At 41.7% G+C, this 72,089-nt stretch overlaps 1 long non-coding RNA gene across 2 annotated transcripts; it reads left to right on the forward strand.

Moving 5' to 3' along the window:
* The first annotated feature begins 25,592 nt into the window (after positions 1-25,592).
* On the forward strand, positions 25,593-47,840 carry LOC125327979. Of its 2 annotated transcripts, XR_007204476.1 has the most exons (6): positions 25,593-25,720; positions 25,824-25,916; positions 30,884-31,002; positions 44,135-44,209; positions 44,496-44,572; positions 45,365-47,840. It is a non-coding gene; the product is annotated as an uncharacterized LOC125327979 (long non-coding RNA). The 2 variants fall into 2 exon arrangements; XR_007204474.1 differs by lacking the exon at positions 30,884-31,002 and having other exon boundaries at positions 45,365-47,838.
* The last annotated feature ends 24,249 nt before the right edge of the window (positions 47,841-72,089 follow it).

The raw sequence follows: 72,089 nt of genomic DNA on the forward strand, positions 1-72,089 counted from the left end.
CCCACACATACCACCATTATCTGCTGAATCGGAGACAAAGGAAATTAGCTCCAATTCTCTATCATCCCTATTATTTTCACACTGATTTAAACAATGAGGCAATGAGATGCCCTTCACTTTCCTTCCAAAGGTACAAATGTCAGCTGTTAAGAAATGCAAACAAGAGGGTTCCCATGTTAATGGATGGGTTTCTTTGTAAAGCCATGAAGTGGTAAAGTGGATTTATTCACTGCCTGCCTGGAAAATGCTTAACACACTTCTAAACAAATTCTTTAATGACTTTTATTTTATACATAGTGTGGAGTGCTTGAGAAGTCTCGTTGTTTTGGTCTTGATATATACAATGAGGTGATGTACTGCTCTGTTGTTTTTCCATATGCAGTTATCAACTGAAATCTTGGAATCTGAATTCCCTGATATACAGAAAGGTTTAGCTGTGTATGAATCTGAGAACTGTGATGTAGGAAACTACCTCCAGTTTCAAGTGAGGAAAGAAATTTGTATACTCTGGACAGAGGACCAAAGTGCATGAATCAAAACTCTCCAGAGATTTGTAAGTAGTAACCTCACATCCATTTGGCTATTAACGTCTTATCTGAGAAGAAAAATAACAATATACCTTAGAAATTGTTGTCTCAGAGGCATTTTAAGGCGGGCATGCTAAAAAATATCTGCAAAAATATTTATTTTGATGCAATTTCTTTTCCAAGATTGTGGTCTTCCACTTGAGTTAATTTGACTGTCTGTTAATTCTGGTTTTTTGTCAACTGAAAGTATCTGGATGATTGGGCGTTTGCATGAAAGCATTCTCCAGATCACTGGCACACTCAAATACATTGCAGGAGATTAAATAATCAATGGTCTCCAAATTAACACGTGGGAAAACTGGTCCATAACTTGGACCACATTAACTGGTCCAACACTTAATGTGTTTTACGTTAAAATATAACTTGTTTTTTCTTCTTTGCTTACAATCTCTAGTAAAGCAGTCGGTATCTTGCCTCCAAAATGGGGGTCACAACAAAGACATCTCCTGATGTACAGTTGAAAAGCACCACACAAGAACATATTTATTTATTTCACAGAGCAGCAATGATGCTGGGAGCTAGAAACTGGGTGCTGTATTCCTGTTGCCCAGTATGGAACAGGAGCAAGGACAATGTGTCAGGTCAAGAGACTGGTGAGCAATTCTGCACACCTCACCAGGTTGCTAGACCTTGGCTTCCTGTGCAGTCAGTGGAAAGAAAAATCATCTTGGTACCCAAGTTAGGCATGTAGAGAAGTCAGTCCTGCCTGCTTGATGCATCGTGGCTCATGCTCACTAGAAGTCTGAATCACTCTTTGCTTATTGACCTTAGATGCCACTGTAGTGGGGGTTTCTAAATTAGACTCTTACATGGAGCAGCCTGAATGTGGTGGCACTGAAAGTGATAGTCCATGAAGGCCTTTCTGTTGTTTTAAAGTCCTAGGTAGTGTTTGCCACATACCTTTGGCCACTGATGAAGTCTGGTCTTTTTCTCCACAGTGTTACCACAAGTACCTTACTTCACCAGTGGCAGAGACAATTCAGATGATGGATTGTCTAGGCTGATTCATGCTTCTGGGCACCCCTGGCTACCCTTTACCATGAACTCTGTGTCTAGAGAATGACTGCAGAACTGGAGCATAAGAGAACATCTAGCTTTTAAATAAAGACCCTCTCCATGTGAATTCAAACATACTCTTGCTGCTGAAGGAGGTTGTTAATATGGAAGTCAGGCAGAACCTATATTTTTTTGCTTTGTGAGAGTCTTTTTTTTTTTATGGCTTCTGTTTCTAGTATAAAAAGATCCATTCTGTGGCACTGCTGTAAAGGATTCCCATTCAAAGCTGGGCATATGAACCCAACAGAAGTCCAATAGTTGAGAGAAGTCTCGAGAAAAATGTGTTAAGCCTAATTAAAGTATTAATTTTTCAATCATTCCTGAAAAAAATCAAAAGAAATATTTGCTTCTTTTTTCCTTCCAGCTAAAAAGCTTCCAGTGTGGCCTATACCATCAAAGTATTTCAGCTGCTTAGCAATTATACCTTGTTCCTCTTTCCCCTGTATTCCATCTTATGGTGGTGCACCTTAAATCACCAGGATTTTGTGGGCGCTGACAATACAAGGACAGTCTTCTGCCAGCTCTCAAGAACCTGTAATTCATGTTACTTTTTGAAGCATTTGAATAGCTAACACAGAATGCCAGATTCTTGCTTCCGTTTATCAAGTCTCACCTACTTCCTGTTGTGGTGTTTCTATCCTGATCATGACTGACTTTTCACCAAGTTGCCTTTTTCTGACCCCTTGACAGTCAATCCCCAGGCAGTCAACTGGCTGAAGATGGGCCCTAGGCTTAGCTAGCTAGAACACAGCAGAGGAATGGATGGCTTCTGCCCCAGCAGCCTTGGTAGTATTTTAACACCTCCGAAGGCACCTTTGCACTGGTAAGGGTGGGAAGCTCAACACATTTCCATGCATCCTGCTGCACGCTTTCTGATCGGAATCTGGAGGAGGAATTGAACTTCTGGCAGCAGTTATGAACTTGGCTGCCAGTCAGTTTCTTTTAAGGACCCTGCTGTGTCAGGATGCAGATCAAGGTGTAAAACCAACCCCCTGAAAATCTTATTTTCCTTAGATAAGGAAGAACGAGTTGTATGCAGCTAACCTATGGCAGGGATTGAAAACTGTCTGCAGTACTAAATATGCTTTTTTAAGCGCCATTCTCTCCTCCACTTTGTTTTTCTCACACAGCCTGTCACTACTTGGTGTATTTGTCTGTCCATCTCTGCACATGAATGGACACACCAAGAAGATGGACTGATATACTGGCACCAAAACAGTGTGACTTAGGTCGCATTGCAGTAGAAACTCAAATCAATCTGAAGAAGCAAGAACATGGCACAGCTTCTAATCTCAAGGTTTTGACTTTTGGGGATTTTTAAGCAGAAGTATTAGCTATCTGCAATTCAAAGTGATGGGTTGAGGGTGGGGTGCTTATGCTTCCCATTTTGTTTTTAAGAAGGTCACAGTGAAAGCTTGTGATTGCATATTTTGTGTGGAACTGCCTATGACAAAGACAAAGACGAGGGGTTTGTCAGAGTGCTGTGAAAAGAAAGAAAGATCTGTGTTAGATTTTTAAGGTGTATTTGAAAGACTGAAATTAAAAAAAATGCTTTCAAATCCTCAGGGACTTTCCAATTTATCAAGAAAGACACATTCTTCCTAATGAAAGGTTACTGACCTTCATGAATGTGACAGTTCAATTACAGCCCATTCATATGCAGAGCAGTCGTTGATAAAGGATTTAGGAAATGTGACTAGCATAGCAAAAAAAAAGGGGGGGGAATGTCTAGAAAATTATTTTTTTATTGTGGAACAAGAAATATAAATAAGATTCAGTCAGGTAGTAGAACCTTTTCTTCTCTGGCCCAGCAACCCATTAGATTTGCTTCAGTGAATACATTGACTTTTTCCTCTTCTTTTTCTACTAATATTTCTGTCTTTTTAATCCTCTGAACTACTAAACCTAACAAATCATAAAGCCCTTGGGGTGCTGAGATGCAGGGTTTCAAACATTTTTTCCCTCTGACTGGCAGAGAAAGCTGGAATGTGTCCTAATGTTTTTTTAAGTGCTTGACTAGTATTTAAACTCTTAAATGGATGGAAAGTTGAAGCAGCAGCAAATGCACATGCACATACATGTACCCCCCCCTTCCTTTTCCTTCCACCTTTTCCTTCCCCTGCTTCCCCACACACATGGAGCTTGGCCTCTCCAAGGCTCTTAATAGCCAAAGCAGATATTGGCTAGACTCTCTGGAGCCAGCCTTCAGCCAATGGAGGGTGACACCTGTGAGCTGATGTTTGTTGAACTCCTCCAGGTGTAGGAAAGATGCTTATATTGACATAAGTCAGGAGCTGTGAAAACAGGCAAGTGTGTCACTCATACATACACACAGCTCTGTGGAAGATCCCAAGGCCAAGTTGTTGTGGAAAGGAAAGGAAAGGAAAGGAAAGGAAAGGAAAGGAAAGGAAAGGAAAGGAAAGGAAAGGAAAGGAAAGGAAAGGAAAGGAAAGGAAAGGAAAGGAAAGGAAAGGAAAGGAAAGGAAAGGAAAGGAAAGGAAAGGAAAGGAAGTTTCCCTTGTTTTGAGATAATTCCAGAGTATTTGTTTATCCATCTGCTTGCACACACGCTCGTGGATCCAGGCCAATGTGCACATAAAGTGTGCACAGAAATAACTTGAGGTGTGTGTCCCGACTACACACGTACAGACCCATCTTGTGTCTCAAGGTGAAAGCAGGCTGAGCACTTGTGGAGTTAGATGAGGACAATCCTTTGTGTAGTGTGAACTCTCCTCACAGGTGGTCCTCGATGGAGCAGTTGTGGTGCAGTACCTTATATCTACACTGGGTCGGGGTTATATGGAAGGCACTGTCTTCAAGAGAGCAACAAACAGATCCCCTACTTTAACCAAGTGCTTGAATTCAAGAGCAGTCAGGTCGATGTGCCTTTGGAATTCAGAGCCAAAAGACATTTCCTTGACCTCTGCTCAGTATCTGTGAAGTGGCACTGCCCAGGCACAAGGCTGAGATTTTCTGCACTGCCCAGGCAGGGAAGAGCTGCAGGGACGGAGGCTGTGGGATCTCTGTTATTCTCAGAGGAGCAACTGCAGGGAGAAAAGTCAATGCAGAATACTTTCTACTTCTGTTATGACCTGTTATGCTTTTTGGGAAACCAAAACCACTCTGAGTCCTTCATGCTGCTGCACAGTCTGTCTCCCCTGCCTAGTTACCTTCTCTGGGTAAATTTCAAGCCCTATCCCTAGTGAATATTTTGAGCACTTTGTTGACTGGGTGCTGAAATTTGTATATGTTCTCAAGAAAGTTGCAAGGGGCCTGTTTGGAGGTCCTGTGATTTTCCATCAGCAATCACCATTGGTACCAACTGCTTTGTGGTCGCTCAGCCTCTCTTGGCTCATTCAGGTTTAGGTGATCACTGTAGAGGAAAGAACACTTCCTTGTCCTTACTCTAATTTTAGATCAAGGGCTGGCATGGAACTGGCTTTGGCAGCATTGAATGATAATGTCTCATAGCAATGTATACAAATAAAGTAATCAATCTGTCTTTATTGGTACTTTCAGATGACTTTGAAATGCATAATTTTAAGGTATTGAATTATGTAAATCATGGCAGAAATTACAGGCATCCCTTTGGAATGGTCACATTCTTACTTCTCTTTTAAGCAGAAGTTCATCTGATCTTTTTTAAGGGCTTTTTAAGGCCCCTTTTTTTTGTTCTCCTTTTGTTTGGCACCTACCTGAGACCTTCATGAGGGTGTTAGGAGGCCCCAAGAGAAATGAATCCAATGTATTCCCACAAGGTCTGTTTCCAAGAAATCCATTGATGCTGTGCAGCAGGCAACCAAGGATCTGCCTGGGACAGTCTGAATTTTTCATATGCTTCTTGCTTTTCCTGGTGCCCAGACTAGGCTAGAAGCTCTGAGCAAGCTCTGACAAACAGATGACCATCTCCCCTGCCATAGCTTTTAGCTGTCTCATAGGGTGGCAAGATTACAATCAAGGCCCTTCAAGCACTGGAAAGTTTTCCAGTTGCATGCACGTCACTTGCTTCTAATGTTGAAAAGAAAAAGAAGATAAGGGGATTGAAAATGTTGTCATTTTTAAGTTAAGACCTCTTTGGAGTCTGTCTGTGCTGTTAGATTCATTGTAGGCAGGGTCACAATCCAGCAGAACAGTTAAACACTGAAATTGGAACATTACTGTATCTGAACTGAGTACTGAAACAATTATACTTAAATGAAGAAAGTACAAGAACTAATCCAAGTATATTCTATTAAATTCTATGTCATTCCTCAAATATGTTTTCTGCAACCTGCTGTAGTCTATTTGGACTATGAAATTATATAAAGGGTTTATTGGAATTAATCTGGGCTAACCTTTCTGCAATGTTTTGTCTTTGCCTGTTGTAGATAATGTATGCCATCTGGGCTTTTTTTTTCCTGTAAGATCCCCAAAACAAGACTGTAAAACATTTGCCACAGAAGGGCTTACTTTTCACCAGCAGTAAAATGTATTTAGTCTATTTACAGTGGCCAATGGACTATCTGATCAACTCTCATTTTTAGATACCTTCATTTTCATGACAGAATTTAATATTCAAATTGAGTTAAAAGCCGTCGTTACTGAATGCAAAATAATAATTATCAGTAGCAGCAGCATGAGAACATTTCTGACCACATTAGCTTTGCTGAAAAATAAGGACTTTGTTTTCTGCTTACATTTAATTGGCAGGGTTCCTTCAAAGTTTGCTCTTGGCCCTGAGACTTGAGAGTGCAGTCAGGCATGTGGCTGAGAGCAGTCCTAATAGGCAAGGCTGCATAACCTCACCAGCTAAAGCTCAGGGGCTGAGAGGGGGCTGCTCACCAGGGGAAAAACAGTGCACTGCCGCTCAAGCTAGCATGAACTTTACATACTGCATGCCTTGCTGATTGATTAAAAATGTAGTCATCCTTAAAGGCAAACCTCCTAAGGACTTACAGTAAGTCACAAATACAAAGATGGTTTTATGTTGTGCACTTTTATGTAACAGACTCTTTTGGGACGAGGACTTTGTTTGCAGTCAGTGCGAGTTGGTTGGTGGCTACTGTTAGCTCGCTGCTTGAGGCAGGTTCTCCTCAATCAGTCCACGTGGAAACCAAACTGCACCTGAGCAAACATTGGAAGGTGGAGAAAGAATTGCTTTCAATTCACAGCCACAAAACTTGGAGTGACTTATGCATGTTCCACTAGGGAAAACTTTCTCTCATGGCTGATTTTTTGATAAGATATGGCAGGAATTAATTTTAGTGGGGCTAGTAATCATGAATTATTGTATGGCTGGTCCCCTTCTAGCTGGATTTAGAGTTGTATCTGAAGGAAAAGTATTGATCAGACTTTGCCTCTCAGTTGCTCTGGTGGCCTCAGTCAATTGTTATGAGATAACACACAGGAAAGAATTTGCTTACATACTCTCTAGATACCAAAAACAACTAAGCAGAGGGATGCACGTGCCAATCCACAAGCATCTTAGGGTGGGGTTAATGTCCTGTAGCCACAGTTTCAGCTCAGCCTGGAAAGCATTGGGAACCGAATAGCAGGTCAACGTGCAAAAGCACATTGTGGTCGGGGTAGGAAAATGGCCTCTGAGGGAGGACTCCTGCCATTGATAGTCACTGGCTCAAACTATTGATAGATTTGTTGTGTGAAGTAAGGTTGAGGGGAAGAAAAGGTTCCTTTTCTGAGCAGAAATGATGCACTACCACTGTGTCCTGGCACTCCAATTTCGACATGTGCATAAATTCTGTCACGTGCTGTTCATTAAAACTGTGGTGAAGAAGGTAAAGGCACAGCAAGTTGAGTGTTTCACTGTTATTTGTCTGGCCCAGTGCATAACCTGCATGTTAGGGTAGACAGCACTCTGTCTAGTGTCTTACAACATATTGATAGGAAGGACTGGATCCAGAGAAGGCAATGTTGGCTCACGTTCACAAAATGTTACAACTATATGCGTATATATGTCAAATTTGAAGTATTTAAACAGACCCCAATTCTGGTGTATCAAAGTGTCTAGAAAACACATTTCTTCAAAAGAACCTTTTCTACTTTAGAAGAAGCAAGAAAAATAGTAACAGGCAAGATATATTACAAAATCTGGGCCTCAATCCAGGAAAAGCACAAGTTTCCAAGATCCTCACATTTTTACATTATGGCCTATATTGAGGTCAAACCTTTTAAAGGTGCAGATTTTTCTTCTGAGTACTTCAAGAGGAAACAATGTGAGTTCATTTCCATTTTGTTTCTTTACGGTGAGTAATGGAAGCCTGTGATATTTGTTTTCTAAAAGGTTGTGCCTTCTTTTTTATTGCTGGGTTCTATTCTTGTCTTGTCTTCTGGTTTGCAATGAGTCTTGATGGTGCTCTTAAGGGTTAAGGATTGTGGATTCCCCTTGAAGAAGAAGGGTACTGAAACTTTAACAGATTTTCTCCAACACGCTTTTTTAGCAATCAAAGAAAACCTATGAAAGCTGGAAACTTCTGAGTGTTTGCTCATCTAAACCACATTTTTCTTTCATTGTAGCTTATAATCCTACCAGTTTTCCTGCAGTCTCACTATGCCAATGAGATAATTAAAGCATGAATTGCTATTGTCAGACTAGGTGACACTGGGAAAAAACGTCTAAAATCATATTAATGAAAAAAAAATTGAAAAAAAATACCCTATCATTTTGTTTATGACAGGGATGGCCCTTAAAGATTTTTTTTAGGATAAAGAAAAATCTCCTCAGTGATTTCAGCAGTTCATCTCTGCTGATCACAGGAAGGGAGGGTATAGCTGAGAGATCACTCTGCTCCAGCTACCATCTCCTTAAGAGAGCAAACTGGCACCAGCACAGGGGGGTATCCAGAGTTACTTTCCAATCTGTCTCTTGATTTCCTTGAGGGCAGTGCTGGGGTGACTCCAGATCAGGGCTGTGTTGAGCTCTGCCAGGGCAGTTGGTCCTGCCCTACTAGTTTGTGCCAGGTAAGAGCAGGAGTATAATCTACTACTGTCTGCCCTTGGCCTTGCTGTGTAGACACCGATGAAGATCCTTTCCACTCATCCCCCTGCCTGCCACACTCAATCCTATGCATTCATTCCTTTTAACACTGCGTGTGGATACATGCCAATGTCATTACTCAGGTGCCTTATTGCCTTTGAGGGTAAAGGAGCCCAAGGGACTTCATATGGGGGCACATAGTGACCATTCAGTGGTGCTATTAAAAGAGAGGTAAGATATAATGGAGGTGGCATCTTTCCAGCCAGCCAGCTACATAGTATAACGCTGCTGGTACTTTCATGTTTTGCATGATTGCTGACTAGGAGTTTCATGCGGCTGCTCCATTATACATTAATAACATATACATTCCTTGCAAAAGGAATTATCTACGTCTGTGTCATTTGTCTATGCCCAGATACTGTTTGAATATTTACAAGTGTTGAAAGTCTGTGGGACAGCCAGCAATCCTTATTTTCAGCCAGATTTCTGGACAGATAAAAGAGGACATGTTTGGTGAAAAAAAACTGGCCCCTAGAGCAGCCTCAGTAATTTGTCAGTTCTTGGCCTCCTGTCTCCCATTTTAAGGACAAGAGGCTAAGACTCCACTGTGTCTTGGTGCCTTCTCTGATGCAGTTCTGGAGCACCCCAGAACTGGTCTGCCCTTGTTCCATGCATCTCCTCTCCTGCAAAAAAGGCCAACAGAAGGAACAAGATTAATAGGAAATGGGTTGTCTCATAACCCCCAGTGACTGGAGTAGCCCTGAAACCTTGCTAGGGACACTATAATTTATAGTGAAAACTGAAGTGTTGTGGAAGATTCAGTCTTCGGGTTTTAATCTTGGGCACTTTCCAGAGATCTTGTTGTTCCCATTGGCTTTTTTCTGGCCTTTTCTTGAATTAAGTAACAGCAACTACTCTCAATGTCTCATACTGAGTGAACTGGGAAGTCCATGCCTTCTACTTCTGCCTCATATCAAAGTTTGCTACCCATAGAATGAAAGATAAGGGGGGTTGTTATTTGGGTTTTTTTTTCTGCCAGAGAATGTGTGGGTAGGAAAACATCTAATCTGTCAAACTCTTCATGACTAATAAATATTAACTGCTTCAAATATTCTAATTATCTCAATTTTTTAAAATCTGTAGCCAACTACTTAAATATTTAACCATCTGCCAAAAAGCAGTCTTGGAGGTTTATTCTACAACATAAAGGCACTGTTGTTGAAAATGGAAACTTTTAATATAGTGTTTAGATTAATATGATGTTGATTTTTTTTTTCACTGATGAAGCTAGTGTTTTAAATTTTGTCAGGGTCTCCACATAATGACGCTCCCAGTCTCTTCTAAACATTCCTCCAATTGAATGTGCCTGAAGAGCAAATCGGCACAGAAAGGTTTAAAAACTCCCTCTGTTGGGATATTGGACAGTTGGTAACCCCATGTTGAAGGCAATGGAGCTGGCCACAGGTTATGCCCATTATCTATTCTGTGTGATGCAGTAACCAAACACAGTAGGATGCAGCAGAACAAGAATAATGATACTCATTTTCAATTCAAGCTTAGCAAAGCAGATGTATGCCAGCTGGGCTTCCAGCTCCTGGTCTTCTCACTTTCACTTTCTTTTGCATTCTTTGCTTCTCTTGATCTGGCAATGTCTGTAAGACTGATGCCTTGGGGGGAAAAAAGGGAGAGAGAGAGACTTTGAAATCCCAGGCAGCAAGTAGGAACAATCCAGACAGCAGGTGATATTTCAAAGCTTCAGGTCAAGAAGAGTCATTAAACCCTGAGGCCTGATATCACTTCAGATCCCCAGAAACCTTCTGAATTCCAGAAGCTTCCTGACCTCTTTAAAGGTAATAATGAATAATCAATACTATATTTGATCTCTTGCATAAAGGCACTACAACAAATGGCATTAGGTCTTCTGAAAGACAGAATAACATTTTGATCTTACATTGTAAAATTGCAATGCTCAAGACTACCTCCTGGCTCACAGGCTTAATTATCCAGCTGGACTACAAAGGGCTCTTGCAGAAAGCCAGGCTCCTCTGGGAATAAAGTGTCTGATAGGAAATGTTTAGGCTCAGATGATGTTTCTGAGGAGGATCCTATGTTGTATCACTTTTATGGTGTTCTACTTAGGACAGGGCAATCAAAACAAGTCTATTTTCAATGCAAAAGACACTGATTTTTGGGGGAGACAGTTGCATCAACACATGAATAAAACACTGTTTTAGTGAGATTCTCGGAAGGGTTACAGAAGTGACAAATGTAAACTTACTTCCCTCCTCTCCCACCAGTTATGTGTTGCCTCCATTTTTATATTAGAATTGTCTGCTGAGGGACAAAAGGTAAGTTACAGCAGCTTGAGCTGTCCCCTTACTAGTCAGGGAAAGTAAGAATGTATTTTGGCTGTGGAATAAATGGTGTTGTCTTACAGATGTCTGAACACACGTGGAGTTATGAACGTGCATTTGTTATCCAACCAAGGCAAGGAGCCCTGCCTCGTTGAGGAAGAAGTCCTGGAGAGGTGACTGCCTCCTTTCAAGATGTTAAGGTAGTATTTAATTTCCTTTTTTTTTCTTTTTTTATTTCCTGGCGAAAACTCTGAAAATGCTCATTTTATTAGTTAGGACACTCAAATGGCTGCTACACTGGGTAAGGTTTAAATCTGAATTACATGTGGGACTTGCATGTCTTCCTTGTTGTCTGGGTTGGGATATGTACATCTTTACTGGTTTATATAATAGTTGTCTCTTGTATATAATGAAGTGCTAAGTATGTACAGCCATGGGTCTGGAACCTGAGATTATAGTGTTCCCACTAACAGTGCACCAACAGTGTTCTGCAACACAATCTCTCTAGTATTGATCCACACATGGACTTCATGCCATTCCTGCCAGTAGCAAAGTCCATGAGTGCAGTGCTGACTCTGGTCATGTGTTTTATTAATGGCTGAAAGCTCCCAGTTAAGTGAAGAGGTAGGGCAACTTTGCTTCCCATCATTTCTGGCTGAGGATAAGGACTAAATGATGCTTCACAAGCAGTGATTTCACAGGTTGTCCAGATGAAGGGTCCTGCTTTTATCATCTTTAATGAGACTAACAATTCTGTGCTCTGCTTATGAGGTACAGCAATTACTTGCAGGTGACTTCATTTATTGTTCATTGTACTTGTAACTCAATGGGTAAAAATTAGAATGTACTGGTTCGACTCTTGTAGATATTTCTAAATTCAAATCAAGAGAGAACATTTTTCTAAGATGATCAGAAACCTACTGTTTTCTTAAGTCTTAGGGACAGAAGCCCTGACACCAAGTCTGGTGGACTCCTGTTAAATCACATTTCAAGCATGCTCTGCTTTCCCAGTCCTGTGTCTTCCTCCAGTGAAGTTTGCATCCATATTACTATTAGAAACAAATATTTATGGTGGCAGGTATTGCATGGCAAGAAAGTATAGCACAGAAGCAAGTCCTAATGTTGGACCAAAGCTCTTTGTAGTTGGTGGGGACATGTGCAATGACTTCACTGCATTGCCAGTCTGGCACTGTTAGCTTGGATCTATTTGTGCCTTTCAGCTCCTGCCCAAGGACAAAGGCTCTACTCTCTCCACTGACTGTGCTGTATTCTTAGCGTGCTCTTTTCAGTCTCTTGACTCCAGTTTTGTCCTTTCCCTCTAAACAAACTGGTCAGATCTTCCTCTGTGTATCCCAGTTCAATGGGATCTTCCAGAGGGGCTATCTTCCTGAAAGATAGATATGCAAGAAGAAAATGTCATAATTGTAGAAACAGAATTATGACAGAAGAACAGAACCTAAAATACGTCTAATATCTAAGCTGTATTATTTATAATTCAGTGTTAATTTTCTCCTGTTTCTGAATATGCTAGTTTTTTTCTTGCCTTCAGTTAATTCTGCTATTCACTGTTCGTTCAGGTTTTATGGGTATGTATATGCACACTTGTGTGGGGGCTGTATATATATACATGCATGGGGGGAATATATAGAGAAAGATATGCCACAATTTGCTTTAAGGTAAGTTTATTGTGTTGCTGATAGCTGAAGCAATAAATGGAGAGAAATTAATATATAAAGAAATAGCGTTATTAATGGTTCTATAAGGCCATATTAAAGGAGCTTGTATTGGCTTTCTATTTCAAAGAAAGTTCCATGACTGTGCATCTAATAAACTCTTGAAAGTCGAGACACCAACGTGGTGGAATGCATTGACAAGGAATGTAACCCTCTTTCAACTGGTGATAGATTTTCTGTAGATGGTATCAGTAAGCACAGCAGAAATAAGATGCAATGTATTCCTTCTCTGGAAGAGAGCTGCAGCTTTTGACTTCTGTGACTGAAATTTTTCACTCTCTTTTTCTTGCTTTGGTTGTCTGGTTATGCTACCAGCTTCATGGAAGCTTTTTACTTAGGGTTGAGTTTTCCCCCTCTCTCCGTTTCCCTCCATCCCCCAAGAGCCCAGTATTTCCTTTCATGCTTTGGCTGAAAGTAAGTGGAACTTTCTGACTGTCAAGCATAACCAAAACAAAACTTCATCTAAATGTTAAACAAAAATCTAAGAGGGCTCAGTCATGCCCTCTAAGTCCAGATTCAAAGCTCTGATCTGGATGGTTCTACCTGTCTTGGAGGAATCTTTACCAAGAAATAGCCTTTCTCTTCTCTGTGATCAACTGTGAATAAACATACCAGGCTCTTCTCTCACACTTCCCAGTCCTCTCTCTAAAATCCTATTTAGACTAAAAAAAATTACAATGTACTGCAGACAAGATTTTCTGTAAATAAAAATGTATTTTATAAGAATAGGGATAAAAGAGTTTAAAAAAGTAAAACATTGTCTATTCCAAGCCTTTACATTTTGAAAACTGATGAGATTAGTTTTTCACAATTTTACCAGCACTACTTTTGAGCTTGCTTCCCACGCTGTTGTACAAGTTACTTGCAGACTACTCAGGGATACAAATCCTTACCAAGCCTGACTCCTAGTGCCTCTGACAAATGCTCATGCTGTGAAAGAAGAGGCATTCAGCTGCCCTGGGTTGAGCAGGCTGTCAGACATTCCCAGAGAAGTTACCATGAAAAGAAACTTCAAAACTTTGTTTAAAGTGAGGGCTGTTAGTCAAGGCCTTGGTGCTCTCATTAGAGAGGGGAGGAACCATTTAAAGTCTGGAAGCTGCAGTGTATGAGAGTCATGAAATCAAAATGAACGCATCTTTTGCCAGCTGGTTTCACACCCCCAGTTGGCAATCCACAAAGGTTTAGAGGGGGAATTAAATCCATTTTTCAACAGATATAACTATTTTTGTGATTATCATATAGATTCCATGAGCTGCACTTTGGTCCTATCAAGACAGGAAGGCAGCTGCATGAGAGGTGGAAAGAGAGAAAACGAGTAAGATGAAATCACCACCAACAGCTATCACGGGCAGGGAAGGCAGCATTGGATCCCAGCCACAATACCTTTGCAACCTGGTTTGAATGGGCCTGATGGGATGCCATAATGTAACCTACACTGAACAAGGTATGTGGAAAGCTGTCTGACATGGGGCTCTATTAGAAAAAATACTGATTCTTTCCAGGCTCTAATTGTTTTTATTTTGCTTGTTTTGCTCTTGGGGCTAACATTGCCTTCAACAAAATGAGATTAAAAAAGTAAAGTGAAATAACACTCTGAACCAGATCAAGAGAGAAGAACTTGGAGGAGAAAGAGATTTTCTCAGCATCAGTCATTAAATCAGCTGAAAGGCAGGAAATAAATGGTGACTGAAGTTTCTCGTCAGTCTATGAGGTACAGTTCTGTCCTAATTTGTTGTTTTGTTATTTCCTGGTTTGTTCACGTTTTTTTCCCCCAAAATCACCCGCCACCTCAGTCCATGAAATATTATTAGGATTGGAGGTGATTTTGGTCAGGAGACTGCTGCCTTATTCTGAACTGATGACTCAGCTCCCACCTTTATCAGCTCTGGGCACAATCTTTCCCTCCAAGCACAACCGAGTTTCCAACTCAAGAACAAATTTTTTTTTGTCTATCAAAGGTCAGGACCAAGTCCTCAGCTGTGAACTGCAGGAATATAAATACTTTCTGGCAATTGGACTTTTGTTGTCTGGTATATCTTCCTAGCCAACAATTGTGGTGCCTGCTGTTTCTGACAGCAATTTCCCCAACCCCTTTTGGATTACCAGAAATTCATCCCTGTGCAAAGAGCACATGTATCTCTTGTAGTCCGAATTTATGTCCCGTTGTGATTATTTGAGAAGTGCCTGGGAGCCTTGTAGGGACACAGTCATGGGATGAGCTAAAGATTAGTTTCTATTTACTGCAAAGGACTAGAAAGTGTCATAGCAAAACACCCGTGTCAGGAAAGCAAAGAACAGCCAACTGTAGCACTCCAGCTGCCTCCCCAGTGGTCTGACCTGAGCACTCAAAATGGCTCTGGCTGCACAAACAGGTGGAAGATCAGTGTTTTTTCAAGTTAAAACGGAGAAAAGGGAGGTTGAGAAGGAAAGAATAAAATAAATGACTTATTGGAGCTTTCTTAAAATGTGTACTGATTTAGTCAACAAAAAGTGAGGAGGACTACCCATAAACTCCAGGCATTGGTTTAGTGGTTACTAAATATTAAGGAGAAAAAATGCTTTTCTGTCTCATAAGTGGCATATCAAATCTTGAAAGCTTACTAGGCTCCCTTGTACTACCCCATTTCTCAAAAGATCCAATGTGTACTTGTTCTATTGATAAATATAAATAAAAATAGCAGATCATGGCTTTGGAGATGGGTTTTAGAGACTTCTTTTTAATTCTAGCTAGACTCTAGAAGAGTTCTTTTTAGGCTAATCAAACCCTAGAAGACTCCATCAATTTATCCAGAAAAAGTGAAGACAAATATCCATAGTCTCTCGTTGCTGGCTTGCCAGTTATTGAATACCATACAAAAACTGCAGATCAGTAGTACACAACCTCTTCAGAACCCATGTGTCATTCTGACAGCTTTCCAGGACCGAGGGGGGCAGACCTAATCTGCATACACATTAACATAAATTTACATAGGAATTGAATCAGAGATGAATGTGCACAGTTGTTATTATTGTGTATTTACAATAAACTTCACTGTAAGTGTTGACAGCACTTCACAAAACAGAGAGGAAGACAAAACATTCTTTGAGAGTCAAAGAGTAAATGAAGCACCATTTTCCTGATAATGGTTCTTCATGGCTTCCCAAAAAATTTGATATGGCCACAGGCATTGAGGAATGCAGCTTTGAGGCTCTCTGATGGCAACTGCACTTGCATGAATGGCAAAATAAATCTGATTTTCCACAGATAGGAACTTGCTGTGGTCTGTGGTTGGAGAGACTGATTTTTTCAGGGACAGAGGTAAGGATTATGGAATTTCTGCATCCTCCTCCAACACTGTATTTCAACACCTACTTTTTTACTGGTCCACATGAGTTCTACCTCCCTCTGTACTGCAAGAGGAAAGGTTTCACTTATCTCATGTTTTTGTCTACTTGCTGTTTATCCACTGGAACTGGCATTTACGAGTCAGAGGTGTGTTCTGAGCCTGTGCTGGAAGAGGGGTTGCAACTGCAGATTCAAGGGCAAGACAGGGAAAATTTTCTATCTCCTGATATGGAAAAGTCAATGTTGCACAGTAGGATTACAAGTACAACTCTTTTATTCCAAAAGAAAGGACCCTTCCAAAAAGACTTTTAAATAGATGAGTTTTTGATGTGAAGCAGAAGGAAAACATTTTAAGGTTGATTCTCCCCCCAGAAATTAATCTGCAATGAGCATTGACATTTAATAAAATGGCCTGTAGCATCCCTGGCCATAGAAGGTCCTGGGTAAAGCTCCAAACTGCCAACACAATTGCTGGATAAGCCAGCCTAATGGACCCAGAGGGCACTGCCAGAAGAAATATCCCCTTTAACTTTCAGCCATGGTGATGCTGTGCATTTATTACCAAGGAGGTGGAAGAACAGCACGATGTGCTTGAATAAATTGTTCAGTGTACTTGTTTTAGATCATGGAGTTAAACGTTATTTAGGGTTATTGCACTCAATGCCTTTTCTCTTTAGAAAGTGCAGAATAATAAGGAAAAGGATGTCTGTGTCCAGCACAGGCCTCTCTATACTGTGGTTTTTGGGGTTAAGTTGTTGAGGATAGGGAGGGAAATTAATTAAACCTCAAAAGCATATACCTGTCAGTTCAGATAAATCTGATTTAGACCCAGGGTTGAATGTGGCAGCTCAAGAAACATTTTTATTGGAACTAAGTGGATCCCAGCAATGGTTTGAGGGTCAGAAGTGACAGAGGTATAAAACAGAGCAAGCCCTTGCAACCTTTATGGGAAATGTACCACTATGGGGACCTGGTGCTGTTCAGAACGTCTTTTGGCAGTTCTGACCTCCATTAGAACCTTGGGAATGAGAAAAAAATGTCTCTGAGTTGGGGCTCACAGTCCCAAGTGTTTGCCATGGAAGATAAACGAGTCACCCTGCATCAGCTACTGCTCATATGTGAGTTCTTAGCCTGAGGTGAGTATGAAGTACTGCAATATATCCTAACATTTTTGACTTCAAGTTATCTCTGTGAGCCTAGGTCTGAAGACAGGGACAATGACCTTTTTAAATACTTCTCCAGGAGGTGCAACTTTTGGCTGTAACTGGACCTAAAGAAACAGGACACTGATATAGTAGCACACGTCTCTTTGTCAAGTTTTTCTGGGCTGTTTGATTTGTTTGATTGGCACATGTCTCTTTGTCAGGTTTTTCTGAGCTGATTCAAAAGCTCATTTTTTATACTGTAAGAGTCACTTTTCTCTTGGTACTCTAAAATAGGAGAATGAAAACCATCCTCTTGCAAATCTTGGGACAATTATTTGCCATCCTAAAACATGTTCATGCCTGAACAAGAAATCATAAATAATATTATCCCTGTGAATCAGAGTATCCCAACTCAGGACTTTTGCTTACAAATCTGCTCATAAATTATTCAGCCAGTTCCAATTTTGGTGAATCGCTGAAGAGAATCTAGGTCATAAATTGATATATCCTAAATTGGGCCAGTGACAGGGTAGGTTATAAAAGGACTTTTACTGTAGATCCCTAGGTCCTATACCCTGCTGCAATAAATACTTAATTTTTTTATGGAGTGTGAGAGAAATCCAAGAGACTGGGAAAGCTTTGGTTTGAAATACACTGTAGGCTAGTGGTAACATTTCCTGGGAGAGACAGCCTCAATTCCCTGGTCTAACTCATACAGAAGAGGGAGCTGAAACTAATCTCCAGCCTCCCCAGGGACAGATCCAACCGCAAATAGACAGGAAGGTGGTCGGGTTTTCTCCAGGTGCTTTCTGTGAGGCACCTACCTAGGAGACAATTTCTGGGAACATGAATGCGGGGCAGAGGAATGCTTAGTTTGAAAGTGCAGATACAAACATCAAGCTCCTTAGAGCCAGTGTATCACACGTCTCCAGCAACTGAAATGTAAGGTAATTCCATCACGTAATGTTAAGCATCTGTAAGCTTAGTTGACCAAATGGGAGGGGTCTGGAAGACCTAAATTTTAATTCAAGCGCCTAACATGGCAGCCTGTCACTTTAGCCTATTTGTGAGTTTAGTATCATGTGCTTTTATGTTTACTATAATCTTTTCAGCTCTTTCCCCAGATTGCTATTTTGAGCTAACCTCAGTACCCACAGAGGGCTCCGTGACCCATCCACCGACTGCTGAGTTTGCTATGAGACTAACTGCAACTCTGAGCCTGGTTTTCCCTCCCATCTGGCAGCAAAAATGAAGTGCTGCTGACTGAATGACCACTGATTCTCTTGGAAGCAGAGCTATACAAACAGCAACAGCCAACTCTGTCACCATTTGTGAGGATTTGTAGCTTGGGCCCTGAGACATCTGGCTGAGATATTTACGCGGTCCCGTATTGCACTCACTGAGGCTCTGCGTTCACATCTGGAGTCTAGACTGAGTGACTCTATGGGCTGGCCTTCGAGCCTCTGAACAGCTCATGTCCCCCTTGTTCTCCAGCTTGGTCTTTTTAGTGCTTTATTCATTTATTTATTTGCTATAGGTGCTTCTATCTCATCTCCTGTGACATTCCTGTCACAGTCACTTGAGAGCTTCAGGGAGGCATGGCAGTGACTGACAGAGACCAGGTAAAAGCAGGTGGGATGGGCAGGGGAAAAAGGCTGTGTTGTGGCAAGGCTTAGATCTCATGGGTACGGTGATGGGGGATGCCTGGAGCTTGATTATGCTGTTTCTTTGGAGTTCTACAGCTGTGCTGTGGGAAATGACAGTGCTCAGCAGCACAGTTTGCATTCAGGACATGTGACAGGGAGCAGGGGTTTCTGTAAGCTTTTAGAGGTGACCAAGTGGTTGAGCCAGGCCCACTACCCTGGGTTAGATCATCCAGGAGCTTCAGGTACCACCTAGGCCATCAGAGCTATTCTATCTCAAATTGGTTGAAGTTGGTCCCCATTCATTTTCTCAAGCCTGAAAAGGACATGGTGGTTGGTGTTCGGTAGGCTAAATGTAGTGATCTATCTGAGACATTGGCACAGGGATGGTTGATGCATCACAGGTCCCCTGGGAGAGACTCAGGAATCTAAAAGAGATATCTAGGTTTAGAAAATTAATCCCTTCAATTAGTCATACGTTCTGTCTCTGTGCTTAGTTGTGCATCATTTTGAACACAGGATGCTAATACCTTTACCCTGTGCTGATGCTGTACTTTGAAAACAGGTGAACTCCTGGCTGATCTGACTGATGCTCTCCCTGGCAGAATCGGCAGTTGCTGTCGGCCCTGGGAGCAAATCCTCTGAAACATTGCTGCCCTTATTCCCAGCCTCAACCTAATTTCTTTCCCTTGGGCCTTTAGTCTGTTAGTTCCACTTGCTCCTCTGTCTGTCCCATATTCTCCTTGTAACAGTTTTTCTCTGTTTTAGATTTCCTGGTTGCCTAAGAGCCCTGTCTGCCACTACTGAAGAAATACTGCTAGGGTGTCAAGGGCTAAGTAATGCTGACAACAGTGGGGTTATGACCTGGAAATGCAGTAGAGAAAAGGAATTGGCTAATAGAGAAAATATCTATAGTGCTTGAAAATATGGGTACTACGGATGTATGTACCTGTTTGTGTATCCTACGTAGATAAGCCAGAATCTACATTAAGAGAAAGTCACAAACTGTAGAATTTCAGGCACTGAAATACAGTTCAATTGACTCTTTAAAAGAGGGTGAAAAGGGCTTCCAGATATTCCCTGTGCACCCGAAGCAGCCAGCAACAACTTGATGGCAGTTCTAAGCAAAGGGCCTTAATCAGAGTATATAAAAAGACTGGAATGATGTTTGAACAACATGTCCAGCTCCCAAGCATTGTCTCTTTCCTGCTATCAATGACACCCATTGTGCAATAACAACATTTGCACAGAGATATGTCCCCTTTTGTGCATGGAGAATATATTGAAGCAGCCATAGGGCTGCACTAGCCTCAGCTAGAAAAGTCCCCAAGGGCCCGTCTGCCAGCTGCTGACTGATGCAGGGCTGCTGCTGCTGATAATAGGGTACATGTGCTGGCGTGGAGCTGAACTAGGCAATCTGGGGCACAGTCAGATGTGCTCAAAAAGGATCAAGTTCAAATCTGTTTAAAAAGTTAGTTCCCGTCAGTGGTGATTTAAGCTAAGTAGCTTTGCTGTGTATTGGAAAGGACAAGGAATGCTCACATAGTCAGCTACTTCATCTTGGCTGTCACTGTGGCGATTTCAACACAGCCAGGGGAGTCAGAAAGACAGCAAACAGCTGAGATCTCCGACATCCTAAATCACGCAGGCACAAGGTGCTAAAGGTGTATTTCCATTAGATGTTTGCCTGCTCGTACGTAGCAGAATTATGCTACATACTTCACTTTCTCTTTCTGGGCAATAGAAATCAAGAGGTGTGAAGACTTCTTCTAAGATGTAGATCACTGTTCCACACTGAAAAAGGTTATTGTTAGTGGAATGTTGCTGATCCATTCAGGAGCAGGCAAAATGTCAGTGTAGGTGAGACTAGAAAATGTGGATTTTTTGCCGTAGAGATTAACGTACCATCATTGGAGAGCAAACATAAATTCCGTCACTCTACTAAATGCTCTCACCGGAGAGGAAATTAAAAAATGATCGCTGCAATGTTCAAGAAACATAAATACACTATTAATTAGGCAAATGAGCACTGTAAATGACATTTGTGTTAATGTCATGTAAATTTATCATCAGCCATGTTCCTCCTAGAGATATCTCACATGTGCTAAGCAGGATATACCATTGTGTGAATAGTTCACACCATGCAGTATCACAGAGATTGGCTATATTGTTTGCCAGGCTTAGAAGCCAGAGTTGGCCCTGTATCAGAACAGTCATATTGTGAAGTTGCTGAACATAGCTCCTCTGTGTTTCCCAAAATTATTCAGTTCCTTCATCCAAAGAGCATGTTGCACAGCAGGAAACACAACTAAAGATCTTCCTAGTGATTATTGCCTCCTGGAAGAACTAATGCCATATTCATTCTGATGGAGAAAGTGAGTTCCAGAGTAGCAGTTTAGCTCTTATTCAGCTTTTTGTTCTGAGAGGTTCCCAGTGAGGTAGGTAGGTTCCCTTCAGGTAGATCCATGAAACTCTTTAAAGCCTAGGTAGACCCTTAAATTATAAGTAAAATCCAATTTCAGGATTCCAGCTGGTTATGTCAACAGGACTTTGCATATTAATAATAATAATAATAAAAGGCAGAGTAACTAAGTACATTTCTGGCTTACAAAAGGTATGATTAAAGCAAAGATGACTTCTTCCTGGAATAATTTGTTCTGTCTGCTGAACAATCACTTTATTATTATTTACTTTACCACTTTATAGTGAAGTGGCAGTTGAATAAATACAAGGAAAATGGTTTCAATCTTGTTACCCTGGCAAGGATCCCACTGACCACAATAGTACTTTACCTTTGCGTGGATTAAGAGAACAGCAGGATCTGAACAGCTGGCCACTTAGTTGGGTTGTTGGCATTTCTAAACCTATAATAAGTCAGTGCTGAATGCAAGTATCTTGTAATCTGAATACAGAGATCCTATAGCATCACTCAAGGCCCCTTGAAGGCAATGCATACAACATACGAAAGGAAGCTGTAATCTATAGTGCCACAAATCCTTTCTGAGGATTATCTCTCTTATCTCATCCGGCATCAGAGAATTACATGTAATATAGACACATAAATGGCTTAGTCGCAGAAAGATCCTTTAGAGAAAGGTAGCAGAGAGGAAGTTTTGTTTGTTTCTACGCCAGAGAGAAGAGGGAAAGCTCTGCAACTGACAAGAATATCAGAGCTGAAGTTGTGTTTGGGTTCACTTGGGAGAATTTGCTGAGAGAACTGAATCTTCACAGACTTGCTTTGCATGTAGTCATTTACAGCCATGCAAAGGGAGACTTGTGCCTCCATTTCCCTAAATTCAGCCAGTCTGCCTGAGTGTCAGGGACTATGGGAAATGTAATACAATGTTAAACCCTGTAGTTCCACATTAGCCAAACAATGGCCATAGATTTTAATAATTTGAGCTCAGGATAGGATTGCTTGATTCATGAAGCTCAGTTGCATACCTAAACAGATTTACTCATTGCAGAGCCAGCCTAGATTAATCTTTGGTAGTTCACTCCTAATGTCTTCACTTATTTTTCTTTATAGGACCCTGCTGGTTTCTCCAAAGACAAAACTTACTTAGTATGATGCAGTTTCCCTGCTTGTAACTTCTTTCCTTGTAACTCCTACCTATCTTGTCTCTTTTTCCATGTGCGAGAGTCTAACCTAGCCTTGTGTATTTGCTCCAGTTACTTTATTCCCCTCTTCTTCACACCTGCCTATCATCATATTTTTCTTCTTAAAATCTTACTCTAGGGGTTTTTTTTCTATTAACAATACAGAAGATTAAGGCTTTCCCTTCTACAAAATACTTACCAACATCCTTTCCCTCTCCACTTACTAGCCAGTTACCAACCCTTTCCATTCTTTCATGTCTGATTGCATCTCTAAAAGTACTGGATCTGTTGTTTATTGTCTATAAGCCAGTGTCAGGGGCTGTCTTAGACCCTCTCCAGTCCAGCCTCTACACTTCTCATTTATCTCAAACCACTCTCACCAACCTCTCTAACAATGATAGAAAAGAAGAGAAGGGACATATTGGCATACCTTGATATTGTAAAAAACTATTTTTGTATTCTCCTGTTTTGGGAACTGATTAAAATCCCACTAAAATTAATGAAGACTTTCCATTGATGTAATGATCCTTTGATGAGGACCAGCAAAATCTTACATTATGTGAGTCAGAGTTCAAGAAGGAATTCCAGTATTTTCATTCATAGATGGCTCATTTCCTGTAGCTTTCACACTGTCCTTTCCACTCAACTGACCTCTGTCTGATCGTATACAATCTCCTTTATATTCCCTCTTACAGGATAAGTAGTTGGATGTGCATAGAAGAATGTTCCATTTTCTGAAAGAATTTCTTGGATTCCCTGAAGAGATTAGTTCAAAATTTTAATTAGGGGCATTGGCAGAGTTCCCAAATGCTGGTATATTAGGCTGTGGTTTTAATTTTCATCACCCGTTTTGGTTCATACACAATGCATAGGATTTCTGATGAGTAGTTTACTTGAAATGATGCACGTTTTGTCCCTCCAGTTTTTGTTCATCCTGTTAATACAGATGAGTCATGATTGGCAGCAATGTCTTGTTTTTTCCGTCCAAAGCCTGGGGAGGTTGCCCAATATTCTGAGGACAATTGTCCAAAAGATGTCAAAGTTTGAAGTGACCAGTAAAAGTTCCACTAAAACTCTGGAAGGCATACAGAATGCAAGTGTCATTAATTAAGCTCCAAAAACCTACAGTGCTGTGGGAACCTGGCATAAAATACACAAGCTGAACTTTGTTTGCAACTTCCTTCTATTTAGGAATTCATTAAAGAGCTGAAGCATTTGCAGAGATTTCAGGACCCATTGCTAGAATGGCTAATTGCTGGCTCAGTCTTTTGTATACAGTGCAGCACATAAAAGGACTGTGATCAAAGAATGCAGGTGCTGCTGAGGGCAAAGAGAATGCAAGTACAGTGATTGCTTGCCGGATACAATATATAACGTTTCACTTAGCTGTGCTTTGCTTTGGTCCATGATAGGATTTTGTAGGAATTGCTGAATGGTTTTGGCTGGAGTGATTTAGCAAATGCACTGCTTAAGCAGAACTAAAAATTTATACTTCTTCTTTCATCTTCCTCCTGTTTTTTACTCTTCTGGCACCTGAGGGAAACATAACCCCTATGGCAGATCTTACTTAGATGAAGGCTTTAGTAAATTTAAGTTGGTTTCATCTTGTTCAGTATGTTAGAGGTGGCTATCACAGTTAATTTTTGCTGGATCCATGATCTTGTAGTGGAGGAAAGTGAAGTTACACAGTACATCTTAGCTTACATATCTTCACAGTGAGAGCAGAAGTCACAAATAATTTTATGGCTATATTTACCATACCTAGATTTTCTTCAGTTCCCACTCTGTTCTTATCCTGCCAATCTTTTTATATATTGTTCTCATCAAATAGGAAAGAGAAGTCTATTGTGAAGCTTTCTCCTTTTTTTTAAACCATCCTATTTGATCACCCCCCAAAAATAGCACAAGCCATATGAAACAAGTGGAGCTGTGGACCCTGTCTTGGAGAGCATGCATGAGTAATTAAATAACATGTCCTTCTGTCACCATTTTTGCAGGGAAGGGGATTAAAATCTGTGTTCACAGGCTGAGAGCAGGTGTCTGTGATGAGACCCCATGCTGTGACATGGATGCAGCACATTCTTACATGAAAAGCCCTGGCTGATGAAATGACCACAGGAAGACAACATAGAACCCTCCCAGCACAATCAGAAGAAGCTTAATTAAGCTCTGTGGTTAATTTTAAAGTGAGTGTGGGCCTGTTTTAGAAGAGCATTAAGAAAACTGAAAACATGTCATTTTAAAAAATTATGTTCTGGTCTTCCTGACATTCTTCAAGCAAACTGTCTTGTTTCTTGTATGGTCAAATGATACAGTGACTCAGAAATGAACACACATGTGTTTACGTAGATGGGATTTAGTAACTTGTCCAATGTGGTTTTAGAGGTTTTTTTCCTTAGTTGTGGACATTTTTTTTCTTTGGCAGAAGGCAGCACCAAACCCACAGTTTCTGCACTTATTCTCGACACAATTGTTTTAGTTGTAATTATATGACTGAAAGCATACAGAGTCTACAAATTCCCTATAATCTTGTTAGAACTTTCATTAGAGAAGGTAAAAAAATAATTGGCAAACACAGAGAGAAGATTAATGTTTGTGTTAGAATGATTACAAATAAAAAAGACAGTAGTACTGATGGCAACAGTACTTTGCCTTTTATCACATGTACTTTTCCACTAGAGAACTTAAAATGCTTTCCTGTTCTGTGAAGCCACTTGAGAAATCCTTTACATGTACACATGCATGACTATAGCTATTGCAACAGTGGTAAAGCAGAGATTTGAAACAAGAACCACTTGCTCTGACAATGCAGTGAGTCAGTGTTGAAACTGGAAAGTTGAGACTAAAGTACTCATGCCCACCTTAATGCAGAATATGGGGTGAAGAACTGTAACCTAGCTATACATGGATTGATGGAGTGACAGAGAACAGCTTAAAACTTCATAGACACCTTTGCTTTTCTCAGTAGAAGAATTTACTCTTTCTTTCTGGTCTTTTTTTTTTTTTGGTGTAATTTGGGGTTTTTTCTTTAGCCTCAATACAGGCAAGGTCCTTCTCAAACATGAAAGAAGGCTCTGTCTGAGAAACTCATTAGCCAAATTAGACATAAAATAATGAGGGGGTGAGAAGGAGGCAGCAAAGGATGGAGGTGGGAGGGGAAATGTGGACAAGGATAGCTAGAGACAGTTCTCTGCTAGGGTAGCTGATTAAAACAATGGTACAGTACCTTGACTAATGTAGAGCTAATTAAAACTGCATAGGACAAAGCACTTCTAAATATACTATAGGGATCAATCTTGCTATGGTAAATCCATCCCCAGTGAAATTTCATTGACTTCAATGGGTTTTCTTCTGGGATGAATTTGGACTGATAACCTAATAATTCTTTTCTGTCTTTAATTTCTAAGGACTTTTTGTCAGAAGCATGGCAAGGAACTTCAGTCTGGCTTTCAAAAGTGCTGAACACCCAAAACTCCTACCAAGGTCTCCTGGAATTACAGGTACTTGATACCACTGCTAATTTAAGCTGAATTAACTGTTTCCTGTTTGTTGTGAGTTTGCTTTGTGTAGCGTGCCAACACATCTGCAAAACAACCCCAAACCAACCTCCTAAATCTTCTGAGGAAGAAACTTCCTATGCATAGGTGCAACACCTCACACAAAGCAATGCAGAGCTTAGCAAAGGCCTCTAGGCAACAATGCAATAAAATTAATTAGTAAAAACAACAGTAAATTATAAATTCACAGCATCTGTATTTGCAGGGCAATGGAGAATATGTACTTGGGCTGGTTACTTTTGTTATCCAATTTCCAGCTGACTGTCCCTGGTCTGATTTGTCAAATAAATTTTATTCAATGTGTTCATAGTTTCTCTGAACTTAAAAAATGTATCTTGTTATACCCCTGCAAAAGCCACATTGAGAAACAGGAAAAAATAAATTAAGGCATCTTAGTGGAAGTTACAGCTGTCATCTCTGAGGTGTCCAAGACTATAATGGAAAACCACATCAGACTTTTTTTGAAAGCTTCAAGTGGAACAGAGAACATGCTTTTTGGAACATGTTCCCTTTTACTGCACTACTATTGTAAAGTCCCCTCTGCTTTGGCTTCCACTCCATGGAAGATGTACATCGTACAGATAATGACAGTGTTTCAATAGCACACTTCTTTCTCTTATTTAACTTTTTGGCTTTAACTGAGAAAAAAACCCCAAGCAAACCAATTTCCAACAACAGAAACCCCCACCATTCAATGAATTGTGCTCTGGTTTTATTCTGAAGGCTGGCTCTGAGAGGAGGATTACCAGTTTATCTTCGTTACTTCAAAAAACAGATCTGTTCGATTACCCAAATGTTTGGTTTTAAAAAGGGCAGCTCCTGGGGATCTTAAAGAAATCCACAATGCAGCAGGGAAGGAATATAATAGACTGTTTTGGAAAAAAGTACAATGAGGGGAAAACATAACATACAATACATTTGGTGTGAACTTTTCCCAGAAGATTGCTTGAGCCTCATAGTTCACTTACAACCAAAGTACAGCGATGCTGGGCAGCCTGCCAGTTCTTGTTATTGTAGTACTGTGTGAGCCAGTTCCCTGGTGAAGAAAGAAAAGGAGAGAGAGAGAGAGACAGACAGACTTTTCTTTGCCTTTCATAAGTGTCCCATACTTTCCTCTCTGCTCTCTCTCTGAACACCCAACCACTCCTTACATCAAGGTGCTTTGGGGCACCCTACACTGTGCAGATGTCGTGCTGCTCGTGTCGCATGTGGTACTGTCACAGTTCAAGAGGGCTGACACAGGGCTGTGTCGCCTCACTGCACTGGGGGTTTCAGATGACACCTCTGCCTGACAGTCTAACACTAAGGCACCCTGTGATATGCGTAGTGAGGATGAGTAACACCTTGTCCTCACAACAGAAGTATCTGGGAAGGAAAGCATTCCTAGGAGTGGGTGCCAGGCTAAGTTGCATGTCTACACTGAATTTTGCAGTCAGATGTGAGCCAGGATAGCTTGGGCTTAATACCATGATACCATGCTACAGATGCCAGTGAGGCATCTCTGAGTTGCTCAGAGCACTGGCAGACCTCCTTCATGTCAGTCTAAAAACAGCACACAGACACAGATGAGTTAAAGGCTCACAGTCTGGCCCTGAATGTATAGCAAAACTGAGTATGGATGAAAAAGGCCTCCCATGTTCTTGCATCTATATTCTACCTGGAAATTCATCCCAGAACATTTCAAAATCAGCAAACATGGCATGGGGTTGTTTTTATTCCACCCTTCCAAATCCACACACCTCCTCTTCATGCTGATATGCTGCCTTGAACCCTGAAACTACAGCGCTCTCTGGGAAGCACTTACACAGCCTCTATCAGAAGCATGCTGGGCTCCCAAATGTGATAAGAAGCTGATAAAAATTATCTGGGCGTTAAAACAGCCTTAGTGGAAGAATGTTTAGCTAAATAGATACCATCTGTCCCTTTCAGAGAGCACGTCCTTGTTCTGCCCTGGCCTGACCACTGTGAGCTATTGCTTTTGTGGTGCAGTCCATGTGTGAACGGGCTGTTGTTCCCAGGACCTGGGGCAACTGTTTATGCAATGTGGACTTTATGAGAAACAGTTACAGTTGCAGGGATTTATTTTTTTTAAGAGTTAAAGACTGGTAATGAAAACAACATTTTCGTTTAATACAGAAAAGTACTGGACTGGATCAGCTCAGCTGAATGCTCATATTGGCCTGTACAGCACATTTCTCTGGGGTAGCCAAAGAGGGAAGGAATCCTGAAGAACTATAAGCAGCATACCAATTACCAAGAGAACTTTCATGTCAATAAAAAACAGTGCAAATATTTTCTAAGGGACACTAGCAGCTGGCACACAGCACTGACTACAGCTTTTTAATGCATTTTCTTTACCTCCTCATGACATAGTAGAACAGAGCATGGATAGACTGGCACTACAGATGGCTCATTGAGCTGCTATGCAAATACATAGGAAAAAGGTTAAAGACAAGAATCAGAGGGTAATTTGCTCTGAGAATGACTGCAGAAAACTTTGGAATTTGTGGGACTAAAGAGAGAGTGAAGTCTACCTAGAGGAAAATCCAGCAGAGCATGAAGGTCCCCAGTATAGAACTATTATCATACTTCCCCAGAGAGAAACAGGTAGTGAGATCTGCAGCGGGACAGTCACATCATCCAGCTAATCTAAGCAAATTCCAACTATATATTGTAAAAGTGAATCCAAATGTCTGCCATGGGTGATATTGAGAGGTCAGGCTGCTTGAGCTACCTCACTGGGTTACCTAAAGGTAGACAGATCAATGCCCCATGATGGATGTCAGAGCCCTGAAGGCACTAGTGGTCCTTAATGCTCATGACTAGCCTAACTTGTGGCCTCCACTCACACCCCTTCCCATGGACCCAAGAGCCCCATCTCAGCTCAGGCCTGGGCCTCCATCTGTGTTTGACCTGTGTTGTGAGTAGAGTGGAATGGAAAAGTAGCATTGGAAGGGACATACGATGATCACTGATTCCAACTGCCTGACTACTTCAGGGCTGATCAAAAGTTAAAGCATTCTATTAAGGGCGTTGTCCAAATGCCTCTTAAACACTGACAGGCTCAGGGCATCAACCATTTCTCTAGGAAGCCTGTTCCAGGGTTTGACCATCCTCTTGGTAAATAACTGTTTCATAATGTCAAGTCCAAACTTGCCCTGATGCAGCTTTATAACATTCCTACATGTCCTGTCCCTAGGTCCCATGGAGGAGAGCTTAGCACCTCCCTTTACATTTCCCCTCCTCAGGAAGCTGTAGGGAGCAGTGAGGTTGCCCCTCAGACTCCTCTCAAAACTAGACAAGCAGAAAGTTCTGAGCTGCTCCTCACAGGATATGCCTTTCAGCCCCTTCTCCAGCTTTGGTGCCCTCCTCTGGGCACACTCAAAGACCTTCATGTTTGTCTTAAATTGTGGGGCTCAGAACAGCACACAGTGCTCAAGGCAAGGCTGCACCAATGCTAAATACAGTAGGAAACAGGTGTGCCTGTGTCTAATGCTGACCCTGGAGCTTTCTCCCTAGTGGACCTCAGACCCATGTTGTAGCTGGCTTCTGGATGGCTCTCTCAGATGTATGATTTGGGTTTTTTTTTTCACTCGTGTCTTTGGTCCTGTCTACTTTAAACCTGATGGGTTGTTATGGCCAAAGTGCAGGGCCCGGCACTTCTCCTTGTTGAACCTCATAAAACTGGCCTTGGCCTGTTGATCCAGCTTGTCCAGATCCCTGCTTAGAATTAAAATCTCACACAGCACTTCACCATCACAGCTGCTGTGGGGGTCAGTGGTGGCATTTCTCAGAGCAAAAGATTTGCTAAAGGGGGAAGGCAGGCTTCAGGGAACTGGTTGATCCGGATCATCAGCAATGGGTTTTGAGCTTTAATTGCCTGAAGATGCTGAGAATCAGGGTGGCTGCTGTAAGAAATTGGGATCTCAGGAAAAGAGACAAGGTTTCTTTCATTCCATGCCTTGACATCTGCAGAGGAAAGGAGATCCCATAGAGTCCCAAGAAGAGGGCATTGGCTTTGCAGGGGATTATGAAGGCTTTTGATTATTTACTTTAAGAGCTTTACTGTTTTTGTTGTTTGATAATGAGGCTGCTGTGCAAGCCTGTGTTCCTTTTTCTTCTAATTGCTTTTGATTCTAAAGTGAATCTATCACCCTGAAGGTGTGTGGCCTTGAGTAGGTTCTTCAGGCATAAGCTGTGTCAGCAGTGCTTTTAAGGCCCGGAGCAGGAGGATTGCAGAGGCATCTCTTCAAGGGAAGAGCATGAAAGTCAGAAAGACTTTCAGAAAGAGGATCTTCACATACAAGCCGTTCCGTGATCCTGGAGTTAGAAACACTTCAAAGGTCAGACACAGTCCCAGCTGCCTTAGGAATATGTGAGACCCCTATTCAGACCAATTACACTGACAAAAAAGACCTAAGAGTATATGCAAAAATTAATGGAGGTTATAAATGTGTAGAACTCATTTATTTTTAAAGAATGTTACAAGATGGAAAGGATATTCTGTAGCTCTGAATCAGGTATTTCTGATGTAAGGAATGCGAGGAGAAAATTCAGAATTCATGTTCTTGGAATATTTTGTTTGAATATTTTGTATTTTGATTTTTCCTTTCCAACTTCACAATAGAAGATGACCAGTGGAAACAGCCTCCAAAGTGCCCAGTGACTGGCCCAAAAAAGGGTGCAATGGTTGGAAAAGTGGGTCCTCGAAAGCTGCTTAATTTCTGTGGCTACATAAGTAAAAGGTCAGAAAGGGCTCTGATGAGGACAGATGCCTGAGGAAGTGACATCGCTCTGATCAGTTTGGAGGACTGCGGCACAGCACCAACAGGTTGTGCTTTACAAAGAGCATGTATAGCACTGATATAAGTCAGAATAGTACTTTGATTAAAGTAATCTTTTGATTAAAGCTCAAAAATCCAAGTCTTGGGATGAAGTGCAGAAACTGAAGCCTGCTAGCCAGTTGACTGTTCATACAAGAAACTCTTCGAATGTTCACAGCTTTGGTCAGAGGACAGCTAGATAAGAGGTAAAATTCCATTCTGTTATTTGACATTTTCAGTATCAGACACTAGTGAGCACATTTCTTTCTGTTGTGGAGGGTAAAATGAAACTTCTCTTTGATGGGTGTCTCAGCTCACCCTTTACGAGTTGGTTAAAAAGGCTGATCGTAGGACCTGATCTATTTTCATTGCATGTGTTACACAGATTTCCTTAAAAAGGAATCTTCTGCCTTAGCTAGGAAGATAAATAATGAGAAAACATCTGCTCTTTAAGCTCTGGACTGACCTATAAATCTTAATGACGTATGCAATCCCAGAAGCAGAAATCATCTACAGATTGCAAAATTCTCTCACTCTCTCATTTTGTTTATTTTTTTCTGTTTGTTGGGGGTTTTTTTGGTTTGGGTTTTGGTTTTTTTTTTCGGTTGGTTGGTTTTTTTCCGTTTTTTTTTTTAAAGCAATTTTATTGTTGTTCCTCTAATTCCTGGTAATTTGGAAGCCTGGGTGTGGGTTTTTTCCCCTCACTGTGTCATTATAACTGATAGGAGCTGGTGAGAGGAGGGCATGGCAATCATAATAACACAAGAGGGGTGGAACAGGCAGCCCTTACAAGGAGCTGACAGGCAGAGAATAATGACAGAGTAGAAGATGGATAACTAACAGTTTGGATGATTTACTCTTGAGAAGCTCTGGAGGGTGGGATGCTTCTTTGCCTGTTTATTTCAACCTCACATGCTGAAGAAATGAGTTTGCTTAGCTACTTTAATACTTTGCTGCATTTTCTCCTGCCAGGGAATGGGAATCTGCTTCTCTCTTCAGTACTTCCCTGTGGCCTGCCTCACAAAGGGAAGGGTGCTGTTAAGAATGATAAGATGTTCCTCTCTCCTTTTGCCTCTAGAGCTGCAACAGTAGCAAACATTTAAAACAATGGTATCAGTGATGATCATAAAATTAAAGAGGCTAGAATTCAAACTGCTGTGGAAAATGTCAGGTTCAGTATGCAGAGAAGGATATCAGTGTGGAGCATGGCTCACCTGCAGCATGAGCTAAGAAAAGGAAACTCCAGACTCGATGATCCTTGTGGGTCTCTTCCAACTCAGAAAATTCTGTGATTTCCCTGAGATGCTGCAAAGCAGTGGAGAGCCTCTCATGCAGCAAATCATTCTGATACCTCTTTGCTTACTGCAAGGTCGGGCTAATTTTATTCTCCGTTTTGTGTTGCCTTAATCTAAACATTGGAAGAGGTGATGTTAGGGTAAAAGTCTCAGGAGACTGTGAGCAGCATATGGACCATTTCTCCTGATAAATCATAGAACCATCTGCATGCAAGTGGGCAGGGATGGAGTAATTCTTCTCCTGAAGCTGTTAAGATATCCTACTTCCCATGAGTCAGTATCCTTGGTCTGTAATTTCACAGATAGGTTTGAGGCTAAGATGCCTATGGAAATAATTCACTTACCTGTCTCACTCTGGGACAGGTGGGACAAGTCACATGGGCTGGAAACTCAACCATCTTCTGGGAGTGGTGCTCCCAGGGCAGAAATCACCCTCTTCTGAATTACACTAGAGAGACATGACTTCAGTTCTGGAATGGCAGGGCACACAGGCACACTAAAAGTAAGACAGTGTTTTATAGCTCGAATGGCAATTCAGGAGCAAGAGCTAAAATTAAACACATGGCGATGCTCTGTTTTGTTGTTTCCTGTGCCCTGAATACCATCTGCTTGAAAATCAGGTGAATAAAAGTGTTATTCTGAAGGGCTGCTCTTATTAGATTGATATTTTCTTTAGGTGGAGCAAAGAATCTTGTCTAAAAGGGGATGTATTTAGGAGCCTAATCAGTAAATGCAGAAGAGACTGCAAACTGATCAGTGATCAGAGGAGGGTGAATGGGTTTGACTGACATCTGGAGTAAAGCAGTGCTGTGCTCTTTCAATTACAGGTTTAAGACTGCCACAATTGACAGATTAAAGGTGTTCACCCTAATCCAAAATTATACTTTCCTCAGTCAAATTGACCATTGTGTCAGCTTCAATTTGTTCAGATACGTCACCCACAGTGAGTGATTGGACTGATTCGCTTGCACACTCTTTGACAGGGTCCCTGTTTTGTGTTCACTCCTTACTCTTGCTATTTCCCTTGTCAGACAGATACTCCAGAGGCATTTCCATTATCTCCCATGTAGCTGTACCTCAGAAATGTACTGGACTGGAAAGAAAAATCCTCAGGCCAATTATTCTGACATAAACTCCACTTATCAGAAAGTACTAGAATATAAAGCATAAGTTAAAATAGCTCAAAAATAGAACACATCCATGCACACATATACACCCCAGGCAGACACCTAAGTAATGCTGTGCTCAGTCCCTGCCATGACTGAGTATGGATGAGCTCTTTTAAATAAGAAGCAACAAAAATGTTGCCTCAACATCCAGATCAAAACAGTCTCTCTGAGAATGGAAGTGCTTTAATTTAAAACAAAAGCAAAGAATTGTTTGCAGGGATCTGTCCTGGTTTTTTTCTGTTAGGAGCAGAAGTGGCCTAATGCTTGGAGAACAGTTACCCTGTAATCTTCCTGACTCTTTGAAAAAGGAAGAAAAACAATGTGTACTAATTTCTGAGAACCTTTCTGATGCTGATTTTCCTTGGGTGAGGAAACAGGTAAGAAGAGATGAGTTGCATTCTTTCCCATAAGCTGAAGGAAAAAGAGGTACTCATCTCATAAGCAGAGAGATGTGAAGTGGCATTCAGTTAGTGAGTTTTACCTTTAGCCAGATTCATCAGGTGGGCTTTTCCTTCTGAGCCAGACTGAAAGCATGTCACATCCTCCTGCAGAAGTTTCACATGGGGAGGTTTTGGAGAGCTCTTAGTGGTGTAACTCACTTGAATCTTATTTTGAGGTGAGGTATAAATAATGGCTTGTATAAATAATGTCACTGTCCTCTCATATTATTTCTCATCTCTTCTAGTGTTTTGCTTCAGTTGGTTGGGGCTAGGGTGTTGTGGGCTTGGGGGGTTGTTTGGGGGTTTTTTTGCTGTTATTTTACTCCCCAAAGTATCCATGGATATAAAAATGAAATATTTTTGATCGGGTTACAAGGACATAAAAATGTCCAGTGTTATCTATCTCTGCAATCCATCTGTCACAGTTTCACACAGACACAGACACACAAACACACACACAAACACACACACACACACACAGAGCCATTAGTAGAGTTTCCAGGCACAGCAATATGTAGCCTTTGAAAGAGATACTACTGCTAGAACAAACATTACTTGCCTAGCCACTAAGGAAATCTTGCACTAAAGCTGAAGGAAGTTTTTTCCCCTCTGCTTGCCACAGCAATGCTGAGAGGGACTCATGCACAGGTTCCGTGTAGTTCGCAGGACACTGGCATGTTACAGAGGCTTGTGAAGCAGGATACTAAGGACTGACTGATACCACTTGTTATCACTGATAGAAAATCCTTTGCCTTCCATTCTGAAGATTCCCATAATTAAAATACTTTAATTCTACAGGACATTTGCAGAATGTTCATAATTCTGTCGACATTTTGTCCAAAATACCACATATTCTTTGAAGGACACAGAGTGAAGTTGCTGGATTTTGTTATGTAATTAAGGTTTGAATTTAGAAAATGGGGGTGTGGGGGGAGGTGGAACTGTACTCTTACGTTTTTTAGGCAGTTTTAACACCTTAGAGAATTGGTGTAGCTCTTTGAACTTTGGCACATACATTATCCCCAACCACAGCCATGACTTTGAGTTTTCTGTGTGCTTAAAATTATCAAGAGAAATATGAAAAGTGAAATATAAGAGCACAGCTGTACCTAGTGCTAATTATTCAATAGTTTCACCTATCTCTATGAGATCCTAATCATATGCCCTCATACATAACCCTCAGTATTTGTATACAGTGGCAGAATTTCTTTTTAATTACTGCTTTTCCAGCTTTCCATAGCCATGGCTCACATTACGTGGGGGCAAGGAAGGTGGGAACCATTCCTTCTGTCTCTTTGGATGTGCTTGCAGCCCTCATGCATAATAAGGCTGAGCAGACACTTTCCATTAAGAGATATGTCCACATGGGATGCAATCCATGAAGGGAAGCCTTGGAGCAGATATGGGTGCTTGTGTGTTTGTTGACTGTAAAAACAAACAGTACCACTGGAACCATTTATGTGACTCAGGGTTCAGTTTTACCAGAGATGAGCTGTTGCTGTCACTCCCCCTTTAAGACAGAGGTGAGAGATTTTGATAGGAAGAAGGCAGAAACAAAGAGGGACCACAGAAGTGAGCTTGTTAGGTCAGTAACAGTTAGTAATGGTTGGAAGCAGAGAAGTAAAATCATCAGAGGGAGCAGAGCAGGGGAAAAAAGCAGAAAACCATCACTGACTTGTCAAGATCTAAAAACCTTCTGAGAGAAGAGGCAGGCAGTGCATCAACAGGACTGAGCATCTGCATGTTCTAAGGAGAAACAAAGGTTGACACTTCTCTGCTTGATTGACAGCACCTTGGCCAGCAGAGACTCACAAGGTGGCTGCCCCATGGATACTGAGCATATGAATGCTTAGCCTAATAATGTTAGTCTTAGCCCACTGCTGTGTGTGTTAGCAATAAATAAGACTATTTTTATATATGGACAATCCTGCTTTTGGGCCTGTATGCCAGTAAAAGATACTCAAAATATCAAGGGTTACATTTAATGTGATCTGCTTTATTGTGCAGACTGCAGTACTGGCCTCAATTAATTCCTCCTTGAATTAGAGCATATCTGTTTGGAAAACAAATATCCAGCCTCATTCTCTTTTGATTGAAAAGTTTTCCAGTGATCTATACTCTATTGTAGCCCTTGGGAAATAATTCCACTTTCATTATCCTGAATGTTAAAAATATGCACGTCAGTTTTATTCTGATTTTGACTGGTTTCAACTTCCAGCCACAGAATGTTGTTACATATCTGCTAAATTGAAAAGACCACATATTATCAGGTTTCTGCACCCTGTTTGAATGATGATTAAATAAGTCTTTTGCCTTCTCCTTGACATGCTAACCACACTGTGCCTTTCAGTCCGTACCCTAGCCATGTGCCCCAAGCCCATCATTATCCTGAATGGATACTTTCTGAATGCTTATCAGTGCTTCAACTCCCAGAAACTCAATATTGCAGAGATCATGCCACTACAAAACACAGGGAAGACACATGAGTGGCAGGAGAAACAGTGTTTCCTGTCCGTAGAGTCATAGAATCATTAAGGCTGGAAAAGATCTGTAAGATCATCAAGTCCAACTGTCAACCCAGCATCACCACCATGCTCACCATTAAACCAGGTCCTCAAATGCCTTATATGCTTGGGTTTTTAACACTTCCAGGGATGGTGACTACAACCACTTCCGTGGGCAGCTTGTTCCAATGCTGGACAAATTTTTCCACAAAAAAAAAATTTCCTAATATCTAAACTGAACCTGCCCTGGCACAACTTGAGGCCATTTCATCCTGTCACATGTTACCTGGGAGAAGAGAGTGACCCCCACATGGCTACACCCTCCTTTCAGGCAGTTGTGGAGAGCAATAAGGTCCCACTGAGCCTCCTTTTCTTCAGGCTCAACACCCTCAGCTCCCTCAGCTGCTCCTCATCAGACTTGTGCTCCTGACCCTTCACCAGCTCCTTAAGATCCTTCTTGTGGTGAGGGGCCCAAAACCAAACACAAAATTTGAGGTGTGGCTTCACCAATGCCAAGTACAGGGTTGATCACTGCCCTGGTCCTGTTGGTCACACTATTGCTGATCCAGGCCAGGATGCCATTGGCCTTTTGGCCACCTGGACACACACTGGCTCATGTTCAGCCACTGTTGACGAGCACCCCCAGGTTCTTTTTTGCTGGGCAGCTTTCCAGCCACTTTGTCCCCAGCCTGTAGTGTTTGATCATCATAGAGTTCTTTTCCAGGTGTAATGACTGTGATTCTATGACAGTTCATAACACAGTTATGTTTCGATCCATGTTGTTGATAAAAGTGTCTCATAGCAAAGTGGTAAAAATTAATTTTTAGGGTAGCTCGCCCAAGTCTCACCCCCTTGACTGGTGTCATTCTGCTTTAACTTTTCTGAACTGACTCTCATGGTAGGCAAAACTCTGCTTACCTTGACACCTGTTGAAGCAAACCTGGAACCATGACAGGCAGGCAGTGCAATCATTGCACTGCAAGCCAGGTGAAATCCTGTCCACCTCTCAGACCAGACCAACACATGTGGATCTGGTTCTTCTTACCTTTTTGATGTTGTTCCTCGAACCCTGAGATAGAAATAGGGCCAAGAACTGATCCTTGGAGACTGGCACTCAAAACTAAGTGACTCCTGCTGCTCTTATGTTTGCTGGTGCCAACAGGCTTACTTCAAGGTTGCTAGCTTATGTTCATGGGCAAATGGTGACTTTAATGTTTCCTGACTTCCTAGTGCTTGTTCTTGCAACCTCTATGTTGTTATGGCATCTGTCCTAAAACCAAAATTATATATAAATGTGAAAATCACTCCTATAAAGCAGCAAGCAATGTAGAAGACAGTGAAGTGCAGGGGATTACAAGTGTCTCATATGAGGAATATGTTGCATTGACTAAACACAAACATACATTTTCCTCTGCTTTGTATTTTGGAATGAGAACGAGGGGGACAAATCAACAAAACAGGGATACCCCGGTGAAACTTCACTGAAGTCAGTACAGTTACACACCAGGGATGCATTTGGCTGATTCTTTTGCTAAAGGCTGTATGAAAGACTTAATATAGAGTTTCTGCATGTGTGAAGTGTATGCCAAGACAAACGCAATGTGCTAAATGGAACCTCTTGATTTATTTAAATAAAAAATATGTTACATAAAAACAGTGGATAATTGTAGTGGAATGGATCCAGACTGGAATCATCTGTCTCGTGTCTCCAGAGTGTCTGAGGAAGGGGCTGTAAGGAATATCTTGCTTGTATACCTAAGCAATGTAGGATATGCAGATAGCAGATAATTTCTTGAAACTGCTAAGATCCACCAAGGGACTCAGAGCTCTCTAGAAGACAAAGGTTATAATCAGATGTAAACCAGCTCTTTGGGCTACAGCTGATATGAACTAAGAGATTATCAAACAGCCCATTTTCATCAGTTATCTTCCTTACAGGCACTTGCCTCCCTCTCCCCTTGAGTTCAGATCTGCTGCCAGTATCATCATCACTCTGCCTGGCCAAAATGGTCAAATTACAAAAATAAAAATTACTATCCAAAGTATTAAAGATAAACAAGCACAGTTTGCCTTAACCAGGTTGGAGTATAATCCTGGATGTGTGCTGTGGGCATGGTAGCCAACAATCATGACTTGGACTGGGCTAGAAGAGGCTGTATCTTGGTGTGGATCAGCAGCAGCCTAAACAGCATCTCTGAGCAGTCTTACTTCAGTGTTGGAGCTCCATGGACTTTCTCCTTACAACCCCTAATTTTCTGCTGACTGTGGAGGTACCTACAGCCCACCAGTGGCCTCTCTTCTGCCTGTGCTGACCCGCAAAACTCTAAGCCATGTAACTGTTGAGCTGTTCATCAGAAACCCACCTCACATCAGAGGTTTGGTGGGTTTCTCAAGCTCTGGGTTTCCCCTGTGTTTAATAGCTGTTATTAAAGCCCAGCCAAACAGGGGCTCCCAGAGCACACCTAAATTCCACTTGAGAGCTAGTGCCGGGAAGAGGAAAGGGGAGAAGAGACTGTGTACTCGGTATCTTCAGATATGAGAGACCCAGTTTTGAAGGTACGCCAGAACCTAGTGCTCCCACATGCACTGTTGGAAGTGGTGCAAAGAAGCTTCCTCTAGACATGAAGCTGTTCCACTTAGCATGAAATAATTATGCAAATGCCTCTAGGAAGAGGTCAGGGTAATCGTAAAAGCCAAAGCCCATATTAACAGCACATCAGGTACACTGAGTGCATGCAGCTCCCACAAAGGAGCACAACAGAACAGAAGCCCTCAGCAAAGTCCTCAGCCAAGATGGGTCACTGTTAGGGACAAAAAGGCAACCTTGCGTCTGTGTATGCACTCACAGCCGGTGGTAGACTATTTTAGCTTTAAGGGTCTGTGATAGGAGGCAACCAGCAAGAAGAGAGTGGGAAACTACATAGGAGCTAAAGCACTCCAGGAAATTCCATCGAATCCCTGGATAGACGTTGTCTCACATGTTGAGAAGTGTGATGCTGCAGTACTGGAGGAGTTATCTTGGTTACACGAGTATTTCAGTATTGCTGGCTTTGGCGAAAGTACCTGTTAGAAGAGCAAGATGGAGTGACAGTGCTTGCATAAATGTATTGGGATGGAAAAATTCTAAAATATGGTTCAGAGAAAGAATTAAAGGTGAGATTTTCAGAACTACTTTTAGAAAGTTGGCACTCAATTCTTTCTCATTTATAGTGGGAAAAGGGTATCCTAATTGGACACCTTTGAAAATGCCTCCTTTTTTTCAAAGGGATATAAATTCATTTTAATTAGTTTGTATTCTTCAGCCGTTTAAGCACTTCAGAAAATGTCACCATGAGTCAACAAAGATGTGCTAATCAATTACATCAGTGAGTTTAACATTAGCATCCCAGTATTAAATTATTCTTCAACATTTATTATACAGTTTCTAAAAGATGTTTTCTCCTATTAGACTGGGTTGTATGAAAAATAGTGGTACCAAATCCAAATGCCTAGGGCAGTGTAAATATCCTAACTTTGACATCCTGAAGTTTGAATACTGACATGTGAAATCATAATGTTCTTTCACAGCCTCATCCAGGGTCCATAGAAAATTTCTGATGACTCATGCAGGTCTTGTCTCAGGCTTTTAATATGGCTTTTTCAGCTCTATTTAATGCCTGACCTCATAGAGCTTTGTTCCTGTAACAAAAATCCTAGGAGATCTCATTCTGTCTGGTACCTGACTTCTGCCTGATTTCTTAGAAATGTCAAGGTAGTTTGCTAGCATGGTTGAACTCAGAACAAAGCCTAAAGGCTGGTGAATACTGAGCTTCTTTAAACAAATACACATCTAAACAATAAAGTCTTGTAGAATATGCCACACATTAGGTTTTGGCTAATACTAAGCAACTGTGGGGAGAGAGTGAGAGCTTTCTGTTGCAGCGAAAGGTTTTGAGATATAAGAGTCATGCACATCTTAAAACACTAAGAAAGCATGGTGCAGAACGGGGCCTGTAATAACTTCTGATGCTGGGAGCCCATCCTGAAACAGGAGGGGACAACACTGCAGTTCAGCAGTCAAAGTGCTGGACTGGGTCCTTGGAGCTGCATACTTCACTCCTGGCCTATAAACCACACTGTATGAATTACTACAACTCTGCCAGCCCGAATTTCCCTCGGTTTAAAGAAAGAGAATGCCAATTTTTTCACAAAGCTCTATGGTAGGTGATTGTTTTGTTTGATTAGGACCAGCTTGCTCATTATTACTCAGACAGCAAGAAAAATTCAAGGAAGCGAGAATTTTTTAGACAGTGCCATTAATTTTGTTTATGGCATGTTACATGGTAGTGTAACAAACTGAAAAAACACAGCTCTCTTTGAACCTCACTTTCTTCCTTCACACAGAGTTTTTCAATTTCACAGTGCACAACTGATGCTGGAGGAGGGGAAGGCAGAGGGGAGAAGAGAAGTGATGATTTTGGCAGCGACACCGTTATGATTTGCTAAAATAGCAGTTGGCAAATCTGGTTTCTCAAATATCTCATGTTTTGTTAATTACTGACAGCTTTGTTTTTAACTGAACGTGAAACAATGTGGAGAAATGGGCAAGCCTGGCCCCTGACTCACCACTGCCTGGCTACGCTCGGCAGGTGGGAGCAAGCTGTCTCCAAGAAGGGGCTCGAGCAGTAATTAGTGCCCCAGTTCATGAGGTTCAGCAGATAGACACAAGCAGACAGTTCCTGGAACCCAGCTATGAGATGCCCAAAAGGAACTCTTTCCTCCTTATGCTCACTGGGCCAGTAAGAGATTAGAAATCATGCCAAAAAGGAACGTGAAGCAGGCTGGAGAGGTACCCCCTTCCCCAGACACAGTTTGATCTGGGTAACAGTGAGGCACAGGATGCCTTGGGGGAACTGTTGGCCTTGGTTCTGTCCCATGTGGAAAACTGGGAGGGATCTAGCTGCTCTAGACCACCAGTGGCTGGAAGCATCCCTTCAGGAGCCAGGGGTTTACCTGGAAATGCATCTTCAGGGGTAGGTGGAGCCCAGTCACTTTATCCATGTTTGCTTCAGACCAGGGACCACATCCCATGAAAAGCAGCAAAGTGTGAGACTTCAGGATGTCAGAATTAAGTGTGGGCAAAGTGGACCAGAGTAGACACTCCTCTTGCAGTTCATCTGTCAACATGTCCTGGCCACCTGGAAGTTCATGTGGCGCATATCTCCACATACTTTCATCTCCACTAAATCTGAGTGATGCTCAGTCTTCATGGGTCGACCAACACAGGGCAGGCACAGAGCATGGACTCACTGGGCAAGCTTGAGAGATGCACTGTGGACTGGGAACTCTCAGGCAGAAATCTGGGAGCTTTGTAGGAGCAGGAGCTTGTTCTGCAGGTAGTGCCCTCCCTGCTCTTCTCCAAGTGAGCATGATGGACTCTGGTACCAGGACACAGGGAAATTCAAAGACATAGAAAACAGGAAAATTCAAATCTAATGAAAGACAGATTATTTCTTCTGCCTGCATGCATGTAATTTACCTCTTCTCTGCTCCAGGAAATCTCAGGGGCCAAGAACATAGCAGATTTTTTTTTCAAGGACCTGATACCTAATGATATAACAAAAATATCCAGCCAGTATAATAAATTTGACAAAAGCAGAAGAAACACTTCAAGGTTTATACCCATTTCGAGTGAGTGGAGACCAGGACTAAAATATTACTGGGAACAAGGGTTCCTAAGGATGCTTGTGTGGTGACAAGATGCTGGAGTAGCAAGACTGCAGGCCATGTAAAGCTATTCATGCATAACTGCGCTCCTAATGATCCTGTGGTAATTTAATTTTTGACCTATGTTTATTGTACTGGGTAAATATCAAATCTGCTTTTTGCTTCTTTATTAGCACAGCTCATCAGGCTCTGTGTGTGTGTGTGTGTGTGTGTGTGTTTGTACATGCACAACACATAGACATAATTACACATAAGTCCTTTGGTGTCACTTTTCCCAGAGTGACACTTTGCATACGAAATGAATTTTTATAGAAATAATGCTACAGAGATAATTTTTTCCGACCATTTTTTCCTCTTTACTAATACATAGGAGAAATGGAAACAGTGAGTCAGAATATATCTGTAATCACATGGCATGAAGAGAAATTCAATTTCCAAAATGCTGAGCTTTTTGTCTCTGTGCAGAAGGAAGTCTGTAAACTTGAGCTGTACAACGCACATCACAGATCTGGCATTCATGACTGATAAACTGTTTTGAGAAGCAGCAGCATCTCAGCCCTGACTAGACAAAGATATTTTGCAACAGTCCTCTCACTGAAGTTAGCTGGAGCTAAGGAAGCGTTCTGGGAAATCAAGCTTGTACAGTGAAAGCAGAGTGCTGGGAATACAGGCTGCTAACTTTGGCTCTTCCACGAACTCATTGCTTGACCTTCAGCACAACAGAAGAAGGACAGGAGTCCAAGAGTGACCTGGGACTGCTTTTCCATCATTGAGCTGTCCCTCTTTAACTAACACTTGTTCTTCTTGCTATGCATCAGGATCTCATTTCCTCAGCCAAAAATAAAAAGGCAGGGGGGAAAAGATGTCCTATAAAGGGATCCTGAATTATGAAGCCCAAGCCCCAGAAAACCTCACTGACAGGTTTCCCCCTTTTTATACAATGGAGAGGAGGAAGTATTAGTCCGTGAACTAAGATTTCACTGATAAAGCATCAGATAATATTTCAGTCTGACTTCTTATCCTGCACAATGCCTCGTGCCCCCCTGATGCTGTCTAGAGAGGAAAGGCAGCCCTTCTGCCCCACAGGTGGGAAAGCCTCCTTGTCCCACCACCCAGTGCTCCTCCGGGATGCTGCCACAGCTGTCCCTGGCTCCTCCACAGCATCGCAGGCAGAGGTGCCTGCCACGCTTCCCTCTGGCAGGTCATTGACTTGGCCTCTAAACAATGAAAGTTTATGCAAAGAATGGAGGGAAGAAAAAAAAAAGAAAAAAAAGGATGAAGAAAAAACAAAGAAAGAACTATGTGATGGCTGGGATTGAGGCAAAGAAAAATATTACAGCAGTGCAAAGTACAAAGGGGGTTAAAAAAAGGAAAGAGAGAAAAAGAGATGGGAGACTTGAATAGCATTGAACATTTGAATTTCTTTTGTTTGAGAAGGTTTTTTTTTTTTAAGGGTGCTTGGAAATGTAAAGGGCTTTCTTTTTTTCATACAGGTGTTCTCTATACATTTTTCCAATTAGAAGAATCTCCTTTATATATTTAGCACTATTTAGAGGGTACTGGGAAGATAAGGCTGCTGAGGAATGCTGCAGGCTAAAGCTAGGTTTTCCAAACTGGCTTTTGTTGCACCAATGTGAATCACTTAATAATTCATATTTCAGAATACATTAATGCAAATGATAATTTTAGCTTGCTATTGAATTTTTAAATATGCACTACAAGCAATTTATGTTTCTGTTCATTTTGCCAGGTAAAACTGTTTAGACGTTTGTAACATATGCTTGGTTTCATTCATCATATATCATTCCATTGTTTTAATTTGGGGTAATTAAAAATTAGGAACATCACAAATAATACATGGAGCCCTATGTTCACAGAAAAATAACATGGAACCGATGCTCAATCTTACAATTTGAATGAAAGACATTTTTCAGTGATGCTGCAGTAACAAAATAGCAGTGTTTCTGAAGATAATCTATATCTAAATAATAATTACTGTGATTAATTGGTATCTCTTTTTCTTGAAATCATTAGTGGGTTTTTTTCTGGAATTTTTTTGTTTAGACTTACAGGGAATATTTGGTGTAGGAAGGACAAACATGTTGTTCCTCTCCTACTGAGCTGGCTAGATAATTAGAAGACTCAAAATCAGAGGTTATTGAAGATTCACTTTCTCTTTTTTTGTTTCTGGAAACTAATTGTCAGCTTTGACCCCACATTTCAGAGACACAGTGGGAGCTGAAGTGGCACACAAGCTGTGTGACCCAGAGGGGCCAAGCTGGGCTTTTCCCAGGGAAAGGTAAGCAGCTCTGGGATTCTTGCATTGCCCCTCATCCCTCCAAGGTCCCCAGGGAAGCCAGTCTTGGCTGCCCAAGTGACCGTGGCCCAGCAAGGTGACACTTGGTAGGGGTACATTTAAAGCAGTGGCTGGGGACAGGGGATGCAGAATCCTGCAGCATCTTGTTCTTTCATAAACAGTGCATGTGCCCTCTGTGACTTGTTCCAGAGAAATAAAATGTCCATAGAGAGGGCCAAGGAGGGAGGAGGACATCCTGAGGCCCAGCTCTGCCTTCTCTCTTCCTCAGGTTTCTGACTGTGGCTCTCCAGCTCCAGCATGTCTGGGAGGATGTTAACTTGGCTCTTGCCATGTTCAAGGGGTCAAGTAAGTTCTCTCCCATTCAACCATGCCTGTAACAAAGGACAAGAAAGAGACTTCTGAAGCCCTTCTACACCTCTGGGGAAGATGCACCACCACCTCACCTTCCCACTTTATCCTGCTGGGCAAAGGAAACAAAAATTGATGCCCTCCATCCCTTTGCAGGACAGCAAACCCATCTTTTACCACCAGTAGTCCCAGACTGCATTCCACAAATACTTACTTGCCCCTGGCTTTCCTCTGGCCACCATGAGTGCTCAGCTATGATAACGTGGTAGCATTTCCTAGATACGAGATCTACAGCCAGATACAACCCACTTAACTGTGGGACATATCCCAGAGCTCCCATATGCAAATCTCATTCTGTACTTAATCAAATATCATCCATCCGGGGAGAGGAGGAAAAGAAAGAAATGGAGGTGCTATTAGAAAAGAAATGGTAATGAGAAGAAAAGAGATATCAAGGAATGAAAACAATTTGTTATAAATTAATATTACAACCTGGGGATATAAATATGTCTGGTTATTGGAACGCACATTCTCCTCCTTAAACCATTGCTTGAAGCATTAAACTTCCCACGACATGCTGTATTGGTCAATGTATCTCTGTAAGAAGGTGCTTTGTATCTCAGAGGTAGCATAAGAGCCATTAGATGTGGGTGTTGCTATGGTAACTGCTCTTTTTTTTAATTGAATAGCATAGTAAGTAGTCTTGTAAAACCCACCAACCCGTAACTTGCTGGTGCCCTGAGGCAGCATTAATGGAAGCACCTTTTCTTTGTCTTATTTCCTTCCTAGAGAGACGCAGGTACCTCGGCATAAGCCGCATCCTTACAAGGTAATAACTGTGCCAGGAGAATATGTTCTGATGCCTTTTATTAAGGGGATGGTAAACAGAAGGTCAGGTAAGATACACCAGCTTTATTCCTAGTTACTTTATACATCATGAGGTATGGTAAAGGGAGAAGACTCTCCCTTTCTTTTCCAGCTGAGATGGAAAAGCCAAAATCTTTTCCTAATGTGTCATCATTCACTTCTTTCACACAGTGCACACCGTGTGTGCACCCCACCACAAGGCATGGTGCTGTATTGCAGCCAGTCAGTGAACCATCCAGAGGAAGCCTTCCAGTACACCAGCCATTTGGATGACAGGACTTTTGTTTGGTGTAAGATTTACTGGTTTCCTCTTTCTGTTGACATGTGTCAAGTGGACATGTCAGGTGTGACTCTTTCTGAATCTCTGAGACCTTCTGCTTTTATAGTACTTTTCAGAAGATCAGTGATCTATTTGACTGCTGAGCTGGGTCACCTGCCTGGATTTTGGATCCTCCCTAGTTCTTGCCTCTATTCATGTTTTAAGTCAGTAGCAGAGTATTTTTCTAAGCTCATGAATACCAGTCCTTCTCCAAGCAGGGAAACTCTCTCTCTGGTTGAACACTTATTCAATTTGGTAAAACATACCAATTTTTCAGCTTCAGCTCCAGAATTCCCCTTACCACTGCTGATAAGCATGCTTTATTACAGTTCTGCTGCGGGATTCTCTGCATGGGGCTGTATCTCCAGTTTCATTGTCCTTGTCATGTGAAGTGTGCTCATACACCCTCGCCCTTTCCCTGCCACCCTCTTGGCCTCGGCACAGTTTTGACATTGCAGATGGTTTGCAGGCAGATCCTGCCCCTGGCTGGCCAGAAGAACTCCCACAAGAACCTGGGATTGCTGTCATTTCTCTCTTTCTTCTCTGTGTTTTTATGTTTATAATTCCCCATGACCAATCATCCCTATGCTATTCTGTGCGAGCCCACTGAAAGGAGCACTTCATCGTGATGAAAAGGAGATCATCGTCTTTAATGCCAAAAGAATAACTAACCTTAAGGCTTCTTTTGTTTGGGATTTTCATTTATATGTTATCTGGGGCAAAGTTCACAGCTGAGATTTTTGGTAATCCCCATTCAGGTGCTGCCAAACAAGGGTGGCACTGACAAAGATATTTGAGATAAGCAATTTTTTTTTTACCTTAAACATTTCCCAGTCATCTAAAAGTTCTGCTTTGCTTTGATTGTTGCATGGTTTTAGTTTTGGCAGGGCTCAAACTGATCAGATCCAGAACTATGGGTTATTGTACCTAAGTCTTCCAAGAAGCTCTCAAAGCACCTGACATATGCCCACAGGATTGAGTTGCTTTCTTTTAAAGTGCTGTTGAGGGAGTGGCACTCTCCCACCTCCAGGCTGTATCCCAGGTGGGGCACAGCAACCCCCCAACTTTGCTAGTTTTCCGAGCAAAGTTGCTCCACTGTGGGAAAAACAATGCAGGATTTATTGGGTTAGACTTTGCTCCAAGGCTATGTAGTTTTTCAATGACATTTTGATGTCAAATAAAAAAAAGATAGCCAGAAAAGCTGCCAAATACAAATCTCAGCTTCAGACAGCTGTAAACTTTGGGTACATTAGAGATAGGAGCTGAGCAGTATTGTCAGAGCCTGTGATGTATTTATTAACCAAAAGTGAGAAAATTTATCCCGCTTCGGAGAACTGAAGTGAACTTTGGGTGTCACGTAAGCCTGGTGTTGCTCTGCCATTTGGGAAGTTAATTTCCCCCTAGAAGGAAGTTACGGCCTTTAATCAAAGGCTTGTGAAAAGTGACTCATTTTGCTAGGTTGGCAAAGGTTTCTAATTTGTTTTGATATTTTTGGTTCTATCCAGAGAATGTCTCTTATTGGAAAAGACAGATTAAAGAAATAGATAAAAAAAGAGGGAGAAATGCTTGATGTGCACTTGAGGTGCCCAGATTTGTTGAAATATGAGCTTGGAAAGTCTGAGTGATCTTCACATTCAGATCACAATTTCACTGTAAAAGAAAGGTCACTTTTGCTTGTATTCTGGGGCAGCTTTTTCTCTTTTGTCCCCTTGGTAAGATCTCTCCTTTTGTATTATTATGGATGTACCTTGGTTTCGAACTTTTCCTTTTTACTGTTTTTTTTCTCTTTTTTCTTCTTTTTCTTCTTTATGGACAAAGGACTGATATTTCATCTTTTAAAAGATTTACAAGAAAAAGATATAATACATGCACCACTGTGGAAAAGCATTTCTCTGTTCATACCTTTGCATTTTACAGGGAAATATGTCATTCCTTTCAGATCCATGAATTAAGATGCACTATTTTTTGCTGAAGGCTATTTTAAATTAGGCTAATAAATTGCTGCTCTCTGCCTTGCGTGATAATGCATTACATTATCTACTGATGTACATGTATTGTTTGACTCTAATGGTGTGGAAATTAAATGTTAGACATGGGCCAGATGTTCCTATAGATGAATATGAAGTATGACTCTGTCGTAGCTGAGTCTCAATGGGACAGAAGGTAAACGGTGAGGTTTTTTGAACAACAGCAACAAAAATCTTTAAGTGGGTCACTTGCATCCACACCCAAGATCCAGCCCTAACACTGAGCTGTTGAGCAGCATTATCAACCTGAGCTCTGCTATTATTCCTCAGCCAGAGCCCGTGCCTTTCTTACTTCAAATGCCTCAATGCTTATACAGCCACAAAGAACGACTCATAGAGATGGCAAATGCTTGCTGTCCTTGTCAGATTGACAGACACAGCTCAGGGTGCATCCCTGACTCCTGCCTTAGCTACAAACATTTTGAAGCTTTCCCTCTGCCCTTCCCCCTCTCCTTGTGTATTTTCATACAGTGGCTGAGGGGGCAAACAGATGTATGTTACAGTGAATATTAATGAAGGTCCCCCACTGGCATCTCCTCTTGGAAAAGGCAGGGGGAGAACAGTTTACAGTCTCACTCGCAGGGCTAAATTACCCAGTGACTCATAATCTAAGTACCAGCAGAATGCTGCTGAATATGGGTATTTAGGACATTTGATAATGATGGACAGAGGCGTTTTCAAAATTGGTAATAAAGCAGCTTTGCTTTGGGAATGCTCTGACTCACTACAGCTCACTAGCACCTACAAAAATAATAATCCTAACCATGAGATTAACCAAATATTTGTGTTTGTGTGTGAGGTGGGAAGGAAGGATGGAAGGAAGGACAATTTTTTGCATTATCAGTAGAGGTCTGTAAGCAAACCAGAAGGACTCTTGGGAGCACTGAATTGGTAATTAATGGATTCCTTATCACTAAAAAAGAGAGATGAAATTTCTCCTTTTTTTGACAGCCCTGATTGCAGGACTGGCCCCACTTGACCACTGCTCTCAGTGTGACTCTGTACTGAGGACTTCTTAACACCGCCCCAGCACACAGATGGCCCCAGACTGGCACAAGAGCGAGGGTGGCGAACTGCAGGATGAGTGTGGGAATGAACAGCGGCATGCAGGAGCAGGAAACAGCTTTACAGCCAAGGAAAGGGGTTGTATAACTGCTCCTGGAAAAAGATGCCACAAGGTAGACTGAAGTGAGATGAAGGAGAGCTGGCCATGGCCACAGCACCACATTGTTGCTGAATGGGCAGTGGTCCTCAACTATGTCTCATGAGGGGATGAAATGGACAGTCATTTCCAAGGCAGAGGGTACATCTGGCTTGAGAATTCTGAGCTGCTACTGTGTCCTACCCCAGTCTGCTGTCAGGCTAATATTTCTGCAAAGATTTTGGGTATAAGCTTGGTTTTTTGTGCCCGAGCTCACCACAGGCCAGGGATTGTAAAGAGCTACGTTATTTTCCCTGCTGAATGTGGCAGTCACCCCCAAGAGCATCAGACCCTGACAGCGAGCTCCTTGCCACCCACATCCATGTCCACCACAGTTCTGTGGGATGGTGGAGGGAAGATGAGCACAGGGTGTATCCCACTGCAGTCCACAGACATCAGTACCCATGTTCTGGCTGTCAGAACCATGAACAAGCCCGAGTCCCCATCAGGGGTGATGCCACAGCACTGATTCCAGGTGAAAGGCAGCATCAGGTCTTCAGTATGTCATTTGTAGAAAGCTAGGATCATTCCCCATCAAGCTGGAGTATTTCTTGGGCCTCTTAAGTGGCAGGCACTGTCAGATATACTGGAGAATGTTTTCATCACAGCTAACAGAGGGCTATCCAGATTGCTCGTAACTGTTTTTAGCACAGTAAACATGCAAACCAAGTGCCTGGGGAAAGAAAAAAAAAAAGAAAGAAAAAGCCTGTCCTTGCAGTAGCTGATCATTTTTAATTAAATCTCAATGTATCAATCTAGTTACTGTGTGAGAGGGAGAGAACCAGCCTTGAATGGTTTAGGACGTGGGTGATCTGAGATGCTCTGTGACCCTGTGCAGAAGCCCAGCGTGGCCAAGGCACTCCTGCTGCCAGCAGGAGGACAAGGCACAGGGCTGGAATGGTCCTGCCAGCCTGGCCTCCACCAGGCAGCTCATGGGTCGAGAGAGTCTGTCAGAGCCTGGAGTAAGTTTCTTCAGGAGATGATGTGGTTCCCTGCCTCACTGAGCCTCCATGGAAAGCAGGGTTTGTGGCCTTTGGGTGTCCTGGATGGTACCATGAGAAGCATGAGCACTTCTACCCAAGCTGCTGCAATGCCAGCTTCCTCCCCAGTTGGATGGAGCTGAGCATGGCCCAGGAAAGCTGGCTGCCATGGCAGGTCAGAACCATTTGGGATGGGACAGAGCTTGGGGTGCTCTTGCTGGGCACACTGTACCCTGGGCATCTGCAGTGCCTCTCCTCAGTGGATGGGGGTAGAGTGGGTGGGGAGTGAGTTACCTTTTGGCTTCTGGGCTCAAGGATCAATCCCTTCCAATGAAACTGGTCCACAGTACTTTAAAATGTGAAGGTAGAGAGGGTTCATCCGATGAAATGTGATGTTTACTGCCTTCATATCTTTTCTCTCTCACAGTTAGCTGTGTTCATGAATGAAGAACGAAAAAAAATGCAAAGACAGTTGCCAGTTTTGATACCAGTTTTGGGTCTGAGAGGAGGCGGGAGGGGGAGGGAATGGCATGTGTTCATCTGCATTTCAAGAACAATGAGCCTCAAACCTGAAATTATTTCCTATTTAAAAATAGTGATTAGCTAGAGCCAATTTACCTTACTGTATAGTGTCCAGCATCTGAGCATCTGAGCTGTGGCCCTCTTTGAGCAAGATGATCTCTGGAGGTCCTTGCCAACCTCTGCCTTTCTGTGATTCTGTGATCTCAGAGATGTTATAAACTGAAGCCTCTGATGCCCTGTTGCAACAGGGAACTGAGGCACAGAGTAATGTACCTAGGTATACAGTGGTCTGGCTGTGTGCTGAAAACCACTAACAGGACAACTTAATGTGCAGCCCTGCTCCCTTAAACAAGCAGCCAGAGATGATCATATGGCCTTTGGATGGCACTTGTGGCTCAAAATAAGGGTAGAGGCAGCCCTATCTGATCTATGAGAGTGCCTGTAGTGGCCTTGATTTCCTATTGAGGTACCACAGACCAAGAGAATAAGTTTCTTGAGCATCTCATAATGCTTCTCTTGTTTTTCACATGGAATGTACCTTATGTGTTAATTCATTTTCTTGCAACTTACATTTCAAAGGTCTATAGCTCCTTAATACACCTTAAGAAGCCATCAGGTTTTCCATGTCCACACAGTAAGCAGGTATTTTGGCAACAGCACCTTCCATTTACTGCAGTGGAAAAAACGTCATCAATTCTTAATTCAGTGGAAACTACTAAATTTAAAATCCTTAGATTTCCTGGATCCAGGGAAATGCAGGGCTTGATTCTGCATCTATCAATTGAATGGGAATATTCATCTATGGAACCAAGACTTGCCCCTGATTAAAGGAGCTTCAGACTAAATACAAACAGTATTTAGTGATGGAGGGGAGGAAGAGGGAGGAACCAGCCACATAAATATTATCTTTTTCTTATAAAGGTGAGCTGTTGTCATTCTGGAAACCTCATTTTGCTATAGGTCTCTATGTGCAACTTTCCCTGAGGGAGACGGGTGGGTTTTTTCTACATATTTGCCTCATAATTCTACATCCTTGCTGGTTGCATAAATTAAAGTGGTATGATCACTGTGTTTGTTTTCATGATTTCTTACAGGTCAAAGGAACTCCCATGGCAGTCAGGCAGTAATACAAAATTAATGTCAGGCATTTTCTACCTCTTCACCAGAAGGTGCCAAATGATCCTGCACATGAAGTTCTCTCCTGTCTGTGACAGGTTTGTGATGGGCTTGCCTTCTTCTGAATGGCACATCCTCCACTTTGTAGGATTTTCTCCATGTCTGTGCTTTCATGGTCTCTGCAGAAGCTTCCATGGAAATTCTTAAATGAGAGCTTGTCCTTCCTTCCTTCCTTTCTATGATAAGGACCTGTGGCCAAGCAAAATTGAGCCAAGATCTCCCAACTCACAGTTGCCACAGTAAGCAATATCCAATCAGAACTGCTACTGTATAAGGCTGAGCACATTTCAGCTGGTAGTCTGACCGACTGACCACTGCTCACATAAGCCAGTCAGCCCTCCCATTCCTAAACAGCTTCAGGTGGAACCATTACTTAATTACAAATGCCTTGACCAGTCCCATCAATGTGGGAAGCCAAGACCACAAAGACTTTATAAGAAAAGTCAGCGTGACTCCAAATGAAAAACCTACTCTGCCTTTTCCCTTTGCTCTCTAATTTCCACTGCAGATGCATGGCCTGGTGAGTCATGGCACATGCACAGCACATTTGTATATTAAATAACTTGCTTCTTCTGCTCTTCCCCCTCCTACAGCTGTTTCCTCACCCCCACACCTCATTCTTCTTCCTAGATCTTGTTCACCAAAAACTTTCTAACAGCAAAAGAAAGAAAAAAGGAAAGAATTTTCCAAAGGCCATCAAGCTGTTACAACAGTTCAAGGGTTTAGCATGGATTTGACTTTCAGCTTCAGCCCAGGACTGTGAGCACGAGCTCTGACTGATGATGTGAGCAATCTCTCTGCCACGCTAAGCTAATCACAGCAAGCCAGCTTGAAGTGTCAGTGTATGATGGACAAATGCTGAATGGCAAAACAGATGGGAAGTAATAAGTCTTTATTTTACATTGTGAACCTACCAAGTATAGTTTGCTAGTGGTGAAACCTCTGCAAATACATCCCTGTAGATAGTCTGAATATGGCCTCAGTTCAGAGCTGCTAAGTGAAATGCTGAACAATGGATTCCTCTTTTCAAACACATTTTTGTTAAAAAAGAAAGTTGAGGTGAAACCGTTCAAGTGTACAAAGTGCTTCAGATTGGACTCTTGGCCCTAGGTGTTGGAATTCTGTCCCATTGAAAGTGACTTTGACAAAATGCTTCCAATCACCCTCCTCATGCACCACAGGGAGTGCAGCCATGCCTACACAAATAAATAATTGTTGCATCTGAAGGGGAAAGTTCAGTGAGCTGGCATAGGAGATGCTACCAGAGAGAGCTTTGCTTGTTCTATAAAGCATGAGGGCCTACTTTTGGCCAAGGAAATAAACAGAATTTGCCTGCAATTTTATCTTCCTACAGTGCTAAAATATTTCTTTCCTGTACTTGTTAGTCTCTATATTTTTTTCTAAACTCCATGCTTCTTCTGCCTGCTGTTCTCTTCTCCCTTCTCCAGTGGTTGTCTTTTCTTCCAGCTTTTCTTCTTCACTACTGCCTCCTCTCATTTCTTTTCCTCTTGTGCAATATCCCATCACATACCATCAATGTTTTATCCTTCCTCTACTTTACAGACTTCAGTTAGTACTTGTGAACTCCTCTGGCAGTTGTCCTGCAGCAGTGTTTCCATACCAGCCCTTCCTTCACCCTTTGCCCCAAGACAATTATGGACATTTGTTTATTTGTATAAGGTACAGGCACATACTTTTTTTAAGATCCTTTCCCACAGCTACATCAAGTTCCTAATGCCATTTCATCATCTAAAATGCTTCATTCTTCACAGCTGAAGTGAGAGCCTGCTGCCTGCTTACAGTGACTGATAAAATGGTAACCACAAGAAGTCTAAAATAAAAAATTAATCTGTGTGGGCTGTTCATGACCCTGAAAGAAACATCCATCCATGCAATAATCCTTGTCTTCGGTCTACCACTGATCTAGCCATAAAGAAATTGACAGATTTTTGTTACCTAACAGCACCCTTTTCTGGGAGATATATAAGGAAACTTAAATAACAGGCCTCTCTGGGAAGCATATGGTACAGCAGCAGAAAATTGTGACTCTAGCAGTGGGACTCTGCCATGGTAACCTCACTCAACATGGGGAATACTGTGTCTTCTCCTAGTTGGTCTGTGTTTTCAACCTCTTTAGAGAGATAATAATTTGCTCAGGAATTGTTTCAGTGGACAAATCCTACTCACTGGAAAAAGAGGTCACTTTCCCAGGGCAGGACTGGACTTCATTATGCCTTACTGAGGCGCTGCTGAGGCTCCACTCTTCCAGGAGTGTGGATGGTTCTCTAGTTCATCCCAGGCTCAGAGAAAACCTGTGTTCACTTTTTTTTTTTTTTTTTTTTTTGGTCAGATCCTGTTGCATAAACACAAACTTGGACACTTGGCCGGTTTTGCTCATACAGCAGCAGCCAGCAGCTTCTCCTGCACCCTCTGACATTTTGAGTATTGACGCTTCCATTCTTATGATGAGGAGAACTGGCAGCAGGAAGCTCAAGGCAGGCAGAGATGAGAAGAAAGAGGAATTCCTGCCAGACACTGCAGGAATGTTGAATTGTCTCTTTGGGTCTATGTCTGCTCACTGCGCACATGTCAATCTGTGGAGAAGAGCTTGCAAATCAACCCCATCTCAGGTGCTTTGAGCCAGCTCTTACATTTCAGAAAAAGCCACTCTTGGATAAGCAATGTAAGATGATGAACCAAGCCACACACATAGGAGTGCCAGGCAAACTCTTCAGTATGGAATGTTGTGGGTCACAGGAGACAGATGTATGTAAACATTAGTGGACACACAGGTCCCAGTTTCCCTCTGTGCTTTAGAGAACGCACAAGTCCCAGTTTCTGCCCTGAATATCTTCCCATTGCAATACTCTGCTCTTATGTTCTCAGAACTTTGCCAGGTTGTTTAAATATTTAATTGTTAAATCATTAAACTGAATATTTTTCTTTCCCTGTTGTCCAGCCAAAGCTAAGGATTTGGGAGAAATTCAATCAAAATATTTCAGTTTTTTGTGGTTTTTATGAAGTTGAGATTGAAATCAAGGAAAATTATTTGTTTGGGAAAAGCATACAGCCTTCATTAAGATGCCCTAACACTGTGCTGCTTGAAACTGAGTATCTGCTTTCAGGATGTTACTGTGCATATGCTTGTTTGCCATTTTAGTGGACATTTTTCTCAAATGTATCAAGTTGTATATATATATATATATATACACACATATATAAAATGAAAATCACCATATGTCTGTGTCTGGAGAAGACTTTTTGAAGCTTAGCAGTTGAAGTATCTGAAGAATTCCACCTTCAGACCCTTCCAATGAGGACACTTCATCCTCTCATGCCTAGACACCAAATTATACGGTCTTGCTATCAGTGACTTGGTATGTTCCAGACAGCAATACAACCTAGTCCTTCCTTATACTGGCTGAAGGATAGTGTGCTAGTGTCAATGGAGCACAAAGCAAGGGAATTTTCTTTTTCAGTTCCAATTTCTAGAACTGTTCATGCCCAGAGAAAAAGGCATGAATGGGATGAGGTAGAGTTTTGGGCAAAGGTTGAGCAAGGGAGATAATATTAACCTTGATTTCAATATTTTCTCATTTTTAACCTGTTTTATTCTGGCGTCTTTGTATTCTTTCCTTGTAATGCAATTATATGCATTGAAAATATCCTTATTATTTACAGGCAAGCATAATAGTAAAATATATGCATCATTTTCTTTGCACTGTAGCTGCATAAAAGGTTTATGAAATTGTCTGTGACAGTTACTTGACAGGAAAAACCAGAGATATTACTATAGTAACATTCAAAGGTGATTGCAACAAAAATAAAATAATTCAAACTAGGGCAATATTTGCTCACCTAATGTGAGTCATTTGGATTGTGAATTCATGACAATGGTGAAGAAGGAAAAAGTCATCAAGGAAGAGTGACAATTTGCCCTCACTCCATACTGCAGAATCCAAAGGCTCTCACTGTCAACCAAGGAAAAACAATAACACAAAAGTGGAACATATATTCCTGTTTAGCAGACTTAAATTATGCACTAAAAGTGGGCCGAGTTCGCTTTCACATATGCTTTGGATTGCCTCTTGATTTCCGTGCAAGCGCCTGTTTATAGCAGGGATGTATCTGTGCGGAGAGGGACTCAGTGCCCCTTGGATCAGGCTGTGAATATGAAAGACACGACAGAGATCTTCATCAGAGATCAGAAATATGCAGAAAGAATCTGAAAGCAGATTTTGCCCTGCACAAGAGCATGGCATCAAATGTGGGCATTCCTGTTCTGCTCCCAGCAAAGTATACATAATAAAAATAAATGTAAAGCCTCAGTACTCCTGTAGACCTCTGAGCTCTTAAATAGATAAAACCGAGGTGCCAAATTCTGCTCTTCCTGTGCAGCTCCATTGATGTGCCAGGGATGCAGAGTCTGACAGTAGGAGATTAGCACAGTGCAGGTGGGATGCAGAACACCACAAAAGGACAAGGTTATGATTTCTCCATACAGAAAGACTGAGGAGGGGCTCCTGCTCCGAGTGATTTCACTTTAGATGACAGGTGAAGAAAAAAAATTAATAGAAGACTGTGCATATCTCTCTAATGTGCTGTAGCAGTCTGGCTTGATACAATGGCAGCTGTGAGTTTTGGGAGATGCTCCTCGGAACTGTGAAGGCATAGGGAAAATGCAGCCATAACAGACACAGAGCTCCCTATCTCTCTGCCCCTAATATTTACTCAAGAATGGGCAAAACACACTTCAGATGCCATTAACACACTGAAATAAATTGTATCTTAGAATAGGTGCCTTGCCTCATAAAACAAGGAATGGCGCTCATATGGAGTGATTTGCCCAGCTGCCATTCTCAGCCTACCTGAGAGTCTGAATCCAGGAGAGGCAATTCCACAGGCTGCTAGCTGCCTTGGTGGAGGGGAATGCCATGCATCCAAGGGTGTGGGGTGGGGAGGTGGAGGAGTAGGACAGGACAGAGGCAAGGGAAAGAATTTAGCTTTATTTGCTAAAAACCCTCTCCTTTAAGAAAAAATATTTTTAAATCACCTTGACAGCCAGGGTAGCCAGCTCTGAAGTAGGGAAGTTCAAAGAAATTGTGCTTCTATTGCCTAAATTTTAATTAGTCTGTGGGTAAATGGGAGCTTTGAAATTGTCTACACAGCAATTTCCACGTGCCCTGTTAACTTGAAGAGACCCAAGACTCCAGCAATATTCAAAGCTGCCCTCTGCAGATGTGTAAACGATTCCACAAAGTGAAAATGTGGGGATTTACGTCTTAGCTTGAAAGATCTTTTTAAGGATGTGCATACTAATTCCAAAAAGAGACCTTCCACGGAGACCTACAGGTGTCTGAAGAACAGTGCAAAGTCAGGTTCCCAGAAGTGCCAAGACCTGCAGTACAGACCACTGTGTCGTAGCTTAGGCTGAGAAGCTCTGAGCAATAAATTTGTGTAAGTAACAAAATCCTCCAGATTGTAGAAAAATCAGATGGTGTTCATTTTCATGATAATTCGTGCTTTGGTTGAGCTACTTTTGACTTTCAGTGAGAGATGAATTTGACCTGCTCTCTCTTTCTCATCTGCTGGGCTGCAGCTGTGCCCTCTAGCACTGTATATATATTCCAAGCTCATCTAGATGTTGAAACAAAAGCACAAATTAGATGACAATCTTCCATTCTTTCTGTGTGCTGCCAATACCTGTTTGTCACTATAATGGTATTAATCATCTTTTATTTATAGCAGAACATTGGAAGCTTCAATTTTTCCCTTTTGATTTATTTGTAGGACAACAGGTGCACAACTTAAGCAGGTGTATGGATGTGTGCATATGTTGTGAGTTTGCTGATAGCCACAAAACATCTTTAGTAAATTATTACTTGTATCAAAGCTGCCATTATTTTCATTTCATGCCTAAACTTAATTCCACAGCTGTTAGCTCCCACACTTCATTAGCTGTTTTGTGTCACAACTGCAGTAATGCAGCTCAGGGGTGCAAGACCTCTTCTCTTGCCCTCCAAAAACCCACACAAATAAAACATCTCTAAACCATACACTGCTTCCAGTTTCTTCTGAAACTTGGGAGAGGCACTGAAAATGCATCAACAGTTTCCATTGGCAACTGCTGCAGAATAGCATGTTACTGGTTCAACAGCTGACATGAAATGCCTTTCCATATGTAAAGCTCTGCCTTAAACACACAAGGGACACGAAGAAAAAAATTTCGTACTTTCTGTTTCTTTTGTCTAACAGTAAATGGGTAGTGTTGAAGTGCTGGATGCTTAAAAAAATGCAGTTATAATTTTGGATCCAAGCTGTGAGAACACTCATTGGAGACAACTGTTCTCCCATGGGCTAGCCTTGAATAAACAATCACAGCTCTGTGTGATATTAGTTCTTAACCAGATTCTAGCATTGAGCTCTTGCCTCGCCATGGTTACTTGTCTTTTAAACCAATGTTTCTTTTCCTTCTTTTTTGCCAAGATTCTTGTTTGCTTGGCAGTGGCTTGTTCTCATTTGAACTTTTGCCCTATTTTAATCTCCACCAAATTTTTACTCTAAAAGAACCTTTTCACTGATATCTCTTTGTTGCCCTGAATTTCTTTTCTGTGTGTGAGAACTTACTCAGGGACATGGCTTACAGGAAAAAGCCCAAGTGACTGTCTTCTTCTGAGTATCCAGCAGCTGGCAGACATCTGTGAGATGAGAAAACAAAGCCACAACAGCGCAAGACAGTAGCCACTCCCAAAATAAAATTAAATAGGAAATAAGGAGGCACACAAACTACCAGGTCATTCACTTGGAGATTTATTTGTGCTTGTCAGCTCCTGAGCTTGCCTCACTCCAATTCATCTGAGGATAACACCGTTAAAACCCATGTAAGAGCATCACTCTGACACACAGGGTTCCAATGCAGAATCCCTCACTTGTCCTGTGCCTCTGGAGCTGGCAGAGCACCAGGGTCCCATGGATCATATTAAAGCCCTAAGGAAGGAGAATATACCTCTGGTTGCTTTGAGGCAATTCTCCAGGCATCCCAGAAGAAAGAAACCAACAGCTTCTATAAAAAAAGCTAAAATTCCTCCTTTACAACAAAAATATGTTATCTTGAAATACCTTGACTATTTTTTTTGTCGTCTTTTGTGGAGATTCTTAAATGAGAAAATCAATGGGAACTTGCTGAAGGATGTCTCCAAAAATTTCTAGTCACATAGTTGATTAACATTATTTCCACTGCTGAAAAAGAACAAACCGCAGCTTTGTCTTACTTGCTCATTCAGCTTCTTATTCCTCGGAAAATGTCACTGTGTGGTTGCCTAAAGGAAAGGCAAATACCTGTGTATAATATACCTGTGCTTATGGTGATACACACATACAAATGTACAAAACCACAACAAAAGTATTTCATACTAATAGTTGGTTTCGGTAAAATCAGTTTTCTTACCAGAAACATAACTTCCAATTTTCCAGTGTTAATAAAAGCACTGTTATTACAATTTATTAATCTCTAATCTCTTGGCTATATCATTTGGGCTGAATTTTTAGTGTAAAGTAAAACACAGTTTAAGCCTCTAGGACAACATACCCCTTTGGTGTGCTGCATGTAAAATGAACCAGAGTAACATCCTGCTGGTATGTGCATCAGATATTCTGACAGACAAACCAGGGGCCAAGGATTCAGTCATCTATATTCACAGATTAATAAGGAGTTGTGTTCACAGATGTACATATACCTAAGACCAACTTTTCACCATTTAAAATTTTCTAACTGACATTTAAATCTAGGAAAACCAGCAAGTCGCATCTTTCTTTTAAAACATAATCTTTCCAATACTGTATATGCTAGAAGATTTTAAATTAAATCAATTAAAACTCTATCCTTGTTTGCTTTTATTTATTAAGTTTTAGAGGGAAATTTTCTTCATAGTAGCAAAATCAATACTCTGAGATAAAATTTCTAACAAGAATTTCCTTTCTCATAAAATTTTATTGGCAATTTAATTTTTCATCTCTGTTGAAACAATAAAATGTAAAGAACAATGCTCCTTTTTTTTCCAGTAAAAGGTCTTTATTTACTTTAGAAGCCAAGCAGGAGGTACATTTTCAGCTGAGTTCAATCAATTTCTACATCTTTGATATCTCTTCATTTGCACAGAATCCTGGCTGACAGGAAAATCACTAGCTAATTGACTACAGCATGCTTTATATGCGAGTGTTGGTTACAGTCTGCTTCTCAACCCCCTTGTATCTGAGCTGGGAGTGGGCAAAAGTGCCCCTCCGAACACAGCACTCTACTGTCACAGCACAGGACCCGGCTGTCACCTTGGGAAATCTACCCCTTAATGCCTAATACACAAATTCCTATTTGGATCTAGCTGAATTACTGTGCTTTCCTGTTGCACAAGTACAGCAGTGAATCATTGCACTACTTTGGGCAGCAAGGGGAAATTAAAGGGCCCAGTGTGTCACTCAGTCCAAGATGGGAACACAGACATGAGAAAGACAGGGTCCTTTCCAGTCCTTTGCTATAAGAGAGCAGGAGACAGAGAAGGAAGGCTGTTCAAAGCCTTGCATAGGTAGTAATGCCCTGCTTCATTCTAGGCTCTCCCATCTAATGATTCCAAAACTGTTCGTATAGTTTGAGTCACTGGAAGATGCCAAGGTGGATACAAATATTATGCCAACGTCATGGCAGGGAATTAGGGATGCAGCCAAATTAAGTAACTTCAGTCCAAGACTCACACTGAGATCCACACCTAGTACAGCTCCTGCTGCGTTTCTCATGCTAGAGCTGGTCTTTCTGGTGAATGGAAGCCTCCTTGCAGAGAAGAAACACCAGAACAAAACAGTGCCTTGCAGAAATGTGGATGGGAGCACACACACAGCCACACTCTGCCACCGACTGCGTGGCTCCCATCAGGTAGCAATCAGCACAGACTGTGTGCCACAATATGTAGGCTCAATAATCCTTAACTGCTGGCAAGCCCCCTCATCCAGCATCTCACACTGTTCTGGTTTTCAGTCAGACTCACACAGCCAGCACTGCCCAGTCTTTGGGAAGGGGGCTTCTCCCCGCACAATGCTGACTTGTGTCCCAGTGCAGAGTGTCACTTTCCCACACGGAGCAGTCCCTTGATCTGTGAGTAGCGCCTATGGCTTCTTCGGGGCCACTTGCAAAGGACAGTGCAGCTGAGCAGACCCTTTGTAAATGTGTGGCCATGACACATTCATCAATAACAATGACTCCTGTAATCATTTACAATGTCTTTGGGCCTCCGTGTGTAAAAAATGCTGCTATGCCAAGCCAATGGAAGAAAAAAATGTACCGTGGTTGTGGCTTTAAAACTGGCACTGTGAAGCATTATTTGTATCGAGGGATGAAATAACAAGTTGGAAGGGTGAGAAAACTTGAAAGGAAATAGACTTAGGGAAACAGAAGCTGGAAGTAATCAATAAATCATAGAATAAAGTAAAGAGAAAGAACCTTTAAAGTGCCCAGCTTAAATGTCAAGAGTATTAGAACAAAAGAGCTCAAAGCAGGAGAATGTGTGACAGGAAAATATGCTGAAACTCTGACAGAAAGTATGTTCATTCCTGAGCATGGAAAACGTACAGGCAAAGAAGGGCGGCAGAGAAAAACAAAGAAATTAGGCAATTGTATAAGCTCCTCTTGTTTGTATAGTCTGAACACACAGGATCAGTATTATTGTTTCTAGAAGATTCTGGGGAGTAAAACTGGGTAAAAAAACCCAAACATCTCAGCAGTGGAGAAGATCAGTTTTAAATTTTATAATATGCTGGGAGTGTGTTATCACCTATGCATGAAGGTATGCCGTCAATATTGCAGAGTAATACGATCTTGCTTACGTTGTACTGCACCAAAAGACAAACAGAGCCAAGGTGGAATTGGTCTTATATTTATATCTAGACAAATTCATACAGCTAAAAGTTAGGATTTTTTCTAATGACACACTTTCAGCGATGCATTTAATCATACACAGCTCCAGTCACACACAGGTCTAGGCATATGTGTTTGCCCTACTGGAATCAATGTATATATCCATATACTTAAGTTAAGCTGGTACTCAAAATATTTTTCCAAGCTGGAGCCCAAGTGCTGATGGATTACCTAGTTAGCTATAAATTTCAAGATTGCTTCTGGTTTTGGCTACTGGCTCAAAAACAGATACCTATTCTGTTTGAAGCAAGCTTACAATAACTGTTATTCATGTAATATAACAGAATCTTCTGGCGCCACACACATGGACAATGTGAAACAAAATTTTCTGTTCAAATGGGGTTTGCAGTCAACTGAGCAAAGGTTGCTTATTCTCTCCTTAGCTGAAACCTGTACTGAAAGAAACTACCCCACTTTGCTGTACCTTGAAGAGCAAAATTTGGGAAGATCTCATAGAGGCTGCTGGGACACGTTTGTCCCAGTGAAAGGCAGACAGACAAACTTCTGGCCCTGTGCTTTGGGTGATGGGCTTCCTCAAGCATGGCAGATTTTAGGGCTTGTGTAGCTATTGTGCCACAGAGCCGGGCCACAGCCATTCTTAAGAGCCCTGGTGGCACTGGCTACTGCAGAGGGCTTTTGTTTGGGCCAAGGGCCAAACAGCTACCCTTTGCAATATGTGTGTAGTCAGGACATAGCTGCAGTAAAAAGTCATTAAAAACCACACATATTTCTTGTTGTGGGACTAAAGCATCACCTTTAAACCCTGTGGACCACTCAGGCAGTGGCAGGGGAGAAAAAGTACATTGAATTGGTTGTGAAATACTGTCAGTTTAAATCAAGTAGTGGTATTTGATAGGGAAACAGAGAAGCTTAGTCCATTTTAAAGAGCCTTCATTAAACTATCTTGCCCTTCTGCTGTGTGCACATAAATGACGGTACTGATGTGCAACAGTAATGTCAGCAGGTAAATTGAGTGTTAATGCTTGTGTTAATGTTTCTGAGCATGCCCTCTATAAAAAGGAGACGTTTCCAAAAACCTGATGGGTCTGACGTGAGCAGAGTGCTGAGTCAGGGAAAAAAACCAACTTACTGCAAGTGCTCATTTGACAGCAAAGGATTTTGTGGTATGCCTCAATGAGACATTTAAAATTTCACTCATAATTTTATGAAATGTCTCTCATTTAAGTTGTCAAAGCCTGACAGGCTTGTTAACAGCATCAAGGGGTGAATGGTCCTTCATCTTCTTGCTCTTGCTCAACTGAATGATCGATGAACAAACTAAAGCTGACAGCTGCTGCAAAGATATCAAGAATTAAAGGAGATGCAGAAGATGCTTCTACTCCATCCTGTCTAATTCAGCGTAAAGAATGATATTCTGTTCAAGAAAATGTTGGAAAAGCAAGAACAGCAGTAGCTTAAATCCTGTCCTTAAGTCCAGATTTTCTGCCCACTCCAGCAAGGCCCACTAGACTGGAACAAGGCAGGGCAGCTCATGAGACTAGGGTTCATTAGTTATTTTCTGTTTCCAGGGGTCTTCTTCCACCAGGAACCCAGGAGCTGAGAACCCACTAAAGGAATAAACATGAAAGGCAGAGCGTCCCCAGGATTTACACAATATCTTGACAAATTTGACTCTAGGAACATCAAAACAAGTATTTTTCTTAAGTAATTTTCCTCCATTAAAATGCCAGTATTTTTTGGGTGACGTTAGCTCTCACTTTAACTTAATGTCTTCAGTCCATGTCTAAGTTTCCTCAAATTTTCCTGTAAAAAAATTAGTGATGCACATGAAATACAGTGGTTTTTCACTGCATATCAGTACTTGCTGGAAGCCAATTTTGACTTTCAAGATGTACTTGAAACCTCATTCTAAGAATTAATGAGGGAACCAAGCATGTTATACGAATAAATGGTCAGTCAGATTGGCTAAGTTTTGAACATTAAGTCAAGATTACAATAAACCAGGTGAATGACATGCAAAGCAAGAGTGACTCCAATCTCAGGATGTGTAATACACTGGGGGGACACACAAAGGGACATGGGGAAACTCCACATGGCCTGCTCAGGGACATTTTGGGATCAGGAATTCAGACACCATTAAATAAATGGTCCCTTAGAAGTTATTCCACTCTCTCCTATCAAGCCAGCAAGGTCTACACTGCAGTTATTGCATGCTTGGCCAAACTGATAAACTTCAATGATGAGGTGACAGGCTTGACATATTACGGGAGAACAATGGATGTGATTTCTCTCAACTTTGGCAGGACCTTCTGCATTGTGTCCCATAACACCCCTTGCATAACATTCAACAAACTGATGAATTACGTAGTAAATAAATGGACAGTGGACTGTCAATTTACAGGTGGACTGTAAACTGGCAGAACTACCGGGCTCAAAGGCTTGTTATGTGGCTGGGGTGTCCAGCTGGAGGCCAGTCACTTTTTTACTGTGTAGGTAATTGAACAGTTGAATAAACTGCCCAGAAAGCATGTGGAGTTTCCATCTTTGGAGGCATTGAAAGCCTCACTGGACACAGCCCAGAGGACTGAGTTCTAGTTTACACAGCTTTGAGAAGGGGAGTTGGAGTAGATTATCTCCAGAGGTCCTTTCCCACCTCAGCCCTTCTGTGACAGCCCTGTCTTTGTCTATATCTTGCAGGTATTGGCATACTGAATGTTTGCTGCTTTTATTCTAGGAATGGCACCATCAGTCAGTGTTTTTTACAGAAAGCTTATCAGTTTATTGTAATTTCCTTGACATACAAGCTGAATTTATAACTGTATTGCCATCCTTATTTTTCCCATTTCTTACTTCAACTTTGCAGAGTGCTCTCTGATGAATAAAGTCTATAGAGTATCTCACACAATGAGAAAAGGCAAGAACCGATTACCCTTTATTGAGAAAGAGTCATTTTTAAAGCTGCATTTGTTACCTAGTTCTGTTAAGTCAGCACAAAGCCTTTCTTACTTTCTTACTTTGTTGAAGAGTAGTTTGTCTGCAGTGTGTGTGCCACAGTGTCCTTTGTAAGCATGCAATACATAAGGTCTGGTATTCCCAGGGTTAGCAAGTCAGCAGGGTGCCACTGTCCCAAGAGAAACTCAGACATGGAAAGACACTTTTCAGGAGCTGCCTTTTCCTCCTATTTTGTCACGCCGTGCATCTATCACCAATGGTGGATATTCCTTTTGTGCCTCTGTCTGCTCCTCCTGTATATATAATGCCAAAGAGTAACTTCCTACTCTCCACTGTGCTGTTTTACTACAGGCAGATGCTATTTCTAAGTGCAGTGGTATGTCTCAAATCAAAGAGTATCTGTTTCCCTTATAGTTTTAGGACTTGGGACAATCCACAGGCTGGACTCTTAATGCCTCAGTCCTGATTCAGGTATTCTTCTGAGCCAGTATCTTTTTCCATGTCTCCCAGGGCAGATGCAACATTGCCACTATTGTGACACCTCATGTCAATTCTGAAAAACTTGCGTGGCTGCTACAAAGAGATCTCAGCTACCCACCAGAAAAATATCTCACTGAACTTCAGATAGAAGCAAAATTGACATGTATGCTTGGGCATAAGAGAGTAGCACAGACAGCAGGGGAGAGAGAAATGCTCATGAAAGACTTCAGAATGAAAGGAATTCATTCTTGCTGATGAGAAGGCCTTGAGGAGCTCAAAATTATTGCATTGTTGTAACAATGAGAAAAAAAATCACCCATTACTACAAAAGCATCACAGGACCATTCAAGCACTCTGAAAGCTTTTCTGAAAACATGCCTTCTGGTAAGTTTTTGAGCTACAGAAATTTTTTTTTTAATTTTACATATCAATTTTCCCCACTGCGTCACCTGTTAAGGTCATTCTACACATACATATATAAATGTAAGTATAAATATGTGTCTGTGTGCATGTGTGTATGCAAGAATATAACCATATGAGCATATGGTTTATTTATTTGCATCCTCTGTGTGTGTGCAACTACTATAGCAGAATTCTTCTATATGCAGAAATGTTTTGCAATCCATTAATTTTTGCCTTCTTCCCGCACTTGTTATGCCAGAACCAATTAACTTACAGGGACTATTTCTAGTGCAGTGGTCCTCAACTGAGGTGGCAGCGAGCTCAAAAATAATTTTAGGCCAATATTTAGGCAGAGTTGTGCGCTAAAACAAACACGGGGGTGTGTATTTGTGTATGAGACTCATCCTGCCCGGCACCGCTGCCCAGCTGCTAAGTGAACAGTCCCCAACCCTTATCCCAGAGTGAAGCAGGATGCTGGGAAGCATAGAGACAGGATGCTCCTCAGCACCCTATGAGATGCATCTAACAACAATTAACCTGTGCTGTTTGCCAGTGCCTGATGCTGATTATAAACACCTACGTTGGGAACTGGCAATGTGGCTACATAGGAAAAGCTGGAGCTAAGCCCCTCGTGGCAGGGATGCCCCATCTGTTCCCAAGAACCACCCTGCTCCGTCCAAGGCTTCAGGGTGGCACAGGGCTGAAACTCTCCTCAGAACATCACTGGTGGGCAGGGAATCAAACAGGTCGTGGAGTCCTCTTCAACCCACCCAGTGCATGTGCTGAAGTTAGTCACTACCAGTAGCTGCTATATTTATAGAGGGATGTTGTAAGTTTGACGTAAGACATGATTTGTTTTTTCTGTACAGCAGGGCAAAGGTGCCTTTCTCCTCCCTTTCTTCAGTTTTTGGATAAACCCTTACTTGTTTTCACAGGAACATTAGCTCAAATCTGCTGCTACTGTGCACAGCCGATAAAACTATTGCTTGGAAAGACCATATGTCACATGGAACTACTCAAGAGGCATAAAGCCCCGTTTTTTGCCGATTCTTTAAAGATACGATTTTATTCTCAGTTAAAATGGAAAAGAGCATTATGTTTAAAGATAAATCCATTTACTGTGCAACCGCTCTGCTAAATTCTGTCACCAAATAACTTGTTAGTAAGACATTTGGACTGCCTTTAAAAAAAAAAATTGTTGCACATAGCTTTCTCCTTGTTTATCAGTTGCTATGACAATGCTAATGACAATATCACCACAGACAAGAACTATATCTTTTACTAGAGACAAGAAAAAACAAAATCAGTTCTGAGGAGAAAGTTCCCATTATTAATATACTTCTTGTTCCCCTCTTTGACCCAGGTAGTTGACCAATATTCAAGGTCCCTACAGGTTGTTTCTGTTTGGAGAACAAACGGATGAGGGAGTGAATTGAGCTTTTTAATGTGCTTCTGTTTGTTTAGAAAGAATTTACACGATGTCCCCTTACTCTGGGCACAGCAGGAGCCAAAACAATAGTCAGTGTTTTCTCTTTCATACTTTCAAACTTCTTTTGAGCCACAGCTCTAGTTATCTCTCTCTTAGGTTTCTCTCAAGGTCAGGCTACAAGGGCTTTCCTTGCTGGCTCTGGCATGTCCTTGCTGCTTGCTATGTCTGCTTCTCTGATGTTTCTGCTGTCACTTTCTGAGTTGCTCCATTTCATCATATGCCACCTTGTCCCCAGCCTTTGCAGTTGGATCCTGGAGAAGTGCCTCAGCCCCCACAGTTCAGCACTGTAGGCATGTGTGTCGCAGTACACAGGGTGCGGAATGTTATGGTGCGGCTCCTGGAGTCTCAATGAAGATGTCCCAAAAAGAAGGCAGTTCTTTTCCAAGGGAAAGGAAGCTTTCTCACCCACCATCTTCAGTGAGGCTTCATGGCTGACTTTCAGCATAACACCGAATTTATTTCCAACAGTGTATTTTTGCTCCCTGTCAGATCAGTTTCTCTACAGTAGTGCTATAAGGTGGGGGAGCAGAAAATATGTTACTATTTCCTAACAAAACAGCCTCTGATGCAACTATAATAAAGTTGTGAAAAAGTCCTAAAGGACTTAAACAGATTTGACAGCATTTAATTTCCATAAACTTAGGGCCTGATCCTGATTTTCTTTTGCTAATGAGTACTAGAGGGAGATAATGCATGATTTTTTCAGACAAACTAAAGACAGAAATAATGGCCCAGCTCAGCAGCGAAAGACAGGTGTGGGATTGAGCTGTTGGGACTTTTTTTGGCCAACAGAGGTAATTTCAGCATTCCTGCTCTGGGTTAGACCCATCTCTGCTGTGACCAACAGGTCTCCTGTCCAGGCCTGACTGAGCTACACAGACACTGCTTCTGGCAGTAGCTCTGCTGCTGGCCCTTGGGGCTCTTTGATTGGAACAAAGGTTGCATATAGCATAATCTCCACTCAGACAGAGAAAGGTCTTTGATTTTGAACAGCAAAAACTCATAATAGTTGCATTTTCTTTTGCTTTTAAGGAAACAGACACAAGCAGTTTTAATTTATCTCATGTTTATGCCATAGCTATTAACATGGCCCATTCGACACATAAGGAAACTGCTTCTAGTTGCTCTCAGGCATGACACATCTCTGGTTTTCATATACTTTCTTTTTATCATTTCTACCAGAAACCCATGTCCTACCAAATTCCCACCTTCATATTTATGTAGGTGATGGTCTGTGGTGGGCTCCAGTGTAGACTCTGAATGAAAAAGATCCTCACAGACCTACAGCTTTGGAAACAACTCCTTCACTACCACAGATGAACCAGCTATAATTTTCTGAAGGCCCCAGCATCCCAAATGGATGTCTTCGGCCAGATTTACAGCAGTAATACTTTGGCACTGATGAGACAGTCAAAAGTTGTCTGTCTAGACCCATTAAACTGGGGTGGGCATGGACCTGTAAGCACTGGTGAACTTCACGTCATGAAAAACCTCCTAATTCAATAAAACTTCATTTAAATGGAATTTCATATGCCAGAACAGAGGGAGCTTGCAACTTTAATTAAAAATCTTAGGCCATTCACACATGCAGCCAGTCCTTAATCCCTAGGAAATGCCCTTTTCTGAGACCATTATTTCTTAATTAATAGACAGTGAACAGTATATATTTGGTTTAGCCTTTGAAACATATATTTCATTTAGCCTTTGAGAAAGAAGGTGAATTTTCTCCAAGCACTGTAGAGGATAAGCATCTCTTCACATGAAGCATCCAGTTATGGGTATATTGTATGTAAACTGAAGTGATTGATTCTGCTGAGTTCTCAGCAGAAGATGGAGTTTGGGATGGTCATTTCTTCTCAAGACAGGTATTCTGAACAGTAGGAAAATGGATTTGGAGGGCAGTGGGGAGGGGGAGTATTTAATTTTCACTTTAAAACTTTGAAGGAAACAGTTCAAAAACCTCTAGTAAGATTGTCACAATAAGACTGCCAAAAGAGGCATTAGGTATTCTCAGGTTTACAGGTTATTAATTTCTTACATTATCAATAAAGTGATAGTCACTAGGTCAGAGTCTTAGCAAAAGATCTCCCCTCTCAAGCAAGTATCTTTAACAGTCCACTCTACAATAATTATTCTCTGTCATACTCTCAGAACAAGGAGAACTTGTCACTCAGCCCTGAATCTGTGGATCAATCCTAGATTTGTACAAGTTGGTACATGCCCCGGTCTGATCGAGGCCAGAGGGGAGCACTCAAGCTTATATCTCTTGAACCTGCCATGTGACCAGTCTTTATGCTGCCTGTATCCTTGCACTGACCTTTTGCTTGCTACAAGACAACAGTCAGTCTCTGTCAGCATAAAGCTGGGTGTTGAAGATAACCCATCAACATTTTTGGAACCCGTGCAAACCCAGTGTCACCACTTGCCGTACAAGTCTAGCTGAAATATATTTGATGGCACAGGGGGAGCACTGGAACTGGACTTAAGGCACTGAGCCACAGCCCAGAAGCATGCTCTAAATATAAGGAGATTACCTTATGACGTCATTTTGCCTCAATCTCTCCTTTTGGATGTGTTCCACTTTGCTCACAATGCTTGCACATTCACTAAGTCAGGGAGCATGAGACTAACTCTTCAGTGAAGGGTTCAGGATACTTGCTGAATTCCAGCACAGACTGAGGCACTTCAGTAAAGTACAGCAGCGTCAACAGGAGCAACAAGCCACCTCCAGCCCCACAATATTCACTGGCCTGCTTAGCCACCCATTTTTGGAGGAGGACAGATAGAGCACTTGAGGTAATTGATATCCCCATCCCCTTGCTCTAGCTGAGACTGATGCCTTATGAGGCCTCCTAGAAACAGAGACTAGACAGGAGTAAGGGAATAAATGTAGGTATTTATTTGAAAGGCCTTCAAAGGTACCCCCTGGAGAGCCAGAGGCTGTTGCCAAGAGGGACCCCAAGATGGACGATAGGTCACAAGTTCTTCACTCTTTTATAGGTTTGGCTCATTTGCATACCAGGGTTAATTCTCCAATTAAAGCTTCAGTTTTCCCCTCAGCTTACCCTGCCGCCCACCCCCCACCCCCTCCTGCCCCTTAGAGGCTCTTTGGTTTATACTTTTGGGCCTAGGACAGCCTAAGTGTCCTTGAAGAGCAGACCTAGAGAGGCTTTGTTATGTCTACTTAGCATGAGAGCAGAGATTAACAGGCTACAAGAAACTTCAGAGTTACACACTAAGCAGTACAGAATTTGAAAAATATAAAAGTTAAAACCTAAGGCATCAAGACCACTGGCCATGAGGGAGAAGGGTTCAGTCTCATCCTGTCCTTTCCTACCCAGCCATCATGTGTGCATCTCACTCTTTTCCAGTGCAAGCTGTAAGAGCTCTGTGGCCCCAGGCTAGTGCAGCAACCACACAGAGAGGTTCCCAACAGCTCGCTGCACCCTCCTGCCTGTGTCCTGCATCCTGCCTGCATCCTTCCACCACAAGTGTTTTCTTCTGTTTATGGCACCTGGCTTAAGGCTGCCAGGTACCGTGGCAGACAGTTTCCCCCAATCCTAACCTGACTGGTAGGACTTGACTGACAAAATTAATGTATCAGGTCAGCATCTCCTTTGTGCCACCGGCAAACAAGCTGTCAGGATTAGTTTAAAGCTCCACCATGTTTAAAGAGGCCAGATAAGTGATTTATTCCTTCCCTCATCCTCACACCCTCCTCCCTTTCTATCAGGAACACCATTTGCGGCTACACTAATGTTTGCACCAGTTATTATCAGCAAACTGACCTGGGACTTGCCATCATCCCATGAAAGCGATCCTACCTTCAGATTTGTTAGGAATGGTCTAGTTCCAGGTTTTTATTCAGTGACATTCTCAGTTTCACTCTTGCTGATCATAAGCAGCTTTTTGATGAAAATCAGTACTCTCAACACTTAGTTAAAGCGGCTTCTTGTTTAACCCCACAGGCCAAAAGCCTCCTCAATCAAAGGCTATGACCCCTGAACATTAGGTTAGACTGCACAGACTGTCTGTTGTCACTAGCTATAGCCATGCCTATCTTTGGAAGTAAAATATTAACAAACCCCTGTGGGAAAAGAAAATTCTGACTTGATGATAGCATTTCACACTTTCTAAACAAAAAGCAAGGTAGAGCAAAACCAGCTCCTTGTTGTTTTGTTTAGCTATTATTCCCGACTAAAAACGTTTCCACAAAAAGTCACTGCAAAGTCTTCTTCCAGTTGCATACGCTTTAAATTATTACTGTTTTGAAAAACTGACATAAGCTGCTTGTGCCCTGCTTTTTTGTCTACAGTATTCCAGACACCATTAGCGAAAGTCCTGGAAACCCCAGTCCTGTGGCACGTTTTCTTTCCTCTTTCAGAACAGTTCCATTTTGCCACTTTTGAAGGGTTTGATATTTTGTTCCTAATACTGATTTAGAAGCATCTGCTAATAAATTGACAGGTTGTGACACCTCCCCATAATTTTAGAGCTTTTTCACCTTAGCTTCTGAGGGCTGCTTTTATGGTTTCAGAAGGCTTTTTGTTCACACAGCTTCCATCTTGAGTAGCTCGTTGAATGGGGTTGTCAAGACAGCTATGTTTCATGTACATTTTTCCTGGAACTGACTTCAGTGTTCCCTATAAAATTATAATTCCTCTGTCTGCAGCAGGTTTCATTCTGCAATGGCTAGCTTTTGATTTCTGTGATTTCTCATCTTACTAGCATCAAATCTATTTAAAATACTTTGATACATAGATTGTTCTTATTGGTTGCATTGAAATTCTTCCTCTTCAGTGTGTTACCCTCTTTCATTACACACCTAACAAATCCAGGCTCTGTGTTGTGTCCAGTGTGTTCACTGGGAATAGAATGTCTGAATATCTGTATGCAGCAAATGGGAAACCAGTTGTGATTAGAGCCTTGTTACTATTCTTTAACATTTGCATCGTGGCACTACTCGGAGGCCCTGGCGAAGGAAGCTCTTTTTAGTTTGGATCTGTGTGTATCTATATGAAAAGTGAGCATGTACTCTAAATAATTACTGGCAGATGAAATAATTCTTTGCTAAATGTAGCTTGCCAGCAATACAGTTTTTCTTGGTCTAAGATGTGAACCCCTGCGTATCTTCTGTCTCCAGTAATCTGTCATTACAGTGAGGCTTTTTTTTCTAC

The sequence above is a fragment of the Corvus hawaiiensis genome, chromosome 1, assembly GCF_020740725.1.
Source record: "Corvus hawaiiensis isolate bCorHaw1 chromosome 1, bCorHaw1.pri.cur, whole genome shotgun sequence".
In the NCBI taxonomy this organism is placed as follows: domain Eukaryota; kingdom Metazoa; phylum Chordata; class Aves; order Passeriformes; family Corvidae; genus Corvus; species Corvus hawaiiensis.